This window comes from Rhinopithecus roxellana, chromosome 9 (genome assembly GCF_007565055.1).
Source record: "Rhinopithecus roxellana isolate Shanxi Qingling chromosome 9, ASM756505v1, whole genome shotgun sequence".
NCBI lineage: Eukaryota > Metazoa > Chordata > Mammalia > Primates > Cercopithecidae > Rhinopithecus > Rhinopithecus roxellana.
This window is the reverse complement of record NC_044557.1, coordinates 102819959-102892047: the sequence shown is the minus strand read 5'-3', so window position 1 is coordinate 102892047 and position 72089 is coordinate 102819959. Positions and strand designations below refer to the sequence as shown.

Here is a 72089-nt window from a genome sequence, read left to right as displayed (position 1 = left end):
AGGCTCTTCCAAGTGGCTGTGATCTTCGAATGGATTTGAATAGCAGGATGTTCTCTGCTCTACCTCCTTCCCAGATCTTTACCAAATTGTGTCTTGCTGCTCTGCAGTTCTGCAACAAGACCTCATCAGTCACCGGTGAAAAACAAACTTGCTTCTTGCCTCTGGGATAATGGTGCTGTCAAGTGACAAGTGAATGGGGAGCTCCCAACAGAGGACGGCAAAACCTGTGGAATGTGAGGCTGTCTTCATAACCTCCTATTTTGGATTTCCTCTTGGCTGTGTTCACATCAATTTATCTCACCCCACACCCCACAGTACTTGGTGTACCAGTTCTGGAACTACTGGTATTTATTGCTGTGCCGAGGAGGCCCATTGCACAAGTCCTCCTAAAAGAGGCCATTGTCTTGATCACTTTAACATCTCTGCCCGGGGGAGCTTCAGGCTGAGAGATGGACCTAACCTTCCCTTCTGCCATCAGTCTTCCAGCAACTTAGAACTGGAAAGGAGTTTGGGGCTTGTATTTGTCAGGGTTCTCCAGAGAAACAGAAGCAACAGAATGTGTGAGGGTACACACAAACACACACACACACACACACAGACACTTTAAGAAATTGGCTCACATGATTATAGCGGCTTGGGGAGTCTAAAATCTGCAGTAGAGTGGGCCGGCAGGATGGAGGCTCAGGGAAGAATTGCAGTCCGAGTCCAACTGAAGGCTGTCTGCTGGCAGGACGCCTTCTTGTGTAGGGAGGCCAGCCTGTTCTATTCAGGCCTTCCACTGATTGGGTGAGGCCTACCTGCATGATGGAGGGTCATCTGCTTTCCTCAAGGCCCACAGATTTTAATGTAAATCTCATCCACAAAACACCTTCACAGAAACGTACAGAATACTGTTTAACCACTTTTCTGGCATTGTGTCCCAGCCAAGTGGACACATAAAGTGAATCATCACAGGGGCCACGGAATCCAGCCCCTTCACTTGACAGGTGGGGAAATGGGGGTCTGGGGGGCTCAGTGATCCACTGGGAGACAGGCAGCAATTCAGTGTGGGGGGGTGGGGGCTGGTGGAGACAAAGGTCTCCTGGTTGCAGTCCTTCGCTCTGTGCACCTGCACTACCATTCAAGAGGGTGGCTCCCCATGGACAGAAAGCACCACGTAGACATGGTCTCAGCACATGGTCATTTGGATGTATGGGGCTGGCTTGTTTGCAGAGCTGCAGGGTGTATTTTAGAGGAGCGCTCTGTTGGCAAGCTTGGTGTATGTCTTCCAGGATCTTCTAGCTTAGTAACTCAGTTAGAATTCCAGGAAAGTGAGCAGCTAAAACCTGAGGATGTTTTCCCGGCATAATTCTTTCAATCAAGACACAAATACTCTCTGCAGTATACATCCCACTCTCTGTCTTGGTTTTTAGGGTTTTTCTTTTCAGTACAGTTTTGAGCACCTGCCTTGTGCCTCAGTGAATACTTGTGGTGTGATAATTCATCTTGACATTCAACTTAGGTTTGGAAGACAGTGTATGATCTCTTAAACCATGGCCTTGACTCATCTTCTGAATGGTCAGGCTAAATGCTGCCTCCTTCTCTGTGTAGCCTATTCAGGCACCTGCTCACCTACCATAACCTGCCAGGCCCCTCCTTCTCTGGGAACATGCCATGTGAGAAATAATCCTAATATCCAAGTCACAGAGGGTGGGTGGACTTGGAAGTGCAGGGCCTGTTGATCCCTTTGCAGAGTAGCTGAATTTAGAAGTGACAGCAATCGTGTTCTATAATGAGAATGGTCCTGATCATCATGAGAATAATAGCTGCCTTTTACTGAGAAACTGCCAGGTACCAGCCACTGTGCTGAGCATTTCTATGCACTTGCTCCCATGTTCAGATCCCTCCTCTGTCTTCGTGTGTGATATGCTTTGGCTCTGTCCCCACCCACATCTCATCTTGAATTGTAGCTCCCGTGATTCGCATGTATTGTGGGAAGGACCCAGTGGAAGACAATTGAATCGTGGGGGCAGTTTCCCTCACACTGTTCTCATGGTAGTGAGTAAGTCTCACAAGATCTCATGGTTTTATAAGGGGAAACCCCTTTCGTTTGGTTGTCATTCTCTCTTGCCTGCTGCCATGTAAGATGGGCCTTTTGCCTTCTGCCATGATTGTGAGGCCTCCCCAACCACATGGAACTGTGAGTCCAATAAACTTCTTTTTCTTTACAAATTGCCCAGTTTGGGGTATGTCTTTATCAGCAGTGTGAAAATGGACTAATACAATGGGCAATTGTGAAACCTGATTCTCAGAGTCAGGAGGAGTTTTCCCATTGAAACAGAGCAGAATGCCCAGGACACAACCAGAATGGTGTCAGCACAACATCTGAGACATATGGAGAATGGAGTTGGCCCGTAAGCCTGCATATATGGTGTCACACTGGAAGACTCCCTGAGAAGCATTGTATAAACCACGTAGGACTAAAGGCCCCTCATTTGCAGACTCTGCTGGGGTTCTTTGTACAGGAGGACTTTATGGAAAACAATAGAGGAGCCTGACTTTACTGTGTATGCTGTGGTTAAAGCAATGTCCCTCAAAAGACCCTTTGGTACTCAGAGACATGATTCACCCCTTGAAGTTATAGAAGGACCAGTGATGGGAACTTGGAGTGAATGGTAACAATAGATGACAGCATCAAATCAATTATTCAGCAAAACTGATACTAGTGGTTTAAGTACTCAAGCATTTCTAATCTCACTTAAGAACTCTGAGGTAGGTATTTTGAGGTTGGTTTATCAGCTCTAATGTCTCATCAAGTATCCAGGGTCATTCTTCATTTCTGCCTCTCTCTACTTAGCTTTTGACTGTTGCCTTCAAACTTGCTGCTTCTCAGTCACAAGGTGGCTACCCCAGCTCCAGGCATTGCATCTGAATTCAAAGAAGAAAGAGTGTGTGTATTTGTAGGTGGGGTGGGATGAGGTGAGAGCACTTCTATGTATGACCTCATGCCTGTTCCTTTTACAGGAAACCAAAAAGTTTCCCAGAAGACTTCCAGATGACTTCTCTTTACCTTTCATTAGTCAGAACAAGATCAACTGGGGATCCCTAGGCATCAGGGAAGCTGGGAAAGTGAGCATCTTGGTGGAGAGGAAGAGGATGGTCTTAACCATATCAGATACATTTTAATTCATAGTCTGGGAGCAGGTACTTTCCTGAACAAAACTGGGGTTCTTATGGCAAGGAAGAAGGGTATCTATGTGAGTATCTTCCATAATAATCACTAGCATCATCTCATTCAATCCTCACAGCAATCCTTGCATTGGGAATTATTCCTATCCCCTTTTCACACAGAGGAAGCTGAGGGTTAGGATGGTGAAGTGATTTATCTGAGGCCACATAGGCTCTTGGAGTGTCCTTATAGGGTGTCCTTATGTTCTTAGGCACCAGACATCATATTTCCTTGGCACTCCCCTGGGTGCCTGTGTACTTGGCAAATACTAACAGCTTTCTGGTTGAATGATGAAAAGCACAGCACATCCATTTGAGGCAGAAAGTCGTGTATTAGGATTCTATCCTGGGACTATGGGATCAGCACATCCTTGTTTTACTGGGCAGAGAAGTTGCTTCCCTGGACATTATGGAAATAACCTTGGATGAAAGATCTCTGTGGGAAGAGGTTTCTGGCTGTAAGTAGAGGAGCCAGTGAACCCTCAGGCCATTCTGTCATTGCCAGCCTCTGACTTTCCCAGTAGCCCAGGTGAGGGGACAACCTCCCAGTGTGAACAACAGCTCTGGAGAGTTTGCCATTCAATTTGGAGGAAACCACCATGTAGGAGAGAAGTTGACTTCCTCTAAGTCCTTCCTGAGAGCAGAACTAGAAAAAATGATCGAATTTGTCAGGAAGAAGGGTGTCTCATTGGGAGAAAAGTATAGATTCTAGCAGCAGAAAGATCTGGTTTCGAATCCTGTTGTGCAAATTAAGTGAAATATACACATAAGGTGCTTTAAACAGTGCTAAGAACGTAAGCGCTTCCAGGATGTCTCAAATCAAATTAAGGTGGGTCAACTGTAGAATAAGAATATCAGTAAGATTGAGACTTCCTTATCCTGGAGGTTCTCAAACATTTAACTCCTTATTAGGGGTTAAATCACTCAACAGCAACAGAACCACCACCAACTAACAAAACAGCTAACATTTTTTGACTACTTACTCTAACTCACTATAATTATTTTTTCGTGAATATTTATCATGTACTTGGCACCTTGCTAAGCACTTTATGTGAATTTTCTCATTTAATCCTTATGACAATTGTAGGAGGAAGATATTATTGCTATCCCTACTGTGTAGATGAAAAGACTGAAGTTGAAAGAGGCTAAGAAACCTGGCCAAACTCAGCTGGGGCTAGAGATGGGCTTAGAGGTCAGATCTGTCTCTTGCCCTGTCCTACGATGATAATCAGCAGAGCATGTTGTTCCTATGACATGTACCCTTACTTGGGTGAAGATTGCATGAGATAGTGGTTCCCAGGCTTTCCTGTGTCTTATCAGTTTTCTGATAAAACCAGGAGCCTATCAGGGCAAATTTTAAAAGCCCAGTTTTCCCAAAGACTTTCATATCTTTATAGACATTAAAATTTTTTTAAAGCAGATAAAATACCAAGTCCTGTTGGAACAAATTCCCTTGCTATATCTTTAAAACACAAATGGCAGTAATAATTACATTGGTAGTTGAAGATGGTGTTATCAGTAGTGAATACGAAGTTTGCTACTGTCTGTACCTCGCTTCTTGACCTGCTTAGAGTCCATGCCCTTCTATGTCAGCCACACCCTTGCACTCTCTCTCTCCCTTATATTCAACTGACAAAATTCCAACTCTCCTCCTGTTCTTTATCTTCATCAAGTAGCTGGACACAGATGGAGAAAATACTCAATGATTTTGACTAACCTTACTTTAAATATGTACTATTGGTGGGAGTGCAAATTAGTTCAACCATTGTGGAAAGCAGTATGATGATTCCTCAAAGAGCTAAAAGCAAAACTACCACTTGACTCAGCAATGCCATTACTGGGTATATGCCCAGAGGAATAGAAATTATTCTATCACAAAGACACATGCTTGCAAATGTTCATTGTATCACTATTCATGATAGCAAAGACATAAAATCAACCTAAATGCCCATCAATAACAGGTTGGATTTAAAAAAATGTGGTGCATATACACCATGGAGTATTATGCAGCCATAAAAAAGAATGGGATCATGTCTTTTCTGGGAACATGGATGGAGCTGGAGGCTATTACCCTTAGCAAACTAATGAGGAACAGAAAACCATATACCGCATATTCTCACTTACAAATGGAAACTCAATGATGAGGACTTATGAACACAAAGAAGGAAACAACAGACACTGGGATCTACTTGAGGGTAGAGGGTGGGAGGAGGGAGAAGAGCAGAAAAGATAACTATTGGGTTATCTGGGTAATGAAATAATCTGTGTAACAAACCCCCAAGACACAAGTTTCCCTATGTAAGAAATCTTCACATGTACCCCCCAAATCTAAAATAAAAGTTAAAAAAATATATTTTTGCCTTTTTTCTGAGTTTTATTACTTATGAATGCATCCTTAAACAATATATAATTCATCCTTGAACAACACGGGAGCTGGGGCACTGACCCCCTGTGCAGTTGAAAATCCATGTATAACTTTTGACTTCCCCAAAACTTAACCACTAATAGCCTACTATTGACTGGAAGCCTTACTGATAACAAAGACAGTTGATTAACACATATTTTGTATGTCATATATATTATATTCTATATTCTTAAAGTAAGCTAGAAAAAAGAAAATGTTATTACGAAAATCATAAGGAAGAGATAAAAATATATATGATTCATTGAATGGAAGTGGATCATCATGAAGATCTTTGTCCTCATCATCTTCATGCTGAGTAGACTGAGGAGGAGGAGGAAGAGGAAGCATTGGTCTTACTGTCTCAGGGGCAGCAGAGGAGGAAGAAAATCTGTGTACCAGTGGACCTGAGTGGTTCAAATCTCTGTTGTTCAAGGATCAACTGTAGTTTGGTTTCACCTGTTTTTGGATTTCATATGAGTTGAATAATATTATATGTGTCCTTTTGTGACTCATTTCTTTTAAAAGCTCAGCATTTTATTTTTAGTATTTATCCATGTTGTTGTTTCTGAAGATTTATTCATTTTCTTGGCTGTGTTGTATGACATTGTATTTATTGTATCACGATACTCAAATTTACATGTGTGTTCTACTATTCTAGGATAGACATTTGGGTTGTTTTGAGTTTGGGGTCATTTTGAACAGGGTCATTCTGAACACTCTTGGATATGTTTTGTGGTACATGTATGCTAGGGTTCCCCTGTGGTAGATATTAGAAATAGAATCTCTGGATTGTGAGTTATGTGAATGCACAGCTTTGCCTGTAATGCAAACCATCTTCCACTCTTTCTGTCTCGAAACGGCTCCAATGTTTTAAGAGTATTTTTGAGCTCGAAATGCTTTCTTCAAGGTCACCAGCTACCTCCATGTTGCCAAATCCAGTGGTCAATTCTGAGTCTTTGTCATGACCTATTGACAGCTTTCAACACAATTGATCCTTCCTGCTTCAGAACATGTCCCTCACGTGGATTCTGGAGGATTCTTTTGTCTATTTGCTGCACTGGCCTCCTATTCCCATTGTAACATGTTGAAGAGCCCCAGCTCCATCTTCTTTCCTATCTGTACACATTCTCTTGATCCTCTCTTCTGGTCCCCTGACTTTAGACACCTCCTATTTTCTGAATGACTATCAAATTTGTATCTCTAGCCTCACCTACTCCTGTAAACTCCAAACTCACAAACCCAGTTGCCTGATGATTAGCCTTACTAGGAAGTCTAAAAGTCTCTACTTAATCCAAAATGGAACTCTTGCTACCCTCCCACTCCCCAAAACTGTTCCAGCCGGTGTTTCCTGTCTTGGTAATGGCACCATCATTCAGGCTAAAAACACAAGATTCAGTCTTGCTGTCTTTCTTTGTCTTATACCTGCTCCCCCCTTCACCTTCTGCCATAACTGTAAGTTTCCTGAAGCCTTCCTAGAAGCAGATGCTATGTTTCCTGTGCAGCTTGCAGAACCATGAGCCAATTAAACCTCTTTTCTTTATAAATTACCCAGTCTCAGGTATTTCTTTATAGCAATGCAAGAACTGCATAATGCACTCAATTAAAAATCTCTAAAAAAATAAGAATACTTACTAACTCACATAACGAGAGTTCTAAAAAGGGCCATTTCTTTGTTGGTTAGTTCTATGGCTTCATGATTCATCATGCACCCAGGTTTTTGGTATCTTTTGACTTCACCACCGTTTGTGTGTGTCACTTAGTCTAACTGACATTGAATTTCAGAAAACACATCCATACACACCCGTGGTCCCAGGCAGAAACACAGGCTATCCCTTCCTTGTGTTTCTTTGTAAGAGCTAAGAGATCTTTTCTCTAAGCCACTCCCTGTCTCCCACAGACTTCCCCTTATAGCTCATTGGCTGGAACTGTGGCATGTGCCCATGGCTAAACCAAAGCTGGCAAGGGGAACGGGTCCTTCATGACCTGCTTGGACCAACCCTGACTCACCTTCCAGAGCTGGGGTTTGCGCCTGCCTCCCCTGCAGCAACTGGGAGAGTACTTGGGAATCAGGGTACTATTGCAAGGGAAGGGAGGCATGGCTGCTGTGTAGACAGGTCCCTTTGAGAAGATTCAATAGGACCTTCCGAAGACTGCCATTTTCTGACAGCGATTTTTGTAGCACTTGCAAAGCTTCGGCAGGGGGCTGTTTTGACTGTTTTGAGGTAGAGTTAGCAAACCTTTTGCCTGTCTCAAATCACACCGTTGGTTGCAGTGGGGTGGCCTCCTCCACCTTTTCACTTGGCTAATTCTGGGAGACCTAGAGTAAGCAAGTGGCCTTGTTTATTTCATAAAGAACTGGCTTTAATGGTCCGTGCTCACAGGTGTTTTATCTCCTTGTATTGTCTGTGGATGGTGGTGGTCTGATTAAAATGCTCTTCCTAGTGACTCATCCCTGGTGCGGGGGCCGGGGGGGAAGGTTTGTCTACTGCAGAGAAGGTCAAAACCAGCCAAGTAAAATGTGTTTGTTCTTTCCCAAACTCACAAAGGAAAATGAAGAGCTAAGAATAGTTATTTTTGGAGATTCAGTCTCTGAATCCTAGTTTAGAAGAGAAAGGTTTTTTTTTTTTTTTTCTTTTTCTTTTTTTTAATGAAGGGATGGATCAGTCCCAGGTGTTTTCCACACATTTGAAGCTTGCTGAATAATTTCTCTGCCACTGACAGCCACCTCGTCATTTCAACTCGCATCCCTATCCTCCATAGATTGAGAACTGATCTCTAACAGTGGTGCCTTTTTATTGCTCTCTAATGGTGGCAATTGTTTTACAGTTCATCCCTGTAAACCCCGAATCACCTGCACTCTGGGACCACTTCCCGCAGAGGCAGGAAGTTTAAAGGCATCTAGGGATCAAGTTCTGCCTTAGCCCTTGGACTTTGTCCACATTGTTCATCTGCCTGGATTGCCTTTTCCATTCTGTTCAGGGCACTCTCTCACTCCTTCTTCGAAGCCAGGGTCACTTTATTTTTATTTTTATTTTTAATAACTTCAACATTTACTTTAGATTCAGGAGTCTATGTGCAGGTTTGTGACATGGCTATGTTGCGTGACGCTGAAGTTTGGAGTATGAATGATTCCATCACCCAGGTACTAAGCATAGTACCCAACAGGAGTTTTTGAACCCTTGTCTCCCGCACTCCCTCCCAGCTCTAGCAGTCCTTATTGTCTATCATTCCCATCTTTATGTTTATGAGTACCCAAGATTTAGCTCCCACTTATAAGTGAGAATATACGGTATTTGGTTTTCTTTCCTTTTCTGAATGCCCACATCAAAAGCTAGAAAGATCTCAAATCGACACCCTAATGTCACAACTAAAAGAACTAGAGAACCAAGAGTAAACAAACCTCGGAGCTAGCAGAAAACAAGAAATAACCGAGATCAGAGCAGAACTGAAGGAGATAGAGACACAAAAACCCTTCAAAAAATCAATGAATCCAAGAGCTGTTTTTTTGAAAAAATGAATAGACAGTTAGCTAGACTAATAAAGAAGAGAGAAGAATGAAATAGACTCCATAAAAAATGATAAAGGAGATATCACCACTGACCCCACAGATATACAAACAACCATCAGAGAATACTGTAAACATCTCTATGCAAGTAAACTAGAAAATCTAGAAGAAATAGATAAATTCCTGGACACATACACCTTCCCAACACTGAGCAAGTTCTTTTTTTCTTTTTTAATTTTGATTCAGGGTCTCACTCTGACACCCAGGCTGGAGTGCGGTGGCACAATCACAATTCACTGCAGTCTCGAACTCCTAAGTTCAAGCAATCTTCCCATCTCAGCCTCCCAAGTAGCTGGAACTACAGCCCGTGACACCACACCCGGCCAATTTTTGTATTTTTTGTAGAGACTGGATGTCACCATATTGCCTGGGCTGGGTTTGAACTCCCAGGCTCAAGTGATCCACCCCACTTGGCCTACCAAAGTGCTGAGATTACAGGTGTAAGCCACCGTGCCCGGCCTGTCAGTGTTTGGTTTTCTGTTCCTGTGTTAATTCACTTAGGATAATGGCCTCCAGCTGCATCCATATTGCTGCTAAGTACATGATTTTGCCCTTTTTTATGGGTACATAGTATTTTATAGTGCACAGGTACCACATTTTGTTCATCTAGTTGATGGGCACCTAGGTAGATTCCATGTCTTTGCTATTGTGAATAGTGCTGCTATGAACATACAAGTACATGTGTCTTTTTGGTATAACAATTTCTTTTCCTTCGGCTGTATTCCCAGGAATGGGATTGTTGGGCAGGGTCAATTTAACTGTGTTTGCATTTTGCACGCTCTGCCAAGGCACCTGTCCAGGGCAGAGTGTGGAGCCTGAAACCCAGCCTGTGTTCCTCTCAGCAAGTATTGACTATGTGTCTGGCCCTGAGTAGGTGTATTTTTCCTCTGTCTCCCTAAAGCAGAAGGCTTTTCTAAATTTGTCCAAAGTCATCTTCTAGACTAACCGAGGCCCTGTAGGCCCACCTCTAACGTTGTCTGCTCCACAGAACCTTTCTGAGAAGAGGTGGGCCTTCGCTTCCATGCCTCTGTGCACTTGCTCTTTCCTCAATGGGAGCCCTTGCAGAGCGGCAAACCTGCCCTGTGCCCCTGGGTCTGCCTTGCTCAGCCCAGCCCACCAGCTCCTGAACTTCGGTGTCTGTTCAGTGTCTGAAAGCAATTGGCCACAAATTGCTAACTGCTGGCACTAGGGCTCAAGTGCTGACTCCTCGAACTTCTGTCTTGTCATTCCCACCTCTACTTCATTGTGAGTCCTCACCTCCTCCCCAGCTCTGTGGTTTGCTCCAGTTCCATGGAGACTCCACCTGTTTTGAAACTGAAAAACACCTGAGGACCTGAGTTCATTCAGACCAGCTCCCTGGCCTAAGGCACAGACATGTAAGATGGGCATAAGCTGGGGAATCAGAGCACAGGTAAATGATACACGCAGCCTTCCCTGACGTCCTGCTCCCATTCCCCAGTCTGGATCAGATGTTTTTCTGGGCTCCATAGCACTGGGTGCTTGTCCTATTATAGTATCATAATGAACCACTGACCTTTTTGTCCAGAGGGGTCACTTAAGTCATCCTTTCACTTACGTGAATGAAAGGTGAGTGGACACCAGTGATCCGGAGATCAGAGTGCCACAGGAAACTTTAGCAACAACTCTCTTTATCCTCGGCACACAAAGCTCTAGGAGAAGTGGTGGGCATAGGGACAGGGCCTTGTTGGCAGGGCCCAGTCCTCACCCTACTTGAATAATGAGCAGGGTCCTTAGGGAGGGAAGGGGTGCATGCCCCAGCTTCTGCAGTCTTAAGAGTGGAAGATAGGAAGCTCTTTCAGGGTGGACCAGGATGGTTCTGACTGAGGCTCATGGCTGGAAACAGGCAACAGGTCCCATGAGATAAAATTGTTTCAAGGAAATGGGAGGCTAGGCCGGGCCTTGGGCTCCACACAATGGTCTGAGAGTTGGAGGAGGAGGCTACACCAGCTCTGAATGTGGTTGATGCTGGAAGTTTCTCCAGAACAAGGAACCTGGGCCCAGAGCTTAGGCTTTGGAGAACCATGACTTAGTGGAGGAGTGGAAACCAGAAAGGGACACCCACTCAGATGGCAGCTCCGCAGGGTGGGTGGGATGGGGACCTGTGGGCGCCAGCTGCAGCAGCAGACGAGCACCATCTTTTTGGCTCTGCAGACCTTGTAGTCCACAGCAACATCAGAAGTGGGAGTGTCGGGGGATGACTCTGCTCTTCTCTGCTCCTGTATGACAAGGCCCTGCTCCCACTCCCACCCCACTGGACTAAAGCCATCAGGGTTATGTCTGAAGGGAAGCATGGAAGCCCTAAAGACAAGTATACCAGCCCTTCTGCCAATACTGGCATGAGTTATTAATTGGAAAAATAAAATCAAATGAGTGCATTTGACCCTAAGTCAATGAAGCAAGTTATACTGAATATAAATGTACATTATAATTATCTGCTTATGTCTCTTTTTCTTCCACTAGATTGAGGGATTTGGAGGCAGGAGTCATGCCGTTCACATCTCTAAATCTCCAGCACCCAATGTAGTGCCTGCCCCTTAATAGGCCCTCAATAAATGTTCATAGGCCTAAGATAAATTAATGAGTAGGTAGTTTGATTTTTTTTTCAGATTCAAAGTCAGTGTATTTTAAGGCTGGGGATGATAATGATGGAACATACCAGCTGTGTCCAGGGTGCAAGTGTGGCGAATACAGAGATGAACCAGCTCTAGTCTTGTTCTGGAGGAGCTTACAGTCCATGGAGCAGAAAGACACACCTCTCTACTGAGGTGTGATAAGATATATAATAATGACTCAAATTAAGAATCATGGAGCAGCAGGAGCTGTTCTTTCCAACACAGGACTTACAGAAGGCTTCAGGGTTTTTTTGAGCAGGCTTTAAAGGATGAAACTAATTTTAGCATTTGGTGAGGAAGGACATTTCAGGCTGAAGAAATAGATAAAGGCATGAAGACATTATTCAGAGTATCTAGGAAGAATGAAAAAGCAGGTGGCAGAATGCTATGCCTGGCTCACTAATATAACTGGCTCACTAAGCTGGGAGAAAGACTAGAATATCTGTCAAGAAAAGAGGGTGTATCAGTCAAGATAGGCTAAGTTATGCTGTGGTAACAAGCAGTCCCAATATCTTAGTGGCTTATAAGAACAAAGGTTGATTTTTCACTGAAATCACATGCCTATTGTGAGTCACCTGGAGGCTAGCTTCCCTGTCTCCTCACAAACTCAGGATGTGGGTAATCACGGAAACAGAAGGAAAGTGAACTCTGGAGAGACTCATCTCATAATCAAATGCTTCACTGGCACACATCACTTCTGGCTATACCTGGTTGGCTGGAACTGGTCACATGACTCTACCTCCCACAAAGGGGCTAGGAAGTGCTTTCTTTTTTTTTTTTTTTTAATTGTACTTTAAGTTCTGGGATACATGTACAGAACGTGCAGGTTTCTTACATAGGTATACATATGCCATGGTGGTTTGCTGCACCCATCAACCCATCATCTACATTAGATATTTCTCCTAATGCTTTCCCTCCCCTAGCCCCCACTCCCTAAAAGGCCTGGCATGTGATGTTCCCCTCCCTGTGTCCATGTTCTCATTGTTCAACTCCTACTTATGAGTGAGAACATGCAGTGTTTGGTTTTCTGTTCCTGTGTTAGTTTGCTGAGAATGATGGCTTCTAGCTTCATCCATGTCCCTGCAAAGACATGAACTCATCCTTTTTTATGACTGCATAGTATTTCATGGTGTATATGTGCCACATTTTCTTTATCCAGTCTATCATTGATGGGCATTTGGGCTGGTTCCAAGTCTTTGCTATTGTGAATAGTGCTGCAATAAATATATGTGTGCATGTGTCTTTATAGTAGCATGACTTATAACCCTTTGAGTATATACTTGGTAATGGGATTGCTGGGTCAAATGGTATTTCTGGTTCTAGATCCTTGAGGAATCGCCACACTGTCTTCCACAATGGTTGAACCAATTTACACTCCCACCGTGAGTGCAGAAGCATTCCTATTTCCAGGAAGTGCTTTCTTACCACACAGGTGAAGGGCCAGAAATACCTGGTGAGCAGCATTCATGGTTACTGTAAATGGCAACTGCAAGATTGAGCCCTCTTGAGAGGATAGAACCAAGGGCCTGCAGTTCAGTTTTTGATGGTGGGTGGTGGTGGTGGTAGGTTTGTGTGTGTGTGTGTGTGTGCAGGGAAGTAGGGTGCAATGTATGTGCCGGGAAGAAGGGCCTGCCTCCCTTCTTTTGTTTTTAAAGATGTTAGAGTTCGTTATGCAACATTTTTTGTAGCAATCGCTGATGTGCCTGATTAGATATTGTCTTTTCTCATCTGAATCCCTACAGAAAGATAATGTGTTTTTCCTTCTTTCCTCACCTCCTCTGCCCTTTCCTTCCCTTCCCTTTCCTTCCTCCCCGACAAAACGAAGAAGAAACGGCACCATAAGAATTCACTTTATCCCCATCCCTACCCTAACACCAGCACCCTAAAGACTACATCCCTCCTAAAATTCGGTCGATCTTACTTCCTTCCTTCCTTCCTCTTACCTTCTTCCTTCTTCCTCCCTCCCTCTTTCCTTCCTTCCTTCTTCTTTCCTTCCTTCCCTTCTTTTTCTGTTTATTTTGGAATAATTTTCAATTTACAGCAAAGTTGCAAAGATAGTACAGAAGTTCCCATACATCTCTCATTCAGTTTTAGTTTCCCCTAATGTTATCATTTGACATTTCTGTGGTACTCCTTTAGGTTTTAGGTATTCAATCCCTTGAGGACTACACCCTTCTTGGCCCCAAACTTCCCTGGTATTCCTCAGGGAACTATGGGTGGTGGCGGTCCTGGCTTGAAGACTTAAGAGCTATGTTTTCTGTTGGTTGTAGACATGTCTGGGCTTGTCTAGAGGCCAATGAGGCCAGACTTCTAGAGAGTGTGAGCAGGAGGGACTGACAAGTTCCTTAGGAGAGTGAGAGAGAGTGGAGGTGGAGGTGCCTAAATAGTTGGTATGAAGGGCAGGGTTGGTGTTGGAAAGAAGGAGGTTTTGAGCCCAGCAGGGAATGTCTTTTGGGAGCACACGCCCTCTCTGGTGGTTACAGGATGGGGCTGGACTCAAGCTCTGTGAAGGACAGAGCAAAAAGGCTGCAGTGCTCTGTGAAGCACACTCGGTGGAGCATGGGCTGAGGTGTGGGTGAAGGGATGTTGTGCCTTTGAGACACAATGAGCCAGGACACCGTGGCCTGAGGTGGGGCCAGACCACCTTGTTTCTGGATGGAGCCGGAGCTCTGGGGACATGGCTGTGGCAGGAGACAGACTCCAAACAAGAGCCCAGAACATGACTTTATTTAGCATGAGTGAGCATCTTTTTGGGAACTTCCTGGGAAAGAGCTAGGTAGAGGTGGTTGTGTTAGGGGGTGTAGGGGCAAAAGGTGGGATACCTTTCCTCACCCATCATAAAGGTCACAGCCAACTCCCCTGTAACAAAAGACAGGTTAACAAGAGAAAAGCATAATGAATTACTTAATCAAAGTTTTAGGTGATGTGGGAACCTTCAGAAACGAAGACCCAGGGACCCAGGGAAATTGCCTGTTTTTATGTTTAGGTTGGTGATGAATGGACAGTCATGTGGAAGTGTGGTTGCACAGAGGGGTGTGATCTAATGGTAATGAACTGAGCAGGGAAGCCCACAAGGCCTGTCCATATTCTTCCTTAAGCTAGGAGTCTCTGTGGAGTATTCTTTCCTCCTGGGTATGGGGCTGGACCCCTCTGGAATGAGGATCTTCAAGGGAGAAGGGAGTGACCTTAGCAGTTTTACAGCTTGCTTTGGGGGAAAGGGGCTCTAGTTTCTATGACCTGCCTTGGGGGAGAGGATTCTGGTTTCTAAATGACTCACTTTGCAGGAGAAAGATGGGGAGGGAGACAAAATAACTAAAGAAGATCAGAAAGACCTTTCTGCTGAGGCCCTTCCAATCTCCTTTAGTTCAAAGTACTCAGTGCGCCAAGGCACCATATTTTGGGATATTATGTTCTGAGCCCCAACAGGAGTCACAAGTTGCCTCTCAAATTCTGTGTTGGTGCTTTCCTTGGGACCCTGTTGTACCCCCATGGCAGATATGGCTGGGAAAATATGAGTGACTCTTACGTCTGGACACGTAGTGAATATTGTTGACTAACTGCTCATCACCCTCTCATGTGAAAGAAAGTCCCCAGAGCCCAGGATCCAAAGAGATGAGTTTGACTTTGGCCTGGGCTCCTTAAATATGCAAATCACCCACTGAGACAGCTTGGCACCTGAGAGATATTAGCAGACAACAGTTATCTGATTCCAAGACTCTTGGGCTGAGAAGAGGGGCTTCCAGACAGGAAGATGATGCTGTGTCTCATCCAAGGAATGATCTTGAGAAGTGGCGTGGTTCGGTGAGTATCACCCTCAGGAATGAAAGCAGAACTGAAGAGCTTGAAGGGGCTTCCAGAGACCATCCCAGGGAGGAGCCAGTGTCAGGAGCCTAAGAACTTTGTGGCATTCTGTGTTCTCTATGTTATTGTCTGTTGCTTAGTGGGATCTGTGGGCTTGTCTTTGAGGGCAACAAAGGGTTGGGACACAAAGTCATTCTCAGAAGAAGGAAAGCCTGGAAGGCTAGCCATGGGGCAGCAGTATGAAAGAAAGGAAGTCCTGGGCCTGGGAGGGAAAACACCCACTTAGGCAAAGAAGTGACCTTGGGCTTCTTTTTCTTGGTAGGAGAAGGGCTGTGTGGTTTGTAGCAAGTCAGTGAGGGTTGGAATCCCTACATCTGCTCCCAGCCTATTCATTCCAGTGATTTCTGCCATCTCGGTCAAGGACACCATTGTCTCTTGGTGTCCCAGGCTAGAAAGCCATGTCGTTTTTGTGGTGTGTCCTTCAGTCCATAATGAACAAGTTTGTACTGAGGGTCAATGGGCTGTGCACTGTATTGAGTGTTTTATAGTTTTTTTTTTTTTTTTGCATTTAATCCTCATAATAATCTCATGAGATGTGTTTCATTGCTCTTATTTTACAAATGATGAAACTTATGCTAACTGAGATGTAGTAACGAACTGAAACTTAAGCTAATATGCCTGATGCCAACAGCCACATTCTTTTCATAACCTCATGCTGCTTCTTAGAGTTCTCTGTGTTTGTCATCCCTATAAGATCAACATTTCTGGCCACACATGGTGGCTCATGCCTGTAATCCCAGCACTTTGGGAGGCTGATATGGGTGGATCACTTGAAGTCAGGAGGTCGAGACCAGCCTGGCCAACATGGTGAAACTGTGTCTCTACTAAAAATACAAAAAATTAGCTGGGTGTGGTGGTACATGCCTGTAATCCCAGTTACTCAGGAGGCTGAGGCAGGAGAATCACTTGAACCTGGGAGGCAGAGGTTGCAGTGAGCCGAGATTGCGCCACTACACTCCAGTCTGGGTGACGGAAGGAGACTCGATTTCAAAAAAAAAAAAAAAAAAAAATCAGTGTTTATTTAGGAATGGCACCACCACTGCCTGCCTCAGAATCACCTGGCCCGTATGTTAAAAAGAGTCAAGGATCGAGTCCAGATCCATGGAAACAGAGTCTCTGGGAGTCGAACCCACACCCTGCCTTTGTGGCAAGCCCTACAGGCGATTCATTCATGCATAAGACCTTCTGTGTGACTGATGGGCATCCCTAAGAATCTGGAGACTTGGCCTGATTTCTAGAATTGAACTCAGTAGTCTTCGCACCTGCTCTGTATCCTGTTGTAAGGGAAGAATGAAACAGATGAGTCATGGATTGACACTTTATGGGTGGTTTCTTGAAAGTGAGAATAGTCAGAATTGAGCTGCAGGGTCACTCGGACAGGACACTGGAATCTTGGCAGCAAACCACAGAGCAGTGGGCCGTACACCATCTGGAGACTGTTTTTGGGAACCATTGTCACTGTTTAGAAAAGATGTTACACATGATTGAGTTGGATTTTGGGGGTCATTTCTGTGGACTTTGGTCCACAGATGTGACTACTGAAAATTGCTGCTGTGTATTGAATGTTTATTATCTGTCAGATGCTTTGAAATTGCAAAGTGCTTTGCATGTGTTAATATTATCTAACAGCCTTATAAGTTGGATATTAACATTATTTGCATTTGGTTGGTACAGAAACTGAGGCTTAGAGAAAACGCCTTGAGTCATTTACGTAAACTCTCATAGCTCATAAGTGTTGGAGCCAGAATTCAAATCCAGTCCAGTGGCTGTCTGACTCTACCCTAGGATATCAAGTCTTGGGCTCAGTGAGTCTGTTTTTGGATAGTTTTGGTGGAATAGATCAACCAACCCTTTAGCCAATTGGTGCTTTTCTTTTCTTTCTTTCTGTTTTTTTTTTTTTTTTTTTTTGAGTCAGAGTCTTGCTCAGTTCCCCAGTCTGGAGTGCAGTGGCGCGATCTCGGCTCACTGCAAGCTCTGCCTCCCGGGTTCCCACCATTCTCCTGCCTCAGCCTCCCAAGCAGCTGGGACTACAGGTGCCCGCCACCACGCCCGGCTAATTTTTTGCATTTTTAGTAGAGACGGGGTTTCGCTGTGTTAGCCAGGATGGTCTCTATCTCCTGACCTCATGATCCGCCTGCCTTTTTTTTTTGACAGGATCTCTCTCTGTCATTCAGGCTGGAGTGCAGTAGTATGATCATGGCTTATTGCAGCCTTGGCTTCTTGGGCTCAAGCCATCTTCCTACCTGAGCTAGAGACTTTGCTAGATGCTGCCAGGGGCCCCACAGGGTAAGGGGAGATACCTGCTCCTTGAAACTCATAGTGTAATTGAGAAAATCGCTCTTATGCAAGAAACTGTAACGACTGAAATGGGCTTGCTGGGATTTTTGCTCTGTTGGCCTGTGTGTATGGTTGTGTGAGTGTGTGTATAAGAGTGTGTGTGTGTACGTGTGTGTAATGGGGAAAGGGTGATGTGAGAAGAGGCAGAGTGAAGGGGATGGGGGTAGGGGAAGAAGAAGGGAATGGGGGTGGGGGAAGAAAAGTGATGTGGCTACAGAACTTGGATCAGAAGGCATGAAGAACTCAGCGTTCTGCCTGACTGGCGAGATAAGAGAATTCCATGTGGAGGTGATATTTAAAGTCAAGCAGGAAGCACGTTCAGACTATCTGGGGAGCTTTAAAACATACCAGTGCCTGGGCCCTACCTAAAGATACTGATTTAATTGAATGAGGCTGGGGATTGGAGATAGACATTTTCAGAAGCCCCCATATGACTCTAACGAATACTTGGACTGAGAACTGGGTAAATGCATGCTTTTCCAGTGTCTCATGGCCCCCCCGTTCTGAATCCTAGCCACAGATCTTTCAACAGACTTCCTGGTGCTGGCTCTCCTTGTTCTCTCTTTCGTGTGACCGAGAGGCCAGATGACCACATATATGCCTAAGAGAAGAGGCCACCACCTGTTGCTGTAAATCTGGTGCAATTTCATCATCTCTTTGCCCCATGTATTTTCAGTATCTTATAACTGCGTCTGAATGATGTGTTGTTTTTTGCTTTGTAACAACTCATAGGGTCACGAGGGGACGTGTGCTGTAGTGCTTCTGGGGTTTGTACCTTGTAAATACAGACAGAGTGAGTTTGCTTGTTGCGATGGTTACCTTTGATTGTGATAGACCAGAGCAAGCTTTCACTTGGCTCATCTTTCCTTAATTTGTTGTTGAGAAAGACTTTCAAATAAATCACCTTTGTAAAGGTTGAATGAATCCTAACCACTTCAGGGAAATTGCCCCTAAGTGGGGGCTTCAGGGAGGTCAAACCTGGAGGAAACGATCAGGAATCTCTCTAAAGTTATCAGAACGATGGAAAATCTGGAAGGGAAGAGCTTCATAGATATACACTTTATCACTTCCTCCCTCCCCATCTCCAAATATATATATATATATATATATATATATATGTATATTTCTGAACCATTTGAGATTACATGCAGACATCATGGTCTTCTACCTCTAAATGTTGTAAAGTGCATTTCCTGCAAACAACATGTTAGGGCAGCAGTTCTCAATCTTGGTTGCACACATTAGACTCTCATTCCACATAAGAATCTTCTGAGGAGCTTCAAACCAAAACCAAAAGCAAAAAAAAAAAAAAAAAAAAAAAAAAAAAAAAAAAAAATCCAGTCCCAGTCTGCACCTTGGAATGGTTGAATAAGAGTGGCTGGGGCATGGGACACAGTGTTGTTTTAAAGCTTCCAGATGATTCCAATGTGCAGCCACAGTTAAGAAACTCTATGTTAAGGGATAACAGAGGCTTAAAAATTAAGAGGACACCTCAATATGTTGCAAGGAAGAAAGGGGAATTAGGAGCCCAGGTTGGGGAATTGTCATATACAACAGCTTTGGAATGTAATGGTTAAGTCCAGCCGGTTCCAAGAACTCAGCTTAGCCTTAAGAAGATGGCCAATCTCCAAACATCCTTGCAATCCTAGTTCATGAGCCATTGGCATCATGCGGCCCAGGGTACATGTGAGAACTGATAATGAGAGCAGCCCCCTGATTCTCCTGTTCTTCTTGGCCCGGAAAGAAAGGAGAAGGGACTTCAAGATCACCCTGATTCTCTATGCTGTCTCTATGCTTGTCAGCGATCCAAACAGAGAACTACCAACGAGGGTTAGGAGAGTGCTGGGGGTGGGGAGGACATGATTATTTTTCAGGGGATAAGCTGAGAAAGCCTGGGCTTCTGCATTCATGGTTCTGCAAAAGGAAACAAAGCAGCATGGATAAGACTCAAATCCATTGTCCAGCATCTTAGGCAAGCAGGTGTGAGATGTTTGGTCGGGATGTGAGCCATCAGCTGGAAACACTTAAAAAAAAAGTTTTATATTAAAATACTTTCAAACTTAACAAAAGAGTTGGAAAAATAGTATAAAGCAGGGGTCCCCAACCCCAGGGCCACGAACTGCTACCAGTTTGTGGCCTGCTAGGAACTGGGCAGCACAGCAGGAGGTGGGGAGCAGGCAAGTGAGTGAAGCTTCCTTTGTATTTACAGCTGCTCCCAGTGGCTTGCATTACCTCCGAGCTCTGCCTCCTGTCAGATCAGTGGCAGCATTAGATTCTCATAGGAGCTCACACCCTACTGTGAACTTAGGCATCTAGGTTGCATGCTTCTTAGGAGAATCTAATGTCTGATGATCTGTCACTGTCTCCCATCACCTGTAGATGGAATCATCTAGTTGCAGGAAAACAAGCACAGGGCTCCCACTGCTTCTACATTATGGTCAACTGTATAATTACTTCATTCTATATTACAATGTAATAATAATAGAAATAAAGTGCACAATAAATGTAATGGGCTTGAATCATCCTGAAACCATCCCCTGCCTCTGGTCCTTGGACAAATTGTCTTCCACGAAACCAGTCCCTGGGGACTGCTGGTATAAAGAACTCCCATGCCATTCACCCAGGTTCACTAATTGTTATGTGAACAGAAGAATCAGGGGGCTGCTCTTATCATCAGTTCTCACACATACCCTGGGCCGCACGATGCTAATGGCTCACACAGGATTGCAAGGATGTCTGGAGATCGGCCATCTTCTTAAGGCTAAGCTGAGTTCTTGGAACTGGTTGGACTTAACCATTGCATTCCATTGTAATGTGTTATGTATGTGTTATGTTATGTGGTTACCACATTTGCTTCCTTGCTCCCTCCCTCTCTGGATGTGTGTGTGTATATATATTTCTGAACCATTTGAGGATTAAGGGTGCACTCTTTACCCCTAAACACTTCAGTGTGTGTTTCCCATGAACAAGTGCTTTGTCTCATATAACCATGGTGTTGCAGAAATAAATGAAGACCAATCAAATGAGAAAAGCAAAGGCTGTTTATTCAGAGCTTGCTGCGGCATGGGAGTCAGCACCATCACGTGCCTTTTGGCAGAGACTCAAAAGCATGCAGAGGAGTGGGAATGCTCATAAAGAGGAAAACAGGAAGGTTTCAGGTGGACAAAAGGGTTGGCCTGGGGAAGCTGAAGGCAGCGAACTAGAAGCAGGGTGTCCTCTATGATTGGTTTTAGGGGTGCCTTTCTGGCTTTCTCTGGTTGGTCCTAAACTGGAAGTGGGAACAAAAATCAGGGAAGTTGTCTGTTCCTAACCAAGTCCTGGCCATTTTGAGTAGACTGTTACAGAAGTTATTGTTTAGCCTCCTGGATTGTCACTGGAGATAGAAACCTGGCTTCCTGCAAGTCTGAATTACAGCAGGCTGGTTTTCTGGGCTGGTTATTGTAGATAAGGGGTTGGTTTCCTGGACAGGCTTCTGCAGCTTGTGGGTCAAAGTTCTATTTTTACATATGGTCTGGCCATTGTCCATTCGTATCCTGAATCAGTACAAGGATCATGTTCAGATTTAACTTTGGCATAACGCTGTGATCTAACCCTCCATAGTTGAATTTTGCCAGTTGCCCCAATCATATCCTTTATAGAAACTTCCACTCCACTCCTCCAAATGCAATCAAGGATCATGCACTGTATTTGTTTGTCACATCCCTTTAATCTCCTTTAATCTGGAACAGTTCCTTAGCCTTTGTTTGTCTTTCATGACACTGGCATTTTTGAAGTGTTCAGTCCTGTTGTTTCTGGTGGGGACACTGTTGAAGACACACATTTGTGAGCTGACGGTGAAAATAATGTCCACAGCCAGTGCCCCTCTGGACCTTGCTCCTTGAGTCTTGTCCAAGAGACTCTGGGAATTGTTTGAGTTTACGCAGCCCAGGTAACTGGATAATCAGCCCTTCATGGAGGACACAGAAAGTCACGTCTACATGCAGGGCAGACAGGAAGCTTGTAAACAGAGAGTGGTACCCACGGTCACGTCCGTTAGCAGCTAATCCCCTGCAAGGCCAAGAGAGTTTGTAAAATAGGTTTTGGTTCCAATTTTGGAAATATGTTCTTTCATTAGCTCAGCCCTCTGCTGCGTTTCACATACATAGACACTGGGTTTTCCCCCTTCTTTCCTTTCCTCCTTACCTCCTCCCTGCTCCAGTTTCCCATTTCTGCAAAGATGCCAGAAACATTTTCCAGGCCCTGAGGGGAGAGGGCCAGGGTATTGTTTTTGCAGGATGGGGTACGGTGTCCCTGTACGATGGAAATGGACCTGTGTTTTTTAAGAACATCAGGACTCAGAGAAAGTTTTGTTTTGAGCCTGAATGACTTTGAAGGCAGGCCTGACACTCTGAAAACATCCACCTCTTAGTCGCTCCAAGCTGCTGTCAAAGAGCGATTTCTGGGTCTGTCAGCAGCCTGGATCATAGCTAAAATCTCCTTTATCCTCATCCCTCTTAATACTCTGAGCAATAACAAGTTTTTATTTATGGGAGATTGAACGAAAATAAGTTTGCCGTGTGCAGCAGTTACCATTATGGTGTTCGGTGTCAGATTGTCTGGCTAAGTCTTTGCTATCAAACCATGTGTCCCTGGGTAAATTGCTTAATCTCAGGTTCCTTAGCAGTGAAACGAGGACACTAGTAGCTGTTTTGTAGGGTTGGAGTGAGGATTAAATGTCATGATAACTGATGACATTTAGCAGAGTGACTGGCAAATGATAGGCACTCATTGAATGCTAACCATTACTATTACTTTGTTTATCACTGAAGTGGAAAGCTAAAACTCATTTGCTAACACTCACTTTTGGTGATCATTGTGGAAGGAGTATGGGTTTTGTGTTACCCTGATGTGGATTTAAATCCCGGCTGTGCCCATCACTGACTGGGTGATGTGGGGCAAGAGAACCTTTTCTGAGCCTCAGTGTTTCCTATCTGTAGAATGGGAATGGTACTATTGCCTTTGCAAATGTGTCATGAGACCACAACAAGAGAACCCATGACTCCATCCTGCATCAGCACAGAGTGCAGAGTGCATGCTGACTAAAGGCACCGTTTAGTTATTTTCTTCATTTCTCTCCCTCTTGATCCCTTTTGGCCTCACAAAGTGAATCTCATTTCTGGAGCAGTAAAGGGAATGGCTATTTTGACACGTATCAGGGCAGTGATGAAATTAGAAGTCCTTAGGATCATTATTACTCTATTTACCATTTAATAAGCATCTGCAAAGGTCTTAAAAGCTCTCATTAGGACAGACTTTTTGCAATTTTTATTTAGGCCCAGCCAAGGAAAAAGTATAAAATGGGAAAAATGAGTTTTTTTGTGCCTCATTCATTCCTCACTTTCTTTTTGGTGCCTCCAAACTGGGGATTCAGAGCCTGATGCTCCCCATGGGCCAGTGTGGTCTTCGGTCGGATTCCTTGCCTCTCTTGAGACAGACCCCATCTTCTAAATCCTTCCCTCTTTACCACCCTGTTTAAATGACTGGTCTTTTGTGGCATCCTTTAGGACCTGTGGGAAGATGTGCAGGTTAAGCTGTGACCCAAGGGGTAATGGGTAATAGTTGACTAATGTGTCCCTGCTTTCAGGGAATGTGTTTATATCTTAAGTAGAGGCATTTAGTCTTGGAATCCTAGGTATTTTAGGGTGAAGAGAATTTTTCAAGGTTTGTTCTCTTCCTTTTCCTGTGACAGTCAAGACCCCACAGTTAGCAGTAGGACCTGGGTTAAAAATTGGGTCTTCTGATTTCCAGTCAAGAATTCTTCTAGTCTCAGATGTGAAGGTAGGTGATTTGGAAAGTGGCTTTAGTCAGAGGGACTGATTTAGTGCTTCCTTCTCCTCCACCACAAGCCAGAGCCAAAGGCTATGATGTTCCTTGAATGTAAACCACCGTCCCAAATGTGCTAGAAATGTCTTGGGAGGATGAGTCTCAGGTTTCCATTTTTTCAGTTTAATTTTTGGGGTGGTTCTATTTTCCAGATTTAAAGAATAAATATACATTGAGTTACAGAAAGGCTACTTTTATTCCAAACTCCAGACATATTAATTATATCTACATTAAGAATTAATTATTTTTTCCTCAGTACCTGTGTTCTCAGTACCTGTAGGTGGTAGTACCTATAGCTGCTCTGGGTCTCTCAGCCTGCCTGGTAGAAAGAGAGCACATGTATTTCTTTAACCCTTTCATCTCACTGCCAGGTGAATGAAGCTTCCACTAGTTACGCTGAGAGATTACCTCTATGAGGTCCCCGTTAAATAGCAAAATTGGAGCCCGAAGGATAATAATAAAATTACCACCTATTAACTCTATGGAAAGAATGAGTTATGAGGTTGGTGAGGCTTGGGAAGGGTCAGAGGGAATGGGAAGAAGCAGGGTATGCTTTGATGCAAGGAGTGGGTTGGTTAAAGAAAGTTCAAAGAAAGAGGAGCAAACACTCCAGAGCCTAAGTTTCTTCCTGAACAATCCCCCTCTAGATGGGGAGCCATAGTTTGGGGAATAATGAAGGGAAAGAAGGGCAACATGATGCTAGAGAGCAAAAGGAGGAGAGAAGTGGAACTAAAATTAGAGTTCAGAGAAGGTTGAAGTCAATTTCAATTCAGCTCCTTTAAAGTTTGCTAGCGTTGACTCTGCATTTGAAAATTCCAGGCCTGTCACTGGAAGACCTAGCAAATGGCCACTTAAGTAGTATTTGCCTTTTTGGACTGGCTGTGGGAAGAGGTGAATAGTCCACCAATAAACTCCCAGAAACTTTTTTTTTTCTTTGTCTTGTTCCCAAATAAACCTTTAAGCATGAAAGAACACACAGACCTAGACAGGATTCACATTTATCTAAAGCAGGACCGTGGGAGTCCAGTGCCTGGAAATCAGGTTTCCTATCTGAGGGCCTCAAATAAACTCTTCCATCAAGGTGACTGGCCGTAGCCAGAGTTCACGCAGGCTGACCTGCCCTTTGAAATTCTGTCTGCAGATAATGGCGGAGTCATGGGGCCTGTCTTACTGAAAGAATTCTGTTGTCTGTGATATAATCCAGAAAAATCCCCAAGGTGTCAGATGAGATTTGCCTTTTGGAGGAAAAATATAACAAGGATTATAACACATTTCACATTGTATTTGAAACACAGATCTTTAATCGTGCACTGCTAGATATTTTAGGATTCCAAAATTAAGAAGATGATTAAGTCTTCAAGTTCAGTTTAGACTTAACTATATGGTTAATGAAGATCCAGGCACCACCATCTCTTCCGCTGAGCTTTTTTATTGACAGGGGCTTTTCTTAACCCTGAGGCTCAACCAGATTTGAGGCTACAAATAGCCAAGACTGGACTGTCAGGGCCTCAAGTGACACAGGCTGAAGGAAAGTCTAAATGTGTATGTGTGTTGGTTCTCTAAGTTGAGCATCTGCATTATAGTTTTAGTACATGATATCAGAATCATATGGAATGCATGTTTAAAATCCTTGCATAAAATATTCCTGGGCTCCACCTCAATCCTACTGAATCAGAGGTTTGGGTGGGTAAGGAGGTGATCTAGACATTTATTTACATTTTTTTAAGTTTATGTGATTTTAATACACAACAAAGCTTGCTTTTAATGAGACTGAGATCCCAAAATGTCCAATATTTGTCTCTAACCAAAATTTCAAATTCTTTTTTTTTTTTTTTCTGAGACAGAGTCTCTCTGTGTCACCTAGGCTAGAGTGTAGGTGGTGTGATCATGGTTTACTGCAGTCTTGACCTCCCAGGCCCAAGGGATTCTCTGATCTCAGATTCCCATGTAGCTAGGACTACAGGTGCAGGCCACCATGCTTGGCTAATTTTAAAATATTTTTTTGTGGAGATAGGGTTTTGCCATGTTGCCCAGGCTGGTCTTGAACTCCTAGCCTCAAGCAATCCTCCCACCTCAGTTTCCCAAAGTCCTGGGATTACAGGCCTGAGCCTCTGCATTTAACCCCAGATTTCAAATTCTTAAGAGAGAAAGACTGATTGACTTTGTGTTCCTATTATCTCTTGCTGAATAACAAATTACCCCAGAACTTGGTGGCTTAAAAAAATTGTATTTGATTTCATGATTGGTGGGTCAGAAGTTTGGGTGGGACTTGGCTGGGTAGCTCATCTCTGCTCCATGCAGCATCAGCTGGGGCTTCTGAACTGGGGCTGCTGAACTAGAGCTGAAGGATTCACTTCCTGGATAGCATAGTCACATGACCAGCAGGCTGGTGCCGGTGGTCAGCTGGGGTCTCAACTGACTCATCAGTAGAGAGATTTCATTGCCTCTCTTTGGGGATGCTTGGGCTTCCTCATGGCACAGTAGCTGGGTTCCAAGAGTGAATGTTCTGAGAGACTAAGACAGAAGCTGCCAGACATCTCCTGAAGTCAGAAGTCAGACAGCATCACTTCTGCCATATTCCATTGGTCCAGAAAAAGATCAACTAACACTCAAGCATAGGCAAAATCGTCTTCACCTTTTGATACGAGAAGTAACATGTGCATAGAAGGAGCAAAGGAATTGATGGTGGCCATCTTTGAAGACTTTCTGCTGTGCCCTGGTTGGGTCAGCTGTTGACCCCTGGATCCATCAGTCCACGTCCAATCGATCCATCTGAATAGAAACATGGTACAGATTTAGCCACTGAGGGCTCCTGCTGGCATATTGAGGAGGGCACTCATATTGAAGGGGGAGTTTTTATAAATCCTGAAGGCACTCCAAGAGATGGCTCATGATTACACAATCTTACAGATCATCTAGTCTGAGCTCTTACTCTAATTAGGAACTACCTTTGGGCATTGGTTTTCCATCCTTTGCTGGAACTCTTCTGACCTTTCCATGAGGCAGCCTGTTCCATTTTGAGACAGTTACTGCCGTTCAAACCTATTCTGGTTCTCTGTAACACCCACCTATCACCAACGAGAATAGCACTCAACTACGAATGTTTTTCTAGATTCTAAGCTTCTCCACCAGGTTTAGACTCTTTGAGGCCTGGGCCTGTGTATTTTGTGTGTCAAGCCTCAGTCCCTGGCACATAACAGGTGCTAAGCAAACGCATGCTGACTGTTCTTGAAGGAATAAGCACACTTACTTTTCTCCATCTAATTGGATGGTAAATTTGACATTGATGTGGATATTGAGTTCCTATCAAAATAAATAGTTCAGCGTTGTCATTATATTTTCTCTAAGCCAAAATCACCTGACATCATTTATGGTTAAAATGCAGGTGCTAAATCAAGTGAATACTGTCCTAAATGTTGGTAACTGAGGGCAAATTCTTCAAAATCACAGGAGAAATTTTATCATTTTGGAGCCAGGATTGAAATAGCCATAAACAGTAGTATTATGTTTTGCTATTGTTTGGTTTAAAGCAGGGGTCAGCAAACTCTAACCTCCAAGTCAAATCCTGCTGGTCACCTGATTTTGTAAGTAAAGTTTTGCTGGAACATGGCCATGCCCATCTGTTTCCTTATTGTCTGTGGCTACTTTTGTGTTATAGCAGCAAAGTTGAGTAGTTGAGGCAGAGACTGTGTCTCCCTGAATAGCCTAAAATATTTACTGTCTGGCTCTTTACAGAAAAAAGTTAGCCAACTGCTAGTAAAGGGCTCTCCTTGATCCCTTTGTTCTTGGTTATTTTACTTGGCAAAGTTGAACGGGTCTTATCTCCATGTTTCTGCATTTCCAGACTTTTCACCCAAATGAAGAAGACTTTTCCTCAGCTTGTCCATGGCAGACTCTAATGATGCTGAAATAAATTCTTAGGTAAAAACAAAGTAAAATTCTTTTTTTTTTTTTCTTTTTCTGAGACAGAGTCTCACTCTGTCACCCAGGCTGGAGTGTGGTGGCATGATCTCGGCAACCTCTGTCTCCTGGGTTCAAGCAATTCTCCTGCTTCAGCCTCCCGAGTAGCTGGGACTACAGGCGTGTGCCACCACGCCCAACTAATTTTTATATTTTCGGAGAGACGGGGGTTTCACCATGTTGGCCAGGCTGGTCTTGAACTCCTGACCTCAGGTGATCCACGTGCCTTGGCCTCCCGAAGTACTGGAATTACTGGTGTGAGCCACCGCACCCGGCCCAAAGTAAGTCTTTTACTTGACCAACTAACGGGAATAGAGAACTTTTAACTTAATGAAAAGAACATGGGTTTGGGAGCCATCAAAATTAAACCTTGTAGTAGACATTTATTGTTCTTTAGCTTTCTAGGATCCAGTACTCCTTTCTTTTGCTAATAGCAATTTATTTACTTCTCCTCTACTAAGTGCTGTCTTGGTTGAATCAAGGCACCTTGCCCTGTCCTGCCCAACCAAGGTTAGTCATGTGACCCAAGCTAGGGCTCTGACACAAAGATGGATAGAAAGTTAAATCGATTTATCCCAGTGATAGTGACTTGCAAGACCATCATTCATCCCTTCCTGTTGCCTAGAGCCCTGGCCTCAGGTTTTCCAACCTTCCCTTTAATTCCAAGAGCTCCCTGGCATTCTTTAAATATTTCCCTTTTCATTTAAAATTAATCAACTAGATTCTATTCCTTACAATCAACAGCCCTAAATGATGCAAATACATAATAATAATAAGCAAATAAAGAAATGTTCCAAGAAATACACATCAAATTTTAGCCTGTAAAATCAACAGAGATGTAAACGATAATAGTATTCAGTCGTTTTAAAGATGCAGCGAAACAGGTATCCACATGAACTTTCACTGAGGTTGTGAGCTGGTGTTTCCTTTCTGGAAATCATTATTATTTTTTGCAGGATGTGTCAAGAGCATTAAAAAAAGTTTCTATTTTTTGATCGTAGGTGTGGTGGCTCACACCTGTAATCCCAATGATTAAAAGGTTGAGGTGGGAGGATCACTTGAGGCCAGGAATTCAAGATCAGACTGAGCAACATAGACCCCATCTCTACAAAAAATTTAAAAAGAAAGTTTTATCTTTTGATCTAGGAATTCTGTCTCTAGACATTTTTCCTAAGGCAGTAACAGGAGATGAAGATAGATTTATGTAGAAAGTATTCACTGTGGTGTTATGTATAGTAATACAAAATTGGAATTTACTTAAATATCCAACATTAGCAGGATGGTCAGGTAAATTGAGGAGGTGGTATTATGTCATAGTTAAAAGTATGAGCTCTGGAGTTGATCAGCCTGGCTTCAAATTCTCTTCTGCAATTCACCAACTGTACAACTTTGGACCAACTGCTCAAAGTTTTATCTGTGAAATGTGAACAAACTGTATTACCCAGTTGTGGTAGCTAGCCTTCATAGATGTCCCCCACTGATATACACTTCCTGGTGTTCATGTCCTTGTGTAGTTCTCTCTCATACTGGAGAGGTTGACCCGTGTAACCAGTAGGATATTACGAAAATGATGGAATCTGACTTCTGAGTTAGACATTGGGGCTTCCATTATGCTCTTTTAAATTATTCATTCTGGGGAAATCCAGCTGCAGTGTTGGAAGGGCACTCAAGTAGCCCTATGGAAAAGTTCATGTAGTAAGGAACTGAGGCCTCCTGCTGTTAAGAGTGAGCTGTCTTGGAAGTGGATCCTCCAGCCTCATTCAAGCCTTCAGATAAAACATGCTGGATAATGAGCCAGCATCTTAACTGCAACCTCATGAGAAACCCTGAATGAGAACAGTTCAGCTAAGCCACTCTTAAATCCCTGATCTGAAGAAACTATGCAAAATAATAAATGTTCATTGTTTTAAGCCACTAAATTTTGAAGTAATCTTCTATGCACCAATAGATAACCAATACATCACCTGATAGGGTTGTTATAAAGATTAAATAATACAATGCTTCCAAAATACTTTGCATATAATCTCTTAATTAATAGATACTTTATATGTTGGTACTTAATATATTATATAACTAATATATAATAGGCCCTTTATATATTAGTTATTATGAATATTATTTCATATATCCATATGACGAAATATGCTAGAGACAATAAAGTATAAAGAAATAAACTGGTGGCTCATGACTGTAATCCCAGCACTTTGGGAGGCCGAGGCAGGCAGATCATTTCAAGTCAGAAGTTCAAGACCAGCCTGGCCAGCATGGTGAAACCCCATCTTTACTAAAAATACAAGAAAATCAGCTGGGCGTGGTGAAGCATGCCTGTAGTTCCAGCTGCCTGGGAGGCTGAGGCAGGAGAATGGCTTGAACCCAAGAGGTGGAAGTTGCAGTGAGCCGAGATTGTGCCACTGCACTGCATTGCAGCCTGGGTGACAGAGCAAGACTCGGTCTCAAAAAAAAAAAAAAAAAAGAAAGAAAAGAAAAGAAATATACTAAAATGTTAAGAGTAGTTATCTCTGGAGTGAGATTATGTAAATTTTCTTTACTGAACTATTTTATATTTTCCACATTCTCTACAATTACTTTTCTACTTTATATATTTATGATTCTATATACTCTGAAAATGTTTTCAAAAACATTACAACTACTCCAAGCACTGTTTATATTTTGACTGGTTTTTGTAGGCTGAGAGTCTGCAAAATAACCTTAGGTGTGAGCAAAAACTTTGGAGGTACCAAGAACATAGGTCCCAAAAGCCAGCGTACATGTCAGCTCGGGTGTTCAAATCCATGGCCAGCCATGGATTCATCTTTAAGCCTTAATATTATTCGTAGGGTTAAGAAGCGCTCATGCATACCTACATACAGATGTGAGAGTAAGCTAAGTGGAAGGTCTACGTGTATGTAAAAGTGCAATTGGGAAAAAAAGAAAAAAATATGATGTATGGAAGTATGGTGGGAAGATGGTATAGAAAGAGGAAGACAGGAAGGTAGAGGAGTATCACTTGGGAATGTGAACTACTGGGTGCTAGGTACTTTGCATTATTTATCTTTAATGTTCACAGAAACTCTGAAATATAAATTTTTTTAGGTTCCATGTTCCATTTTAAGCACTTTCTATGTATGTATATGTATATATTTAATATCTATTTGTCTACTTAGTCTAATGCATACATGCTGTGTGTATAATATGGTATCTCATTAGGATTCTTTGTCTGAAAGCAAAAGAAACCACCTCTGTCCAATGTATACAAGAAAGGAGTCTATTGGAAGGATTTGGGCTAAGTCCTAGACTCTAAGTGCAAGCTATAGAGTCAGGCCTCAGAAAGTCCAGGCAGTAATCAACACTTAGAACTTCTTCAGGGACCACTGGTGGGACCATTCAGCTCTAACTCTTGTTGGTCCTTGAGTAACTCGTCTCTGGATCCAGTCTCAAGGGAGAGTGAGAGTCTGGTTGACTTGGCTTAGAGCATGTGTCCTTCCCTTGCCCAGGGGAAAGTGGGGTCCACCAAGTCTGCAAGCAGTAGGGGAGATGCAGGTAGTTCTCTAAAGCAAAATGGAGGTGTTGTTACAAGAAGACAGGGGCATGGAAGGCCAGCAGGGAAAATGATGGATGTGTACTATGCCTGGGTTCTAATTCCATTTTTGATACTAATTTCCTGTGTGGACTTAGGTAATTTAACTTCTGTAAGCCTCAGTTTACTCATATGTTAAATGGAGTATGTTAAACTCATAAACTCATATGTTAAACTCATATGTTAAACTGCCTGTCCTGGGTTTTTGCAAAGATTAAGTAATAATAAGTGAAAAATTACGGGTTCACTGTCCTTACCTGAAATCTTAGAAACAAGAAGTGTTTGCGTATTAAGAATTTTTCAGCTTTTAAAAAGGTGATGAGATACACAATACAATGTATATTATGCAACACCCCATTGGGATCTGATTCATCACCTCATAGTCAAACAATAGTATTTCTGCATCAGATTCATTAGTATGTATCTGGAGTGGGATAAATTAAAACTACAAATTGTTCTATGCCAGTTTTTGCTGTCAGGCTTTGCTGCCAAGTGGATTTGCTGCAAGTATACAAAAAGAAACAAATAAGCCAAAAACTTGGCTTTTGGAGCTTTTTGGACTTTTTGGAACAAGAGATTGTAGACATATATGATTTTTATAATTCCAGGTTGGCTTCATCCCAAAGATTAGCTCTCTATCTTTTCTAGTTGGTCACTGATTATCTTTTTTCATTTATTCAGATTGAGGAGGAAGAGACCAACATGGCTTCCTTCACTCTTTGGAAACCCAGAGAATGGTAGGTTGAAGTGCTGGAAAAGTCAGAGTTCCAATTAGAGGATCTCTTCTCTTAGAATTTAGTTCTCATTTCTGGGTTGGCACCTGATAGTCATGACCCCAGAGGAGACCAGTGAATCATCCAGTCATGAGGTTTGGAGATGATTCAGCAAGTTCGAAGTGGTGTCAGGAGTGCTTTTGGCTGAAGTTCTCTAAGGTACTGATTACACATCCAATTATGCAACTGGCCCCGAGGCCCACATTGTGGTACAACCTGATTCTCACTCAGACTAAATATGTGAGACGGGACCTGAGCCTGGTACAGCATGATCTCTTGGTAGACCTCAGGCCCTTGAGCCCAGGGAAATGGTTCCTGCCACGATGGTTCTCTTTCTTCTCTTTGGAGAATGGAATATGGACTGAGCATCACTTCTGTTCATATTTACCCTTTCAGCATCCTTCTCTTCTTCCGGACCAAGGTCAGGGATGATTGGGGGACCCAGAAATGATTCCCATCTCATGTCCTCTTGATGTGTTGTCAGACTTCATGGCATGAGGGGGGACTTCTCCAGGATGAATCAGTTCCTAATGTCCAACATCCAGTAATAAGAAACGAATTTACATGGAATAAGACTTTGTCCTTTGTTCTTGTAGGCAATGCAGTGTACCAGGACTAAAAGTCATGAGCTTGGGTTCAAGCTTCATTTCTGCTGCTGACCATGAACTTGGCCATGCCACTTTATCTTTTGATCTTCATTTTTATCAACTGAGTTGGGGAGAAGAGGAGGCTCCATTAGCTTCAATATTCTACAATTATTTTTGAGAAGGCTATCTGCCAACTACTTCCCTTTCACTCTCCATTCATCCATCACACAGTCTCTGCTCTTAGCTTGTATTGCAGTGTGATAAGGCAGAAAACATTCTTAAGAGAGGAAACGGGAGATAGTGGTAGGTGCTGCAGTGTGCTACCATGACAACATTAGATGGTGGTCAGGAAAGAATCCTTGGAGGGAGGTGACATTTGAGAAGAAACCTGATAATGGCTCAGAAATATTTCTTGAATGAATTGATGAACAAGAAGGAGTCAGCCATGGAAATATGTGGAGGAAGAATGTTCTAGGCAGGGGCAACAGAAATGTAAAGATTCTGAGGTGGGAACGGCTTTGGCATATTTGAACACTAGAAAGGGCAGTGGAGCTGAAGAACAGTGTGGACACAGAGTGCTCGGAGAGACAATCAGACATACCTGAACTGGGGCTTTATAGATCACGTTAAGGAGTTTGGGTTTTATTTTGAGGCTGAAGGGAAACCAATGGCAGAGTAATATAATCTGATTTACCCTTAAAAATATCATTATGCAATGTGATACCACTTCCTACCCACTAGAAGGGCCAAATTTAAAAAGACAGACAATACCAAGTGTGACTGAGGATGTGGAGCAACCAAAACTCTCTGACACCGCTGGTGAAGGTAGAGATGGGTATGACAAGTTTGGGAAACTGATTAGCTGTATCTGTAAAGCTGAACATAGGTACATCCTACCACTCAGCAGTTTCATTCCTAGTTATATTTTCAACAGATACATGTATGTATGTTGACTAAAAGATATATCTAAGAATGTTCATAATAGCCCTAAATGGGAAACTACATAAACTCTCATTAAGAGTCAAACAGGTACATGAATTGTGGGATGGTCATATAGTTGAATACTATATGCAACAACAATGAACAAGCTAAAAGTACACACAACATCATGGGTGAATTTCACAAACTTAACTTTGCGTAAGGGAAGCCAGTCTGAAAAGTTCAAACAATCTAATTCCATTTATATGGAGTTCAAAAATAGGCATAACTCATCTAAGGTGTTGGAAGTCAAGATAGTGGTTACCTTTGGAGAGTCTAGTGACACGAAGCGGGTGTGAAGGGGCCATCTGGGATCCTTTAATGTCCTATGTCTTGACCTGGATGCTGGTTACACGTGTTTGGTGCTTTCTCTAATCCTGCCTCTACCCCTGCTTCCCCAAGCCAAATGGGCCTTGAGCCTAGAAAGATGAAGTGAAGAATGTAGGAGAATATTTCTCCTTGGCCACTGTAGACCGCGATCTGCTTTAACATTGACTGTCACCATTTTCTCAAGAGTGTTGGGCAAATGAAATTTACCCATTTTATAGGCACAGACATCATAGCTTAGTGACCTGCCCAAGGGGCCGTTGTCTCATACAGTGAGAGTCAGACTGCAAGCCCAGGTCCTTGGATGGTCTTCACGAGGCCTGCTGGTGTTTTGATTTCTCCACACAGACTCTCCAGACTGGACCAACTGGTCTCCTGACCTCCATCTAGCTTCAAGACTAGGAAATGCTACATTTGCCTATGAGTCTTGAAACGAATCCAAGAAACTCCAGCATTTTGACCATTATCTTTGTTGATATAGCCTTATCTTGAACTACTTTTTTAAAAAAGCGATGCTTCTAATTGAGGAGATAAAAATATTATAAGTTGAAAGAAAACCCCCACAGGTTGGAGTCCCATTAAACTCTGGAGGAGAAACGATGGTGTTCGTCGTTAGATTTTCTCAGTTCTACTGCATGGGCATATGGCATTCTGTGTGACACATTTTTGCTTTAACCACAAAATTTCATGAATTTTCAGTCACTGAATAATGAAATAAATCATCACTGCAGACAAAAAGAAGGGGGCAGTTTTGAAGGCAAAAGTATTTCCTTGAAAACATATTGAGAAACAAAGCACTTGGCCACATTCATGGGGACTGAGCCCTCAGGGGATGAGTGCCCAGAGCCTTAGGCATGGAAGAGCAAGTCACTCTGTTCCCATGGGATAAGAAGCTTGTGACCAACTGTCCAAGGTTTATTTAGTCTCTGGTTCTATATATCTACAGCCATGGTTAGTAGCTAGGCATTGTTAACAGGCCATAAGAGAGGTCTTTTTGCTCTTTGAAGAGAATGGGGGGTGTGGGGGCAACAAGGAAAATCACAGTCCCACTAAGTGCCTACTGGGGGCACCCTCTGCCTCCATTTTATTTGTTGTCTGATCAAGTGGAGGCTGTTTATAACCCCACACATAAGGGAACTCAGGGATCTGGAAGTGAAGTCAGAATTCTTTGAGGTGGGAAACCATTGAAGGGAATTAAAGAAAGAAGTCATCTGGCTAGGTCTACCTTTTAGAAAAATAAGTGGGTTTATTCATCCCCACCCTTACTAGGATTGCCCCTTCAATCTATACTCCTAGTGGTGGCAGTGGGGAGAGTGAGCTGGAAGAGGAGCAGATGGAGCCAGGGAGAGCAGTGAGAGGGCTTCTTTTGATAGTCTAGGTGAGAGATCATTGCATCCCCAACCAATGCATCCACGAGGCCGTGCCATTTCCTCCTTCCCATCCTTTCTGCTATCCTTGTTATACATTTTACCTCTATATGTTATTCCTTTTGCCATTCATCTCTTTATTATTTCTCTTAACGTTCATATGATCATCTTAGGTGTTTCCTCCTCCTCCAGCCTTGAGAAGGAGGAGAATACAATAATTTCAGAAGTGTCATTTGGGCAACCATGTCTCTGGCATTGGATGACTTGCCTCAAGTCTTTATTCAGGTTAGAAGATTTGGAGGGCAACTGCTTTAGGTTGGGTGAGGTCGCAGCCTACCTTACAAAAGAGTTGAGTATTGTGTGGTCTCATCATCACCTCTAGTGAGGAGCTGGGTACATGGACAAGTGCCCACACCCTCTGTGGTGGACACAGAGGTATGAGACCTTGGTACATTCTTTTCCAAGGATCCCTGGAGTGAGGAAGAGGACGGAGAGGAAGGGGGATGGAGAATTACGTCATCCCAGCCTACCTTGTGAAGGAGTTGAGTGGTGAAGGAGCTGGCACAAGGTAGCAAAAGCTTGGATATCTTCATCCCATCTCATATCTTCTTTTACAGGTGAAGAAGTGAAGGGCCAGAGAAAGGAAGTGAATTATAATCGCCATCATTACAAGTTGCTGAGTGCTGGCTACTTTGTGCCAACTGCCTCTTTCAATCCTTGCCCTGTGAGGGAGTGTATTAATTTTCTGTGGCTACTGTAACAAATCATCTCAAACTTGGTGGCTTAAAGCAATTGATTGTTAAAAACAAATAACAATTGATTCTCTCAAAGCTCTAGAAGCCAGAAGTCCAAAATCGAGGTACTGGTGGGCCACATTCCCTCCAGAGGCTCTAGGGGAGCCGCTTTCAGCTTTGAGTGGCTTCAGGCATTCCTTGGCCTGTGGGCTGCGTAACTTCAACCTCTGCCTTGGTCTGCTCACATACATCTATGTCTCAGATCTCCCTCTGCTTTCCTAAAGACACTTGTCATTGGATTTAGGGCCCACCTAGTAATCCAGGATGATCTCACCTTGAAATCCTTTACTTAGTTACACTTGCAAAGACCTTTTTTTTTTTTTTCAAATAAGGTGAGATCGTTTTGGAGGGAGCATCATTCAGCTCAGTGCAGGGTGATGTTGTCATCATCTCCATTTTATTAAAAAGGACATTGAAGCTCAGAGAGGTGAAGGGTCCTTCCCAAGGCCACAGTCAGCAGATGGCAGAGATGGGCTCCATGGCCATTGCTCTTTGCAGTACACTGTATTTGATAACAGTAATGGTAATAATGGCTAACCCTGACCGCACTCACATATATTAGTTCAGTTAATCCCCTCGAAAATGCCATGAGAAGGGAAGTATTATCATAGTCCTCACTTCAGAGATGAGGAAACGAGAGGTTGATTAATTTTCCCATGGTCACACAGCAGTGAAGAGCAGAGCCAGGGTTGAACCCCAGGCGCATTGGCTCCGAATCTGACATCAAAGGTCACCACACAAACCATTGTCAGAATTGTTTTCAGTGGTGGCTGGTGAGTTTTAAAAAGGGTTCTGGAAGACGGGTCCCTATGATCCAATGGGGGAAGGCAGATTGGAGGCAAGATGGGAGAGATTTGGGAAACACTTGTAGGAAGGGACACTTTTCTGTAACTCAGGAGACACTTTTCTATGACTCACTCTTCAGTGGCTCTCTAGGTTCTTTCACCTCCTGGCTGGTGGCCCTGGGGCAAACTTCCCCTTCCTCATGCAGATGGTGCGGGCATCTCGGGGTCAGCCAAGCTAGGAGCTGTCCTCTCACTTCCTTGCTTCACCCCTTCAGTGATGTCCAATCCGCTTCAGTGATGTATGTCCAATCGGTCAATTGGATCCACTTTGTGGTCCATTCTCTGTGAATCCTGCCTCCTTGTTTCAGGTCCCCTCTCCTGCCTTGCTTCCCATTGTTACCGTAAGTGGCCAAAGCTTGTCATCCCCAGGGAAAAGCTCATCTCTCCCAGGGATGGAAATGGCTGGGATCCACACTCTCTAGTCTTCTCCATCCTTCCCCCAGCTGCCTACAGCACTTACCAGGGCAAAGACTGTCCCCATGACCATTCCACCCCTTCCCCATATGCATCCCCCATGCCATCCTACAAACACATCTTCTCTCTCATTTGTGCTACATCCTAAATGTCTGGACTGCCATCATTCATTCATGCATTCAGCATGTATTATTGATTGCCTGCTTTGTGTCAGGTACCAGGGAAACAGACGTGAGTGATGAACAAAGTAGACATGTTCTCTCTCTGCGTGGATCTTCTATTTAGTTTGGGACATCAACTAAGTAAACTCAGAAAGTAAATAAACAATAAATAGTTATGATAAAATGGATGAAGGGAAGAAACAAGGGATGAGAGAGCATAATGCGGTAGGTGGGGTGGGGGCTACTTTTGATAGGGTGGTCAGAAAGGGTGCTGAGGAGGTGCTGGAAGGGTCTTGCAATGATTGAATGAGGTCATGTAGGGAAGCCCTTAGCATTCTGTCTGATGCAGAGTAAGTAGGCAGTAAACGTCAGCCATTGTCACTCACAGATTCATTCGTTCAACAAAAATCTTTTGAGGGCTAGTTGTTACGCTCATGTGCCTAAATGCCAGTGATCTCAGTCCCAGGTGGAGAATGATCTCGGCTCCCTCAACCCCGTTAGCACTCTTAGTTTTGCTTTTCAGATAAGTAAGCCGAATAAATCCATAGGCAAAGTGGGAATTAATTGTTTTCTTCTCCAACACTCCATGAAAGATGAGTGTCTCAGAGGCCCTGCTAACGAATTCCACTGCTTTTCTCCTTGGTCTTATCTTCAGCATAGATGTCGCCACATTGCTTCTCTTAAAGGCTCTTTCAGAAGGTTTTGATTTTGCTGTTGCCCTGAGGTGGCCCTCTTGCCTGTGACTGTGGACAGGGCTGACAGGTCTTTTGGGGAAATGGCACAGACAGCTGCTGATTTTGAATAGGACAGATCTCTGTGCCTGCGTCTTCCTCACTTGCAAACACCTCAGATTCTTGAATCCCCGTCTGTGTCCTCAAAGCACCATTTTCTGGACCACTGACTTGTTATGGGAGGGTTACTGGGGAATTCTGGATCGCAGGCCCTGGCATTCTAATTAAATCAAACAAGTGAAATGAAGAGGAAAAGAGACTCATGGATATCTTTAGGAAAAACAAAACCCAAATTCCCCACATGAAGAGAATGACGTGGTATTTGAACGGGAGCCTAGAATTCCTATAAGACTGCGTGAGAGCTGACATTTCAGAACCAGACCCCACCCACATCCCAGCACCCTCCACATCGGCTTCTGCTTTAACATACAGCCTCCCATGACGTCACCCCAAAGGCTTATGTTGGCAAGATTGAGAACAGGACCTTGTGGGTGACATTGTGCCAACAGATTAATCTTCTTATATAATTTCTTATGCCTGGCCCTGGGCTTCTCTTCATGGACCCTAATTCCTTCTCCAGTGGTATTTGGTGAATGTTGCTCACCTTGGACTTTTGGGAAGGTACTTGGAAGCTATGTTTTGTATATATTGGACTGTAGTCCTTGGAATCCATTAAAAAATTGCTAGTCCCTATGAAGTGGTTTAGTTTGGTTCAATACATATTTGCTTAGCATCTTCTCAGTGGCAGGTCCCATGCAAGAAGTGAGGGATAGAGGGATGAAAGACACAGTCCCCACCCATGAGATGCCCTTGATGAAATGTGGGACGTGGGGGGTGAGTCAGTGTCATGGTGGCCCAGCCTGGGGCAGAGTGGGCTGAGGGCTCCCCAAGAATGGCTTCTTGGGGGCAGATAGCATCTGCAGTGGGTCAACTGGTGTCTGCCGCCAAATTCATGTCCACTCAGAACCTTAGAATGTGACCTTACTTGGAAATCAAGTCTTTGCAGATATAATTAAGGTAAGAATCAAGATGAGACCATGCTGGGAAGGGGGGCCCTAAATCCAGTGAAAATGTCCTCATAAAGAATATGGCACAGAAAGAGAAGGCCGTGGGAGGACTCAGGCAGATGGGAGTGAAGCAGCGGTAAGCCAAGGAAAGTGAAAGATTGCTAGAACCAGGAGAAGCCAGGAAGAGGCAAGGAAAGATTTCTTCCTAGAGCCTTCAGAGGGAGCTCGACCCTGCTGACACTTTGATTTTGAACTTCTAGCCTCCAGAACTGTAAAAGAATCGGTTGCTGTTCTTTCAAGCCACCCAGTTTGTGGAACTTTGCAACAGCAGACCCAGGAAACAAATATGGTATGGAAGCATCTGAGATGAGCCACTGGAGTCTTGCCATTGCTTTCCTGCCCCTTTCCTTGTTCTAGCACATCAGGCTGGGAGACCTCCACTGCTCTGTGAGCTCCTGGGTAGTAGGAGCCTCACCTACTCCACCACTCCCACATTGAATGTGATGTCTGACACACAGGAGTCTATGGCCAATATTTGTTGAATGCACAAATAACCGAGTGTGTGAATGAATGAATAAGCAGAAGAGTAGTACCAACAAGGGTGGACCAGTTAGCTGGTGGAGATAAAAGGGCCACCTTTAGAGTCAGGGTAACTGCAAAATCAAAACCTTCTGAAAGGGGCTGTAAGGTGGATCAAGCTACACGAAGTGGATCCTCCAGTGTGAAAAGCCATGGCCGCTGCCGTAGAGGGGCTGTTCTGGGGTTGTCTGCTCCAACGGCTGATCCTTGGTAAAAGTGGGTATTTAGGAATATTTTGCAATGGGGATGTGCAGACTACGCAGCATTCAGGACAAAGAGAAGGGCCAGAATAGAAAGGAGGAGAAGAGAACTGAGCGGTGTCCATCGCCTACTGTATGGTAGACACTGTACTGGGTCCGTTAATGTCTATGATCTTTCTCTCTGTCCTTGAAACAGTTCATCAGGGAGGTAAAAATCCCTTCACTTTACAGATGTGGAAGCTGAGGTGCAGAGAGGTGAAAGCTGTCAAAAGTAATACTGCCAGTGAATGGTAGAACTGCCAATCTCAAATCGAGCCCAGGTCTCTTTTGCTCCCAAGTGTGTGTTCTCTGCAGTACAACATGCTGCTTCTGCCAATGAGTGAGTGTTGGGAAAGGAAGTTGGGGAACCTCAGCGGAAAAAGGTTTTAATGTCTCCCAAGTCCAGGGGACTGGAGGAGGAATTCTCTGGAAAATGATCTAAGAAGACAGCACCTTGATGGAGTTCTGGGGATGCCGATCATCCAAAGATCATCTGCTCTACACTTTCAGCTGGTCTTGAATAAGGTTCTCTGGGTAAAAATCCTTATTATTTTCTTCCTCTCATATTTTACTACTCTAGGCTGTGTTTTTCACTGTTCTCAGATAGAACTGCAATCATTTTTTTTTTTTTTTTGAGACAGGGTCTCTCTCTGTTGCCCAGGCTGGAGTGCAGAGGCGCAATCACAGTGCCCTCAACCTCCTGGGCTCAGCTGATCCTCCCATCTCAGCCTCCAGAGTAACTGGAACTACAGGTCCCACCACCACACCTGGCTAATTTTTGTATCCTTTTTGTAGAGTCGGGGTTTCATCACGTTGCCCAGGCTGGTCTTGAACTCCTGGGCTCAAGTGATCCACCCACCTCGACCTCCCAAAGTGCTAGGATTACAGGCGTGAGCCACTGCGTCTGGCCTTGCAATCATTTTTAAAGGTTAGACACCATCTAGGTTTCTCTCTGATTTGAACCCCCACTTTGTCTGATAATTTAGCCCTTGTTTTTACCCCTGAGCAGCCTGGACACCCTGATGACGTTTGGGGCCCATTCACTCATGCATCCATTCATTCATCCCACAAGCATGTGAACATCGTCTGCCAAACACCGACTAAGCTTGGCCTGGGAGTTCAAAGGGCACCAAGCCTCTGTCCTTGCCCCCTTTAAGAGCTCCCACTCCAGACTGATTCAGTAAGTCCCTATTGTGCGTTAATGTGACAGAGGCTAGAATCAAGGAAGGGATCCTGGGTAGAAAGGTTGGAGAAGGTTCCACAGAGGAAGTGTGGGTCAAGTAGGAGTTGACTAGGAAGGGTAGGGAAAGGCGTCATAGCAGAGGGACTAACATGTGCAAAGGCACAGAGGCATGATGTGCATGGCTTGTTGGGGTTAGGGGAGGACCCAGACATCCCGGGCAGGATGATGTGTTTGAGTAAAACCAGTCACAGTCCTTGTCCTCTGGGACATGCCAGGCTTTTGGTATGGGTGGCAATGGTAAATTCAGCCTATGCTGGGACTTTGGTTTTAAGAAGTAGATACTTGATCCTTTGTGTTGTTACCAGAAAGAGTGGATGCTGAAGAAGTTGAGGCAGGATCATAGGAAGGGGCCACCTGGAGGGGGAGTGAAGGTTCCAGGGTAGAAGGGTTTGCCCTCAGAGCCACCACTGCTTACGGGCAGAGTATCAGGAGGGTCTCAAAGGGCAGAGTATCAGAAAGTGTCTTAAAGGGAGGAGCCAGGATTCCAGTGACTCTGTGCTGCTGGGGCCATGTCCCTCTGCCGGGGGATGGCCTGATGCAGTAACTAGCTGTTCATGCCCTGGCCGGTGAGTGGTCTGATGGAGACCTCAGGACAGCCAGGCCTTCTTTTAAGATGCTGGCTAGGAGTCGGGTGAATTGTGCGGTACTGAATGCCACAGTCTTCCCAGGTCCTGCTCCCCACTGCCCTCTCCCTGCTTCAGTTCCTATTTTCTCTGCTGGCTCCGCCTTTGCTCACTGCTTTGCACTGCTTTGCATTGGCATGGGGTGTTTGATCTTTGTGTTTTCTTGCTGAAAGAAAGAAATCTCCTTCAATTTCTCTCTTCCCTCATTGCCTGTTGAGATGATTAGCCAGGCTATTTGACATTCTTCACTTAGAGTGTTTCAGTTTAACGGCGGCTGGCTAAATATATTTTGACCTCAGCCATGGACTGTGACTCTCTACCCACCCAGTGAGGCCAATGAAGCCTTGTGCCAAAACCGTCTCTCTTTCTTTCTGGGCTGAGATTGTCCTCAGCAGGTTGGAGACGAGCCCTCATATTCTGCAGATTATTTTGCAACCTAATTCAGATAATGGGTTTGGCCGCTGGGATGCCCAGGTGGGTGGATTCGCCGGCCATGAAGGCGTCTTCTTTGGCACACAAAGCTGGCCTGCGATGTGTCTGGCCCTAGTGCCATCTTTCTTTATAAATCCCAGGAGGCAATTTATGTAGTTCTTTTGTACCCCAGGGTGACTTGGACAAGCTGTGAGTAGCCACAGACTCTGACAGCTTATGAAATATTGGACCGAGAGGAAAGGAAAAGACAGTCGAGGGATTAGCAAGCCTCCAACAGAAGGATTTTTGGAGGCCACAGAAGGCATTTATAGACAAGACTCCCACTTCTAATTCCAGGCAGATGGGGTGACCTGGATAAAGCCCTTCGCCCACCAGGCTTGATCCAGGTGAGCCATGTGACTTCATACCCCACTCAGACTTGCCAGTCTCAGTTCAGGGTGGGTCAGGTGGAAAGAAAGAGGGAAGGGCAGAATGACTCTGAGCAGAGGATCTGGGGCCTCAACACATTTACCTCTGAATTTGTGATGGAGATCTCAGAGACGGTATAGATCCAGCCTCTTCATTCACTTACTAATTCATTTATCATGTGTTTATGGAAGATCTATAATGTATGTGGCAGACACTGAGGTCAGCCCTGGGAATGCAGAGGTGAACAGGACAGAATAAGAAGTCTAGAGGGGAAGACAGTGATCAAATAATTACGAATAGGATGAGAGTCTCAAAGTAGAAGAATAGGGGGCCGGGCGCGGTGGCTCATGCCTGTAATCCAAGCACTTTGGGAGGCCAAGGTGGGTGGATCACCTGAGATCAAGAGTTTGAGACCAGCCTGACCAACATGGTAAAACCCCGTCTCTACTAAAAATACAAAATTAGCCGAGTATGGTGGTGCATGTCTGTAAGCTCAGCTACTCGGGAGGCTGAGGCAGGAGAATTGCTTGAACCCAGGAGGCGGAGGTTGCAGTGAGTCGAGGTCGCACCATTGTACTCCAGCCTGAGCAACAAGAGTGAAACTCCGTCTCCAAAACAAAAACGAAAACAAAAAACGAAAGGGGGAATGATAGGGGTATATAATAGGAGAGCTGATCCAAACTGGAGTGGGGTAAGCATGGAACACACCTTGATGCTGTGACTTTTAATCTGGTGTGTAAGGTGTAATTCAAAATTATGTAGGGTGAAGAGGCAAGAGAGGTGTGTTTCAGGTAGTGGTGACTGCATGTGCAAACGCCCTGAGGCAAGAGAGAAGGGTGTAAAGGAAAGAAGGATGGCTGGAGCTGAGACAACTTCAAGGAGTGAGGGTGGCAAAAGATGAGGCCAGAGAGATAGGTGGGTGCTGGATTAGGGAATGCATTAGAAGCTACATAAATGATTGGGGGCTTTATGCAAAGGTCTCTGGGAAGCCATGGAATCATTTTAAGCAGGGGCATAATATGGTCAAGTCTGTGTTTTAAAAAGATCACTCTGACTGTTGCTCAAGAACAAGATGCCAGCCAGCAGCTAAGGGGACAGTGTCCAGGCTGAGGAGCAGGGCTGGTGATCCAAGCAGGGTCTCTGAACCACAGCCAAGAGATCTGGGGAGCAGAGCAGAGCTTCAGACCCCAGCAGGAGAATCCAAAGTACAAAAAAGACAACTTAGAAAGAAGGAAAACTCTAGAACATAAACCTGGAGAGCCAGATGGGGAGGAAGGCTACAGCTTGGAGTGAACTCTGGTGCCAGGCTCAGGGTAGCAAGACTGATGGCAGATGCTTCTGTTGGTGGGGAGAGGACTTAGCCTATATCGGTGGGCTCGGACGGGCTGACCAGGACAGGAGGGGAATGAAACCAGCCATGCAGGTCTTTTGTGCCCACAGCTGAGCAGGGCAGTGATTCTCAACCCTGACTGTAGATTTCAATCATCTGGGAAGCTTTTCAAAAACTACAGCGTTCTACCCCCCTCCCAAAAGCATCCCTATTCATTTTTCTCAAATGGGGCTGGCCCCGTTTTCAAACATCTTCCCAGATGTCTGCGTTGTGCAGGCAGCGAGCGCCGAGAACTGCTGTTCTCCACTTCAGCTTATTCCTGTGTTTGGGACTGAGCCAGTGCGGGAGGCACCTCAAGATAACGGGGGCTATAGAGATAGTCAGGCCTGGCATCTGAGGGCAATGACTGCTGTAAGCACTGAAGGAATTTTTTGACGTTCCCCAGAAGAGCAATCCTCGTAACACTGACCAAAATGAACATCCTGATTAATTATGCAGGTTTATAGCTCCCCAGAGGCTGCAGAAAAACATCATTTGGCACCAGAAACAAACTTTATTCTGGCAAGTGCAGGATAATTTTACAAACGTTAGATACTGAATGTTGCATACGCCTCTGGAATTTCAATGTACTACATCCATAGAATGCAGAAAAACAAGGTCAGGGCCAATTTCTCACGCTGCCACCTGGACCAAGCAGTTCCAGGAATCTTCTGGAGTCTCTCAGCACTCTTGTTTCAGATTTCAGTGGTGTCCTGGGCAGATGTGGTTTTTGTCTGGATTTCTCCCTTTGGGGAAATGCTTCTAACCCATCACATGCAGTTGGGTGGGCTGTCAGTCACAACAGGTAACCCCACCTCTGTCTGTGGGGATGTGGTCCAGGATTAGCCAGTCCTGGCAACAGTGATTGGCTCAAGAGGTAGTCATGGAATTCAAAAAAGGTCCATAAGCATTGTTTTTTAGGTTTAATATATGGATAACAGCAAATTTCTCTCCTGAAGATACAAAGTTGGAAAATGAGTCTGGGTTTATGATTTGTTATTGTCCACACACTGTATGGGTAAATGAAGAAGATTGCTAGAGAAGGAAGCCTAATAGAGATGAGGTAGAGAGAGAGGAAAACCTAGGGAGGAGAGGGAGGAGAGAGGAAGAGAGAGGGGAGACAGAGAGAGAGAGAGAGAGACAGAGAGAGAGAGAGAGAGTGGGGGGCAGAGTAGAGAGAGGCAGAGAGACAAAGAAGAGAGAGAAGCAGAGACGGGGAGACAGACAGACTCAGAGAAGAGAGACAGAGAAACTGAGACAGAAAGGAGACAGGCCAGGTGTGGTGGCTCATGACTGTAATCCCAGCATTTGGGAGGCTAAGGCTGGCGGATTCTTGAGACCAGGAGTTCGTGACCAACCTGGCTAACATAGTGAAACCCCGTATTTACTAAAATGCAAAAATTAGCTGGACTTGGTGGCACATGCCTATAATCCCAGCTACTCAGGAGGCTGAGGCATGATCATCGCTTGAACCTGAGAGGTGGGGATTTCAGTGAGCCGAGATCGCGCCACTGCACTCTAGCCTGGGCTACAGAGCGGAACTCCATCTCAAAAAAAAAAAAAAAAAAAAAAAGAGTGAGAGATTGAGACAGAAACAGACAGAGATAGGGGAGAGACAGAAAGAAAAAAGGGGGAGAGACAGAGACAGATGGAGGTGGGGGAGAGAGATAGAGAGAGAGGGAGAGAAGGAGAGAGAGAGTTCTGGCAATGCAATGCCTAGTTCCAGGCCTCCCGACTCTGGTACCTCAGTCTTGTGAGCTCTCCCTGCAGCCTTTAAGGGTTAAGCCCTTTGGAACTGGGTTTGTGTCCCTTGCAACAGAAGGCATTTTGACTACGACAGAAGGTTTCTTGTCGACCTCATGGGAGGGCGAATGTGTGGGGTATGCACTGGAGAGTGAGGCAGGCGTGGTCAAAGAGCTTGTGTGGCAACTGTCCCTGGGATGTCCAGGTGTCCGTCTCGGGGTCGTAGCAATCGAAGGAGGCAGAGTCTTCAATGTTGCAGTCCGTGGTCAGCCGCCGCCCGCCCGTCACGTAGAGTTTGTTTCCCATCACTGTGGCCCCGTGGTGCATCCTCCGGTCTTTCATGTCTGCACATTTGACAAATTTGTTGGATTGAGGGTCATAAGCAAGAATCCTCCTTGTGTAACCTGAAAACCAAATGACACATGGGCAAGCTCAGCGTTGCTCATCTGGTACTGGAGGTCAGCAGTCCTGTCTGACTCCTGCCACTGCTTAAGACTGAGGCTGGGACCCTGAACTAGAGCGTGGGTTGTTGAGCTCACCTGCCAAGGCCTGCTTTGTGGCGGAGTGGGGGCTGCTTGCAGATCTGTCTGACTCTGACCTTCACCCCAAGTTAAGGCAGCATATAAGCCATTCTTAGATTGAGAGCAGCCTCCTGATTCCTGTAACTTTCTCAGCCTCATTGGCCTCTTCCTCTCTCAAATGCCCACTCAAGAGCTATGACAATCCTTTGGAAACTCAGAAGTGGGTTCCTCACAACAGCCCTATCTTGGTAGTTACTTTTAGGATCCTCATTTTATGGATGGGCAAACTGAGGCACAGAAAGATGTTTAACTTGGTAAAAAGTATATAGCCAGTTAGTGACAGAGCCAGGATTTGAATCAAGGTCTATCTGACCCCAATACCAGTCCTCTTAACCATGACACTATACTTTGATTACAGAGAAACAAACTATTAGTAGCTAATATTATTAGCAGAAGCAAACATTTTTTATTGACTGTGTATGTGGGAGAGTGTTAAGTGCTTTAGATACACGAGCACATTAATTATCACAACAGCTCTGGGAGATGGGTATTAATTCATCCCTTGTTTACAGAAAAAGATGGAGAAACTTCTGGGTGAGGAAAGAGTTTTGTCAGATTCTCCACACTCCTCTGGTTGGTTGGATGTGCTTTTAAAAAGACGATCTTGTAGAATAACATCTGTCTATGAGTGACCTTTTTTCCATAGAACGTGCCAAGTTTGTGTCACGCCCAGTGATCCTCTGTTCAGACTCACCTCCCACAATGACAATCCGCTCCCCGAGCACCACTGCAGGGGCACACACGTTCTTGATCATTCTTGTCTCCATTTTGAACCACGAATTTCTGGAAATATGATAAACCTGAGAGAGAAATAGAATCATGACATTGCATTTTAAAGTGAAATATTCTTAAAAAAAGACAGGAGTAGTAATTAAGAGGGTGAACTAGGAGTGAGATTTTTCTTTCTACTTTTCTCCAGTTTTAAAAATGTAGCTACTGCTAATAAAACAGTATTGAAAAACAGGAAGAAGCGTATTATTAAAAATTGATATTATTGTGATTCCAGGAACTCAGTGGCTGTATTTCTATAGAATAGACCAATAGTTTTGCATTGTAATACGTGTTTTACTTATCTTGCATGGAACGTGTTTTTCTTTTAATGAGAAATGAAGAAACTTGGGTATTCAGAAAACCAATGGTTTTCCAATCATTTTTTATTTCTAGCTCATGTTTAAATTTCTAAACATTCTGGTTTATCCAAGAAGGTCACAGAGCCAAGAATAAACCTGAGGCTAAGTGAGGAAGTCTTTTGAACAGTTCATGCCTGAAAGTCATTACAGTCCTAGAAAAATGCAGCATGAGAAAGGGGAGAAAGACTGAAGAGAAGGGAGCAGGCTCTTTTGCCATGCTTTGAAACAGTGTACCAAATCAACACTCCGGAAACATGTTCTCCTGTGAGTGTCCTCAGTTTTAAATCTAAATATCAAATGTAAATTAGTTCATTATGGAAAAAATTTAGCCAAGAGATATAGGATGAATTTCACATAAGCAAAGAAGGAACAAGAACATTTATCTACAGAGGAAAATGGCATAGTATTCTTTGCTAGAAAATCTTTTCCTATAAAGTAAAATTACCAGGCCAGGTGGGGTGGCTCATGCCTGTAATCTCAACAGTTTGGGAGGCCAAGGTGGGTGGATCATGGAGGTCAGGAGTTGGAGACCAGTCTGGCCAACATGGTGAAACCCCATCTCTACTAAAAATACAAAAAAAATTAGCTGCGTGTGGTGGTGCACGCCCGTAGTTCCAGCTACTCAGGAAACTGAGGTGGGAGGATCACTAGAGCCCTGGAGGTGGAGGTTGCAGTGAGTTGAGATCGCACCACTGCACTCCAGCCTGGGTGACAAAGTGAAACTCCTTCTCAAAAAATAAAATAAAATAAAGTAAGATTACCAGCATTATTAAAGATGTCTAAATAATCAGTTTACTAAATTTGAGCTTCATAACCATCCTATGAGGTAGGTATTATTATTTCTTCCATCTTTCAGATTAGACCACTGAGGCTCTGAGAGATCAAATGACATGCCCAGGGTCATACAACTACAGTGAGTGGGAGAGCTGGTCTGACCAAGCCCAGAGTCCATGCTCTTCACCACCACACTCATGGCTCTGCCTGGAGCCATGAAACTGTGGCCTTCCCTGATGGAGGCTTTTGAGACTGGAAACCTCTTAAGGTCTCTGCCTGTCCTTCAACAAGTCAGTGAAGCCTGGAGGAGGCCAAGTGCTAGAGGAAGGGACGGTCACAGTGGCTGTTTCATTGGAAAATACATAAGTGACAAACTCTCTGGAAAGTGGGATCCTTGGAAGAAAAGCAAACACTGGTTGCATTTTACTTGAATGAATAATTGCCTCCTGGCCCTTCTGTTCTCCTTCAGCTTTGGGTATGGCTTTAAAAGTAGATTAAACATTTGCTCACCATGCTCATAATACCTCAAAGAGACTGGGGCAAGGATAACAAAGGATGAACTTTGACCAGTGAAGGAAGCGATACTTTGTTATGGTAAAGGATTTGCTTAATGCCATCCAGAAATAGGTAGAGAGAAGGCCAGGTAGAAAGGTACACGTACAACGCTATTTCCATCGTAACCTCGGGCAGTGTAGTTCTGAAAAGAACGCATACACACAGATGAACGAGCCTATGAAGAAGACTCTCAACCTGTGCCTGAAAATCCAACCTGCTCCATCCAGCGACTCCAGGCATTCACTTTAAACTATATTCGAACGAATAGAATGTCTATTTCAAAGCTACTGCGAAGTAGATAAGAAAAGCATCCAAATGAATACTTTTCCCCTTCTCTCTCTTCTTAATCCTGAAATACAAAAGGATCCCTCAGAGGTTTAATATTTTCTTGGCTTTGCAATATCTTGTTTGATGATACTATACATTTCTTGATATGCTAGCTTGAAGCTTAAACTTTGCATTTTATTTTCAGAAGGTCGATGGCAGTTTTGCAATGTGAAATAATGAGCGTATTTGTTGACTCTATTTTGAAAAATAGAAAAGAAGGAGGGGCTTCCGCTTGACATGGAAGCAGTTTGTTATCTGTATGGTGTGGTCAGAGCCTGGAGGGGAGCAAAATGTCTCTCCCAATTCAAGTAGAGGAGTGGGATTTGGAACAGTGATTCTAGAAAGACTCAGAATCTGCCTAGATGGTCAGGGAGGAGCTGAAAATATAGGCTGGAGAAGTGAAGGCAAGAAAAAAGTCTTCACTGGAACTGACCGAGTCCAAGCCATTACCACCCTTGCCTGGAAGTCTAGAAGAGTCTCCCAGTTCTCCCCCTTTGTCCACGCAGGCCCCCTCCCATCCCTTCTCTACAAGGCATCCAGACGGAACTTCTAAAAATATGAATTGTGTTACCTCGTCCACCTTTCTTGAAAGCCTTCAATCAAGTTCTGTTCCTCTCAGGCTAATCCCAATTCCTTGACAAGGCCTAGAAAGCCCAGCCAGGCCAGCCTCATCTCCACAAATATCCATCCCTCAAGAAGGTTCCAGGATGTTTCTAGGAGGGGCTGAGGGGCTGTGATGTGGGTGGAGGAGGTTGCTCCTGGTAACCTGAGAAGGGGGCCGATGGAAATCACACGAGGACTAACACCCGCCCCTAGCGACCCCTCAGCACACTGCCCGTCTCCTCTTTGCTATGTCTTGCAACTTCATTGTCCTGCTTTCCACTGCCCAAGGCCATGGGCTGCACCTGTTTGTGCTTCAGGGCCTTCATATGAGCTGCTCCCTTACCCAGGACCACTGCCCCTCCCTCAAGAGAGAACTCTGACTCCGGCTTCAGGTGGTGCAGGAGCTTCCTGCATCTCTCTCTAAGTCGGATCTTTCCTTATGTGCTTTCTTAGCACCCATCCCACCCCTCTCCCTCCTCTTTTATTCTCCATCCTCACCTTCCTCTCTCCTCTCCTGCCCCTCTGCTCAGTCAGCTTCAGCCAACTTCACAGGGGTTGCTCCAACATTCCCTTAACCCTGGCACTCTCTCAGATTCTCTCTAGACCAGCGGTGTCCAATCTTTTGGCTTCCCTGGGCCACTTTGGAAGAAGAGCTGTCTTGGGTCACACATAAAGCACACACTAACACTAGTGATAGCTGATGGGCTAAAACAATCTCTTCATGTTTTAAAGTTTATGAATTTGTGTTGGGCCACATTCAAAGCTGTCTTGGGCTGCATGCATGTTGGGTAAGCTTGCTCTATACTGGTTTAGGGCATCCTGCCTGTGCTCTTAGAACACCCCTCTCTTCAGCATCTGAATTGCAACTGAGGGCTATGCGTAAATTGCTGGGTCTCCAGGCCCTTCACATGTTGGTGTTCAAGATAACTCTTATAAATGAGCAAAGTACATCTCGTGGGTGCTTCTTGATTATCTGTGAAGGCAGGCTCAATATCACGTTCCCCATATCATTACATGAACTGCGGAGATTACCAGGAACTTGCATAAAGTTGGAAAACACTTAATATTCTGAAATGTGGCCTTTGTTGATCAACTTCTCAGAGAGCTTATTAGTGAAATCAATGTCTGCCAATCATTAAAAGTAGGGGTTTCCCAACCTGGCTGCCCCTTAGAATCTCCTGGGTACTTTTGTAAACCATATATTTTAGGATCTCACACAAAGATATTTTGATTCAGTGATGTGAGGTCAGGTTCCGGGGGATTTGATCACAGAGGTGTGGACCAAAGCTTGGGAATCTTCTTTTAAGGACTTACTGACTTGAGTTAGAAGCGTCTGCCAAATTCCTGTAGGACTTCACTATCTGGCATTCAATATTCTCTATAATAGCTTGAATTTTTAGATATATATTTTTCTCCTCAAATGAAGATAAACTCTGTGCATAGAGATGGTATTTGATATCCTTAAACTCTTGCTGAAAATCCTTCTTGCCTCCCTCCCTTCCTCTCTTCTTTCCTTGCAAATGACAAGTGTTTGTATGTGTGTACATGGGTGCACATGTGTGTGCATGTATGTATTTGTGTTCATGCATATGTATAAATGTGTGTGTATGTGCAGATATATGTGTGTGTATGTGTGCATGAATTGTATATGTGTTTGCATGTGCACATGTATGCATGTTGGTATGTGCCTACATGTGTGCATATGTGTATGCATGTATGCATGAATATACATTTGTGCATATATATGTGCGTGCATGTATGCATATGTGTATTTGTGTATATGTGTGCGTATATGTATGTATGTGCATATGTGTGTGTGTTGGTGTATATGTATGCATGTGCATGTGTGTGCATGCAGGTGTGGGTGTGTCCATGCACACATACTCGTGCAGTTATGTGATGGGAAGAACCAGTCATTTACCTGGATAAGGCGCACAGGGTTCTGCATGATGTCCTCTCCTCCAAAGAGATAGAGTCTTTGGTCTTTCACAGCGACTGCGGGGTGGAGCACCCCCACGGGCATGCTGGCCATACTCTCCCAGACATTGCAGATGCTGTCATACCTTTCCATGGAACCCATGAGCTCCTGCCCTTCTCCAATACCCCCAATGGAGAAGATGAAGTTCTTATGGGTAGTGCTTCTGTGGGAGTAGCGGGCCACCAGCATGGGCTCCCCCAGCCTCCACTGGTTGAGTTTCAGGGAGAAGATGTAGATGTTATGACTGACCAGACTCCTCCCTGAGCTGACAGCCATGCCCCCCAGCACGTAGACGCTGCGGTGCAAGGTGACGGCAGAGGCCTTGTACAGCCGTGTCGGGAGTTTGGCAAGGCTCTGCCATTGGCCAGTCTGTTTGCTATACAGTAGGACGTCCCTGGTGGTCTGCTGGCTGTCCTTCCTTCCACCCAAGAGGATGAGGAAATCTTGGTAAGAGTTTCTTGGAGGGACATGCAATAGGAGTTTGCAGTCTGGGGCGCTGGTGCCACACAAAGAGAACATCTGTCTTTTGGCGGTCTCCAAGATGATCTGGCATGCAGGTGAGGACTGCAGGAGGGCATCGTTGGCGATGAAGTGTTGGAAGAAGGCCGGGTGGATGTACTGCAGCCTGACCTGCTTGAACAGTTCCTGCATGTATCGCTTCCGGGCCTGGAGGTCATGCTTGATCCAAACCATGAGGGCCTCAAACACCTTTTCTTCCTCCCCACAGAGCCCATCATCTCCCAGATAGTCTCTCAACTCCAAGGCACAGAGCTCCTTCAGGTCGGCTGATGCGGCCACCTCTGGGAAGGACGTCAGTGCCACCTCCCTGGCTTTCTTCTTGAGGGTCTCGCAGCTTAAGATTTCTGAGAGTCTGATCATGCCCAGGCAGTTGCTGGGGGCCAGCTGGCTCTGCAAGTATGAGGAGCAGGCCTCAAACAGCTTGGGGAACTGTAGCATGGAGGCGGCCTCCATTACGGGGAGGACATTGTCAGCATCGATGCGTGCCTCCCCCGTGTACACGTAGGAGATGATCTGGTCCAGGGTTGGGGGGTCAATGCCTTTCAGCTGCACTTTGGCTTCACTCTTCTCCCGGAAGCTGCTGCAGAACATAGCCCTGAAGTAGGGGCTGCTGGAGGCCAGCACGTTGCGGTGGCAGGGGATCTCCCAGCCACCGGCACAGATGCTCACGTCAGTCAGGATTCTGCTTTGCCTTAAGCCATTGAGCTGCCTCAACAAGTCAGAAGAGAAGTCATGATCTTTGAAGAGCAGCCCATCTGCAGACTCCTCGTCCATCCTACAAAGAGGGAAGGAAGCCCCCAGAGTCAGCAAGAGTCAAGTCTTTCTCAGCTGCAGACGCTGGAGGGTTCAGCTGCAGGGACTCTAAGACCAGTGCTCCTGTTCCATTCCCCATGATGTTTGTGGATGTCACCACGGATATTGTGTAGGGAAGATTGGAAAGGAAGGCCACATACATCTCAGATCTGAGCTCTTTTGGGTTATGGTTATTTTCAAAAGTAATAGGCATATACTATCTTCAGCTAATCTGAGAGAAACAACCAACCAAACAAACTAAAGTTGTTGGAAGTTACTCTATTATCAGAAGCTGAAATGTTAGTCTGAAGCAAGATAACAGTCCATGCATTTGGCCAGCAGAAGCTCCTGAGCCTTTTTCCAGATCGATGGCATATCTGTTATTGAGTAAACTTGTCTAAACCTCTCTTTCTGGGTGTCAATCATTCCCCAAAGATGATACTCTGGAGGTGTGGCCCTCTGGTCACTGGACAGAAATGAGGGAAGAAAATGGACCTTTGATACATATATTTAAATATAACTTCATTGAGTTTTGTTTTAAAGATGGAATAAATAGAAGGAAAGACCAAACAATCCCCTGGTTTATTGGATGACACCTGGCTGTCTACCTGTAGAAGAAATAAGCATGAGGGATACTTACTTTGTTTTGCTGCGGTGACATCCACTGGTGCCTGGTCTGGCTTGTCCCCCTGGAGAGTTTCTACCTCTAGCTCTGAGGGAAACCATAAACTCCAGGCCTTTCTTTCAGTTGGCAAATGATTTGTCCTGGGAGATTTCTGGATTTGTTTATGCTGAAGGCACTTTCATAGTTTTCTAGAGCTTTGTGCAAGGACTGCTGGCCAAGGAGACAGCGTATACATTCCAGGGCTAAGAATAGTTGCATATGTACTTTCCACTGTTATGACATGTGACTTTCCAGTTGCCTTTTGCAGCAACCCGAGGGCCTGCAGGGCCCGCGCATGCCCACATGCCTTGTTTCCTTGGCAAGTGTTTACATCGGCAAAAATAGATTGGGAGGAGTGGCTTCTCTTAGAGAAGACTTTGCTGTCTGCTTGGAACCATCCCGAGTCCCCTGTCCTAAAAGTGCCTGGGAATTCTAGCTGTCTGTAAACAGGTTGCTGTGACCTGTGGAGAGTCACTGAAGATGGTTCTGGGCCACAGTGAAGGTGGCAGGTGGTCACAAGGGAAGCCGGAACATGAGCCTGTGGGTGCTATTCAATGGATCTCTGTTTCCCCCGATCTGCCCTGCAGGATCGCTGGGGAGAGATGTGATTTCCTCCTCCAGGATCCTAGGTGATGAAATCCATGACAAAAGTTGTTTTTTTTTTTTTGTTGAGCACCCCAGGGTTTCCAGACTGATGAAGGCCCAGACCTTTGTCGGGTCTCCTTACTCAGGAGCCTCTGATTGACAGTTGCAAGGCCGAGCTCCTCCTGTCACGTCTGCCTCTCCCAGACACGTGCTGATTGCTCTTCAGCTGGCTTTTTATAGTTCAGACTTCCTTTTCTGTCTTACTTTTCCATTTTGTCTTGTCTGGCAGCTTGAGCTAGAGGCAGGAGGCAAGCCATATTGCTTTAGGGAGAGAGAGAAAGAAGACAAAGGGGGATGAGGAGGAAGAAGAAGCAGGGACAGAGCGAGGGAGAGAGAATAGAGGAGGAAGAGGAGGAGGAGGAAGAGAAGGAGGTAGAGAATTGGGGGAGGAATGATGATAGTGATGTGGTAGGAGGCAGCTTTCAATAACAATCAGAATCACGAGAAAGAGTGAGGGGAACTTCAGGTCTGTCCTGCCCCTGCCTTCAGGGAGATTCGTGATTGTCCTAGCCATGAAAGGCAGGCAAGCCTGACTTTGTCTCCTACTCAAAATCTTGCTCAGACTAGTGCAATGGCTTCCCATGCATTTTTTTTTTCTTTGCTCCTAGTGCTTCTCTCTCCAATACATCCACCCTGTCCCCTCTGGAGCAGCCCCTGGGAAGGCAACTCAGAATTTGCCAGTCCCCAGCATCAGGCCCTTCAGTGGCTCCCCATGTCTGCAGGACTCCTTAGCTGGAATTGGATTGGTGTCCTGTCTGCCTCTGGAACCACGTCTACTGCCACTCATGTGTGGTAGTCTAGCTCCATGAGACACTTACAGATCCTTGTATGCATCTGGTCGCTGTTGGGGAAGCTGGGCTGGCCTGGCCTTTGGGACACCACAGGGCACGGTGGAAGGAAGAGGGTCTCTCATTCAAAGTTGCAGATTGTAGAGTGGATTATGCCCAAAAGAGTCCAGAAGGTCAAGGCCAAGGAAATGGATCCAAAACATGTTACTGGGGTCACGGGCCTGGAGGCCAGAGTTAGAAGCAGGAGGCCTAAGCTAAGGGGGTCAGAGACCCATGGAGGCACAAGCAGGGAGCAGGCCAGAGGAGCTGTTCCTGCAGATGTCTGAGTTGGTGAGCTGTGCTGGTGACATAATAAGTGAGTAGCCACTTTCCTGAAAGAGCCCAGGGATCCTCTGGTTCGTACTCTATCCCTTTCCATGAGCTCTTCCCCTCTGCTCGCTCTATCATTTTCACTGTTTCTGTTCATCCTCCAAAACGTGGTTTGTGTAACACTTCTCTGCACGTCTTTTTTTTTTTTTGAGACGGAGTCTCGCTCTGTCCCCTAGGCTGGAGTGCAGTGGCCGGATCTCGGCTCACTGCAAGCTCCGCCTCCCAGGTTCATGCCATTCTCCTGTCTCAGCCTCACGTTTAGCTGGGACTACAGGAGCCCGCCACTGCACCCAGCTAATTTTTAGTATTTTTAGTAGAGATGGGGTTTCACCGTGTTAGCCAGGATGGTCTCGATCTCCTGACCTCGTGATCCACCCGTCTCGGCCTCCCAAAGTGCTGGGATTACAGGTGTGAGCCACCGCGCCCGGCCCTCTCTGCACGTCTTTTTAACCCTCTCTGAGACAATTAATTTCACACTCCTCTGTGCAGTTTCCTTTCTTCTACATACCTCTAATGGCGTGCCTCATACCTCACTGCGATTATGTTTACTTGCCTGTGTCTCTCTTATTAGAGTGGAAGTCTCTGGGCAGCAGGAATCTGGACTTCACTGTAGCTCTATTCCTAGCACCCAGCACAGGGCCTGGCTTATAGGGAGTGAATTTCATACAGTTCCTGCACTGAGCTGGAACAGAATGGAGAATGAGGAAAGAGAGGGAGCTTTGCTGGGTGGACTTCACACCACCGTCTGCTGTGCCGGTTTAGCAGAGCTGCCACGTACGGCTTACTGTGTAGACTGCCCTGCAAATGTGCTCTGGAGCAGCCCTGATTATCCACATAATCAAATCCAATAATGTGATGAAGTGAAAAGTAAAACACTTGTTTTATACTGCAGTGCAAGACTTAAGTTCAGGCTGGGAACTGAACTGAGGTCCTCCCAATGCCAAAGCTAGCATTCTTGTCCTTGACCTTGGACTGAACATGAGGAAGAAATAACTTCCTTAATACTCTGAAATGCCTGCATGATTTCTCTTCCAGGCAGCGAGCAAGCCAAGGGTTTGTTCTGAGGGTAGTAGGTAGGGGCTCCTAGGAGTGAATTAACACAGCACCGTTCCCTGGGAAGGATCTTGGATCTTCCCCTACATTCCCTTACTAATCAAACCTTCTGGAATCCAGCCCTGTCAATTGTTCAGATAGATCTTGGTGTGCAGCATCAATGTCTGACCAACTTTGCTAAATCTTTTGGTTTCTAATGTTTAGAAAAAATAGGCCCTGTTTTGTTGGCCTGGCCTGTCAGGAGGATCCTGGTTCTGCATCAAATGTCAAATGTCAAGACATAGAGTCTTGGTGTTCAACATGGCAAAAACACACACATATAAGCCCAAGTCTGACCCAGAAAGCATCTCTACCACCCACATGTAACCCAACCAGCCCATTCATGAGTTGATTTCTCTCAGGGAGGTTTATACTTTTGGTCTTAACTTTCATCTAGAAGATGTCTTAGTCTAGGGCCTGAACATATGGCAACCTAAAAGAAATGAGATAAATGAGGACATTCAGCTCATTGTCCCTCCTTTTCTTTTGTTTTTCTTCTGAGACAGGGTCTCACTCTGTGGCCCAGGCTGGAGTGCAGTGGCATGATCACGGCTCACTGTAGCCTCCAACTCCGAGGCTCAAGTGATCCTCCCACCTCAGCCTCCTGAGAAGCTGGGACTACAGGCATGAGCCACCACATCCATCTATTTTTTGTAGAGACAGGGTTTTGCTGTGTTGCCCAGGCTGGTCTTGAACTGCTAGGCTCAAGAGATTCACCCACCTTGGCCTCCCAAAGTGCTGGGATTATAGGCATGAATCACAGCCCTCCTTTTGATGAAAGTCACTATCATAACAAGTCAAGGCCTGAACTTTGGGGGCAGAAGGGCTGGGGATAATCTTGGCATTTCCACTCAGTATTCATGTGGTCTTGGGTAAGTTATTTATATTCTTCCAGCCTCGTTTCTCCATCTGTTAAATGGGGATAACCATCCTTGTCACAGCGAAATAATGTATGTGCAGTATGCAGTAAAGTGCCGGGCACAGTGTATATTCACAGTAAAGTATGGTCAGTATTATATTATTACTCTAAAATTAATCTCATTAGATTCCAGTAGGTCTTGGTGCCTGGTTTTCAGTGTCTCAGTTGGTCCCCTGTGCATGCTAGCATTTTCCTTTTCCTTGAGCAATTGCTATGTTCCTCATGATCTCCTTAGCCTTCAGGAGTCCTGGGATTCAGTCTGGGCTCTGCTATGGACCAGCTGTGCATCTTTGGATGAGTCACTTAACCTCTCTGCACTTATTTCCTCACCTGGCCCTTCCATTTCACCTTCCTGTGGTTTGTACCCTGAGGTGTTCTCTGCAATCTGTGGCCTAGAACAGGGACTGGGAGAAGCTGAGACTGAGGGATGAGGGCTCTTCAGAGCTTCCTCATGGCTCTGGCCTGAAACCAGGTGCAGAGAAGAAACCCAAGTCGAGCTCCCAATGGGTGCCCTTGATGAGTTTGTAAGTCAATCTTCATATTTTCCTCCTGGAGTTTTGGATTGCCGTGGTGGGCACTTTGATTCAGAAGGCCTTGGTTTCTTTCCTGTCTGGGTGTGCGGGTTCTGGGTCCCCAAGGAAAGGGCAGGCTGGCTCCTGTCAGCAGCAGGTTTGACAACAACTGGGAAGCCACAAAACACTCTCTGCCACAACCCCACCCTCAGTCCTCTCAACCCACTCGGGGTCGTGCTCCCCACCTGCCCCTTCCGGGAGAAGTCCCCTCACTCTAATTAGGAAACATAGCTGTGGTGAGTGCTGTGTTTCAAGGATGGACAAACATGCACATAAAGGCACTTGTAGTGCTGCGGACTCTCTGGAAGGCTGTCCCCTGCCAGCATCAGAGAATCTCCTGTTCCCGCAGGTGGAGGAGAAACATGAGGAGCAGACAAGTAAGGTTGCAATTAACTGAATCATTATAAGCCATAGGAAGAAACCTGTGTCTTGATATAAGATTTTAAATGTTTTTAAGTATACGTGAGAGCCTGCCTATCTGTATCTGTATCTATCTGGCTGGGTGTGTTTTTTCAGCAGCCTGTGGAAAGCTGAACAAGGACTTTGTACTCCAGACAAAGGCAGAAAGGGGGCCTGCTCCATGAGTCCAGGGGTTGCCATGACGACCATCCTCCAGAAGTGAAAATTTTAAGGCTACTCTGACTAGGCCAGTAGTGCAAGCGACTGCATTCCCGACTCTTCCTCCACCCTGCTCCATCACCAGAAAATATCTTCATAATTTTTTCCCCTGGGGAGAATAAGGGGAAAAAAAAGGACAACAGAGATGACGTCAGGACGGCTAGCAGAATGTTGGTATAACCCGGCTGTCTGCCCCACTCTTTCTTCCTGCAAACTAAAGTCTGACCTCATCCATCATTTATGCCACAGATCAGCTTTCTGGGCTCTCAAACTGGGAAGAAAGAAAGAACAGGACCAAGGATGCTTTCTTACTCTCCTGTTTTAGCACTGTGAGTCACAAAGAATAATACACTGTCTTGGCCTCTCTGACCCCCAGGACCAGGCGTTCCCCCTTGGTGAGATAGGCATTTAGGCAAAAACATCACCTTCCCCTGACCACTCAGGAATGGTTTGGCAGTTTGCTACCAAGCTGTGGGATAGAAGGTGGGAGGCTTACAGGGGAAGGACTGCCTGGGAGGGTAAAGTTTATTACCTTAAAGTGGGATTAGTTAGGATCTCTATGGGAAATGGGAATCGAGCAAGGAAGGGTCATTTATCCATCTATCCATTCATCCATCATCTAACTCCATCCTCCATCAATTCATCATCCATCCTCCATCCATCCATCCTCTATTCATCCAGCCATCCATCCATCCATCCACCCATCCATCGTCCATCCATCATCCATTCATCCATCCTCCATCCATCATCCATTCATCCATCCATCCATCTATCATCATCCATCCATCCATCCTCCATCAATTCATCATCCATCCTCCACCAATCCAACCATCTATTCATCCATCCATCCATCATCTGTCCATCTGTCTATACATCCATCCATTGTCCATCCATCACCCATTCATCCATCCATCCACCTATCTTCCATCCATCCGTCCATCCTCCCTCCCTCCATCTATCCGTCCATCCTCCATCAATTTATTATCCATCCTCCACCCACCCATCCATCCATCATCTATCCATCCACTCATTCATCATCTATCCATCCATATATCCATCCATCCATCCATCTATCTATCCATTCGTCCATCTATCTACCCATCCATCCATCCATCCATCATCTGTCCATTCATCTATCCTCCATCCATCCATCCTCCATTCATCCAGCATCTATTCATCTATCCCTCCATCATTTATCCATTCATTCATCCATCCATCCATCATTTATTCATCTGTTCATTCATCTCTCTATCCATCCATCATCCATCCATCCATCCATCCATCATCCATCCATCCATCCATCCTCCATCAATTCATCATCCATCCTCCACCAATCCAACCATCTATACGTCCATCCATCCATCATCTGTCCATCCATCTATACATCCATCCATTGTCCATCCATCACCCATTCGTCCATCCATCCACCTATCTTCCATCCATCCATCCATCCTCCCTCCATCTATCCGTCCATCCTCCATCAATTTATTATCCATCCTCCACCCACCCATCCATTCATCATCTATCCATCCACTCATTCATCATCTATCCATCCATATATCCATCCATCCATCTATCTACCCATTCATCCATCTGTCCACCCATCTATCCATCCATCCATCCATCCATCCATCCATCCATCCATCCATCCATCATCTGTCCATTCATCTATCCTCCATCCATTCATCCTCCATTCATCCAGCATCTATTCATCTATCCCTCCATCATTTATCCATTCATTCATCCATCCATCATTTATTCATCTGTTCATTCATCTGTCTATCCATCCATCATCCATCCATCCATCCATCCATCCATCATCCATCCATCCATCCTCCATCAATTCATCATCCATCCATCCATCCATCTATCCATCATCCATCCATCCTCCATCAATTCATCATCCATCCTCCACCAATCCAACCATCTATTCATCCATCCATCCATCCATCCATCCATCCATCCATCCATCATCTATCCATCCATCTATACATCCATCCATTGTCCATCCATCATCCATTCATCCATCCATCCATTCACCCATCTTCCATCCATCCATCCATTCTCCCTCCATCCATCTATCCATCCATCCTCCATCAATTCATTATCCATCCTCCATCCATCCATCATCTGTCCATCCACTCATCCATCATCTATCCATCTATGTATCCATCCATCCATCCATCTATCCACCTATCCATCCATCCATCATCTATCCATCTGTATATCCATCCATCCATCTATCCACCCATCCATCCATCCATCATCTATCCATCTATATATCCATCCATTGATCCACCTACCCATCCATCCATCATTTATCCATTCATCTATACTCCCTCCATCCATCCTCCATTCATCCAGCACCTATTCATCTATCCATCCATCATTTATCCATCCATCCATCCATCCATCCATCCATCCATCATTCATCCATCTGTTCATTCATCTATCTATCCATCCATCATCCATTCATCCATCCATCATCTATCCATTCATCCATCCATCCATCCTTCACCCATCCAGCATTCATTTATTCATCCATCCTCCATCCATCCATTATCTATTCATCATCCATCCATCCATCCATCCATCCTTCACCCATCCAGCATTCATTTATCCATCCATCCTCCATTCATCTGTTATCTATTCATCATCCACCCATCCATCCATCTATCCTTCACCCATCCAGCATTCATTTATCCATCCATCCTCCATCCATCCATTATCTATTCATCATCCATCCATCCATCCAGCCAGCCAGCCATTCATCATCTATCCATACATTCATCCTTTATCCATCCATCATCTATTCATCCATCCATTTTTCCAGCGATCCATCATCATCCATCCATTCATCCTCCATCCATCCATCATCCATTCATCCATACATACAGACTCTAGAGAATCAGACAAGGTCTCGGTCCACATGGAACTTACACTCTTGTAGGAAAGACACGCAAATAAATAATTTAAGTGTCCAAATTGTTCTGAAGGAGAGCCTTCCCCAACCTCCCTCCTTGCAATCTCATCGCCCTCCCACCATGAATTCTTGGTAAACATAGAGGGAAAACTTTATACATATATCTTGGAAAAGCTCTCATACCACCTGAATTTTTGTCATGTGTTTCCATCTCTCTCTCCTATTTTAGGTTTTGGCTCTTTGAGGGAAGAAATAAACCTTAGCCCTCTGACCCTTATTAGTAAAGGCAGAGATGAAATAGAATTTGGTGACAGAGTCTGTTCCTGGAGACTGTTTGCTTACTTCTTTGTATTTTTGTAAGTGTCAGTCTTTTAAGTTTTTCCAAAAACATTTTTTAACCTATGTTTTTCTAATGATCAAAAACAAGAGTAAAGACATATTTTTTGACTCCCTGCTAGTAAGAAAACAAATCTAGAACACTTTTATTTCTTCCCATTTCCAGGCTTTTATAAAAATAATCTGAGGTTTAAGGCTTGGATCACTGTCATCAAATTTTATGTAGTGTATCTTTTAAGAATTACTTTGCTATTTGCTTTTATTTATGACAATTATTCACACTTAGCTCTGTGTTAGGCTGATTTACACCCAAGCTGCCAGTTTTTTTATGCCACAAGTTTCTCCTTAAATGCTTAATTCTGATTCATCTTTCAATAGTAGTTCATTAAATTGCAAATTTTTTTTGAGACAGGGTTTCACTCCCATTGCCCAGGCTGGAGTGCAGTAGCGTACTCTTGGCTCACTATAACCTCTGCCTCCCAGGCTCAAGCAATCCTCCTGCCTCAGCCTCCTGAGTAACTGGGACTATAAGTGCATACCACCACGCCTGGCTAATTTTTGTATTTTTAGTAGAGACAGGGTTTCACCATGTTGCCCAGGCTATTCTCAAACTCCTGGCCTCAAGTGATCTGCCCACCTCTGCTGAAATTGCAATTTTTTAAAGGAATAATATAGGAGAGGTGGATTTTCTGAATCCTCAAGAGTCTCCATCTCCTATCACCTATGAACAATAGCTTGGCTTGGTGTAATACTTAGGGGTCAAATTTTTTCTTCCAATATTTCTAGAACTGCTCTTATTCTGGAAAAGCGAAGTGCTGCAGAATAGAAGTCTGCGAATTGAGTGATTTATAGCCTTTTTTATTTGTTCATTTTTATGCTGACTCCACTCTGACTTTGAGGAGAGAGACGATCCCTTGACATGAGCACTCTTCACTGTCTTCCACATCTTGCCCTGTTCTGTGCTTGAGAATTGCAGTCTCTGAAAAATATGGTATGGGGTGTGTGTGTGTGTGTGTGTGTGTGTGTGTGTGTGTAAAACTGTGTACTCTGGCTGCCTCAAAAGATGTCACCTGTGTAGTAGAGAATAGCTGGTCAGTTTTAAGATTGTTTTTAAGGTTGGTCTGTACTCTGGGTCTCTGAATCAAGGAGCAGGAGTGTGGAAGAAATGAACTCTCTCCTTCCTGACTTTCCAAGGATGGAGCTCTTCTCCTTCATGAGGCAAAGCATGAATAAGTCATTCACTATGGCTCCTGGACCAACTACATCTGCTTTCCCACTATTCCAATGACTCCCAGATTCTGATAAGGTTTTTTTTTTTTTTTTTTTTGAATCAGTCTTACTTTTCCAGGGGGTGGTGGGTGTTCACTATTTCTTGTAAATAATGTTTGGTGGCAAATAGGTGCTACTAGAGAGACACCATTTTGTATTAGAACACCAGCTTTATACCTTGTTCTTGAGGTTAGATCCTCAGAACCTACCAGGATTCAGGAGCCCCTTGGATGGATAAAGGCTTCCCTTGTCATCTTTTTACTTTTGCTGACACCTGAATAATCAAAAGGTAGAAGAAAGAGTGGGCAAAGGTAAACATGGTTGATTTGGTAACCTCCATTCCTAGGAAAGCTTGCCAGAGTCCCCAGGGCTTTGGGTAAGGAAGTAGGGAGTATCTCCTTATGTTTTCCATTCCAGTGGGCAGGCCAGTGCAGGCCATGGAGTTTCAGACATGAGCTGGAGGTCGGAGAGTCTGCTATTTAAACTTTTCATTCCACCCAGTGCTTTGCCAGTTGCCCAAAGGCATTGCACAATATTGATAGTAATAATAGAACCAGGAATCTACCATTCCGCCTGGGAGACATGCACATTATTCCACTTGTCATCTTCAGAATTTTCTTCAACACAAGTGCCTGCAGGGGGACTTTCTTTATTTGTGGCTCCTAAAGTAGAGCGTTATACAATGGGGTGTAGGGTTGGAGTAAGCTGATGACGTGACTGAGTGTCCCAGATGTCAGTGGATGTTCCTTCAGAAATGATTGTATAAGAACACTATGCAATCATAGGATAACCTTTTCTGAAATTGGGAGATCCACCAGGTCATATCAATGGATTATTTCATTCCAACACAAAATGGTTGAACCCCTCCTACACACCTGTTATATTCCCTGCCCACAGAGTGTGTTCGGAGAGACACACAAAGATCCCATTTTTACCATGCTATACACTAGCCCTCTCTTCTAACTGAAAATCCCTCTCTCCCAATTAGAGCAGATAATGAGTTAGACAACAATGGAAAGGAAAGTGCAGGTTAAGGAGGGGAAGAGATTGTTCCAAGTGGTGTTATTAGAACATGAATTTTCTCTAGAAAGAAGGTTCTGGTGCTGTGATTAGCTTGTCAGATGAGCTGGTTGGGGTCTGCAAAGGGGCACGTTGGAGAGGTAAATGGAGCTGTACTGAATCTGGGCCAGGCCTGGGGTGTTAAGGTGGTGTTTCTCTTAGCACAATGCCTCTGAGGTATTGAGGAAGTGCTAGGCAGGGAGGGTGGTCTGACTTGGTCTTACCTCTGGATGGGGAGGAGGAGAGGGCATCAGAGACAAACTCTGTTGCTTCACAGCTATCCCAAGCTTGTCCAAGGACCTTTGAAAAACATTTTTCTCCTCCCCAGTGCATCGCGTAAGGTGCTAGATATTCTGATTAGGCCTTTCCCACTTCACATTTCCCCCAAATAGTCTTCTTATATTCTCTTCTTAGGCCCTTTCCCCTTCCTAACCTCCACCTCCCACTGCCTCCCCATCTCATTTTCTCCTCTTGCTCAGCCAAGGTATTATTGTTTGCAAAACCACTGTCCTGTTACCCCTTCTATTATCCCTCCTCATGAGGAATCGGCTTTTCTGGACTTAATGGCCTGGCCTCCCGATTCCACTCCTTTCCACTTCTTTCTGTGGGCACATCCAACTGCTCGCAAGTGGGGGTGGCTTTATGAAAAGGGCCATTTCTCTAGGTACAGTTCCTGCATAAAAGCTGCCTCCGGCCAAGGCGAGACATCTCACCGGAGAACCAATGGACACTCTACGGACAGAACCAGTTCTCTAGGGGCAAGGCGACAGCAGACAGCCCCACATGCTGAGGGAGCCAGGTGTTTTTCAAGTGAATTTCCTTATTAAACTGTAAGTCAATAATCCATGATAGCCAATGTTCTCGTCTGTGTAAAGGAAGAAAAGTGATCTTTGAACAAACCTAGGTTGAACAAAGTGTTGCCACTTACTCATCAGGTACCTGTGAGCACTTTACATTCTCTGTGTTATTCACAGTCTTCTGTGAACTCACAGTCTTCATGATTATTCTTATGGTTTTTATGGGTAATAATATTTTTTTCTCCCTTATGATTATTATGGGGTAGGTTATATTCAGGTTTTTAGTATAAGTATGTCTCAAATATTGCACTGGACACACTTATGTTAAGATTGTCTCATCGTCTCAAATTCAAGTTTAAGCGCGTATTCTGTGTCTTTGTTTGCAAAACCTGGCAGCCTTCCATGAAGCCCATACTACAAATGAGGTTAAGTGACTTGCTTAGGGTGCTTCGATAAATGTTAGCTTCTTGCTCCTGTTCTTCCCTGTCTCCACCATTCAGATGGTCAAAAGAGAGAAAGAGGGAGAGAAAGACAACATTATTTAAAGTGAACGCACAAGTTTTGTCCTTCAGCCCGTTTGCCATTTCATTAGACATTTTCACCTATTGTCAGGAGTGTCCTGGCGACACTTAAAATCAGTAGAGGGCACAGTGGTGATCAGATCCTTTGGTTGAATCCCAACCAGAATTTTGACCTTTCTGAAAGGTACATGGCAAAGTGGAGAGCCAAAGGCCTTGGCTCTCACAGCCGTGAATGCTGGCTCTGGCTCTGGTATCAACTCAATCCATGAACCGGGTCACCTCTATTAATTCTTTTATGAGTTTTTTCTTCTTTACTGAAAATCAAGGATGGGAATACTGACTTCCATTCTTCACTGGGGCCGTGTTATGCACCTTGGTGCAGCATTTGATACCAGACAGACCTGGGTTTCAATCCCAGCTCTACCACTTACCAGCTGTGTGACCTCGGGCAAGATGCCTAATCTCTCTGTGCCTTGGTTTCCTCACCTATAAAATAGAGATAATGATAGTGCAAAATAGAATGAAGGCTGCGTGGTGTTGAGGCAAGGCTTACTAATTAATTCTTTCACTTGAATAAGCACTTATTGAAAACCTGGTCAACCCCTCCTACAAATGTTCGGGGGCTGTGAATGAATGCCTAGCTCTGTTCTAGGAGAAACTGGGTATACCAAGGGAGCAGAAAATCTGATCTATGCCCTGATGGACCAATGATCCCATAGGAGGAGACTAATTGTACCCAGGTGAAACAACAGGACAATAAAATCAAGAGCGTGATGATTCAGTGTAAACTCAGGCATGATGCTAAAGAGGCATGAATAATGGCAATCATGTCTCATGCTTTTATACCCATGCAGCTTACCAAGGTCATGCACAGACATTAGAGGTGAAGCAAGGAGTGGTCAGAATGAGGAGGAGCTGCTCATTGGAAGTTTCTTGGAGAAGGGGTTTCTTGAAGAAATAATAGATTTGGGTTGGAAGGTGGCACCTCTGATGGTGCAAATCCAAAGTGCCAAGGTGGGGAGCTGGTAACACCCAGCATGGTAGTGGAGGGGCTGAAGTGGGGCTACAAGGAGACTGGCATTGAGACCTTCCCATGGCCTCTTCCCTCTGCTGGAGTGCTTTTCCCTCTGCTGGAGTGCTTTTCCCTCTGCTGGAGTGCTTTTCCCTCTGCTGGAGTGCTTTTCCCTCTGCTGGAGTGCTTTTCCCTCAGGGATTCAAGTGGCTGGCTCCCGAATGTTCAGGACTCAGCTCCGCTATTGTTTCATCAAATAGACCTTCCCTGAGATCCTAAAGTAGCACATAGCCCCTTTCCACCCCTGCCATTTGTCTGTCTCTGTTGTATCTCCCTGTTTTGTTTCATTGTATTTTTCAGATATTGAAATGATTCTCTTTGTAACATTTCATTGTTTGTTTTAGAATAAAAGCTCCATGAGAACAAGAGCATTGGGCCACAGTCAGTGCCCAATTAATATTTGTTGGATGAGTATATGAACAGGTAGACGGAGGCCTCAGAAGTCTACTCAAAGGAGTTAAGGTTTTATAGAAAATTCTAAGGGTTTCAATAAAACCCATATAAAGAATATTGTATGTTTCAGAAGGACTTTCTGGAGATAGGAATTGGTGAGTGGTTCTTTTCTCTTTGCTTTAAAATTAGTCTGGAGGGTTGAAATGACTAGGGGTATCCATGGATGAAGATGGAACCTGGGTTTTGGGGCCTCCTCAACGTGAGGCTGTGTTAGGGCCGTGGTTCTCATTCTGTCTTCACATGAAGGTCCCTGGAGAGATTTGAAAATTCCCGATTTCCAGGCTACACCACAATCCAAGTCCAGTAAAAGGCAAATCTCTGGGGGCGGTGCCCAGACATCAGCATTCTATGAGCTTCCCAGGAGATTTCACTGTGCAGCCAAGTTTGGGAACTGCTGTGCCAGGCACTGTGCCCATCTCCTAGGGACTGGAGGCACAATTCACTGGCCTCTCTTACTCACTGTAAGTGAGAGAGTAAAACGGAGTAATTTTTCTTCTTATCTTCTTCACAGAGACTCTGCCCAAAGGTGAAGTGCAGTCAGCTAAGTTCTTGGGTGCATTTCTGGGTTTGAGAACCTGTTTGGAATCAGCCATACATTTCCATCTACTGGGAAATGGGGTTGACCTGCTTTAGCCAGGCCTCACATGCCATCCTAATGAAACATTATTTTAGGGGCTGACAGCCCTGAACTGGCTTCTGTTCTGCTGGCCCCATAGGCTGGCTCAGTCCCAGGCTCACCTTTCGCTACCCTTGTGGCTGCCATATTGCCCAGCTTTGATTTATCGTGTCTTCAGCAGCGCTGTGGGCCTAGAGTGATTTAATGTTGACATTACATGTCACACAGAAGATGCCAGCATCGCCAGCAGATCTCATGTCTCCACTCTCCAGCTGGCCTGGTTTGAGGGCCCTAAAGAAGGCAGGTGACCCTAAGGCCCCCTCTTGGAAAGGGACTGTCAAACCTCCATTACTCTTCTTAAAATTTCCATTTGAAACATGTTTTGTTGCATGTCACCCCTTGCAGCCAATATTGATGTTAATCTTGGGCTGCATATGCAATGTGACCTCAGATGAAATTGAACATCTGGGTAGTTATCTGTGGACCTGTTTCTAATGAAATAATTGGAATAGGATTAGTAGAACTGCAGAGAGACCTGTTGCTCCTAGCTGGGCTCTTAGTGCCAAACAAAAGAAGCAACGTGTCAGTAATTCAGGTGGTGGATGCCTTGGAGCCATTCACGATGCATTTTGTTCATTAGCCAAACCTCCTCCTGCCCTCACCCTCCCCTAACATTTGTTTCAGATGTGATTTTTACGAAGCATGTCCCTGTGTCTTGTTTGTCTTTGGCACACACGAGTGACTATTGTAAACATAGCATTGGATCTCCCTGCTCTTTGGGGACCCTGAGATTTATAGTGCTGTGGTTGCTAATTAATTTATGATTCCTTCATTTAACAAACATGTTGAATGAGCCATTTGTAAACACATCTTGACTGAGTACATGCTGTGCCTCAGCCACTGTTCTAGGCACTGACAGTGGGAGAGGCAGACAATAGATAAGCAGAACAAATCAATGGAGATGATGTGATTTGAGATGATGATAAGAGATAAAAAGACAGCCTGTGATGGAGAAGGGGTGGGAGGAAATGACCAGTTTATAGCTAGTGGGCAAGGAGGTCAGAGACATAGAGAATTTGTTACCAAAACACCAAGAATTTTGCCTGAGTCCTGTTGCTTGACACGCAGAAAGCCAATCACTGAGAAGACGGCTGTTGCCAGGGAAGAAGGCTTTGATCAGATGCTGCAGCTGAGGAGGTGGGAGATAGAGTCTCAAATCCATCTACTCAGGCAACTAAAATTAGGGGTTTGTATAGCAGGGTAGAAATGTAACCATGTATGAGAAAACAGAAATTAGGAAGGAATGAGGAAGAGGAGTTGGTCAACAGGAAACAGGTGGTCAGATAGGGAATCATGATAGGTGAGAGGTCTGGTGTCTCACTGCCCAGATGTGGTGGTCTTGTAAGTTTCAGCTCCTCTATACTATCTTGGGAGAGGAGGTGATGACTGGGTTCCTGAGAAAAGGACTCAGATAAGACAACTGTAACTTTCTCAAATTTTAAGATGTTGGGAGTCAATTTTTATGTGTATTCAAAAGAAACCATAAACATCAGTTCTAGGGGACAACTGAGCTGGTTTCAAATTGCTGTGTGTGTTGTAACTGGAACCATGCATAAGATGTGGTTCTTAGTCTCACAGAGCTCCTGGCCTCATTAGGGATATGGATATAGAGAATGACAAAGAAAGATGCGGTAAGTGCTGTGATGGGATTGTGTGAAAGGAGCACACAGAGGGGTGACTAACTGCATGGGAGAGGGGGCAGGCAAGTCTTGCCTTCTAAGAAATGGTGAGGCTTGAGCTACCACTGAAAGGAAATGTGGAAGTCAAGGGATAAATTTGGCTGGAGAAAGGGAGGAAGGACCTTGTGTTAGGCATTATCTTTTCAATCATCTTTTACTGAGCACCTCTTATGTGCCAGGCATTGTTCTAGGTGCTGTAGTGTCAGTGGTGAACTTTCTAACAGTGGAGCAGGGTAGACAATGAGTCAGGAAGTAAATAAGATAGTATTGGCTGGTGACAACCTCTGTGAAATCAATGCAGGATAATGTTATGGAGAGAATTTGGGTGTGTTCTGAGGGCAGTGATGGGGATGAGAACTGACAGGGTGGCCAGGGTGAGCCTCTGGAGAGGTGACATGTGTGCTGATATTAGCTCATGGGGCTGTTTGGGAGAAGGGGAGTTTTAAGTAAAAGTAACTACAAGCTCAGAAGTCCCGAGGCAGGAATAAGCATGACAAACGTGAGGAACAACAGCAAAAAAGCCCAAGGTGGCTGGTGCCTGAAGAGTAAGGGGGAAAGTGGGTGTTCCAGAAGGAGTCAGAGACAAAGCAGCTGGGGACACAGGGAGCTCAGGGATGAAGGCATTGCAGGGATCCAGGCTAGAAAGGTCAGAGGCTTGGCTTAGGGTGGTAGCTATGGAGGTGGCAAAACACAGAAACTTGAAGATATTTGGAGAAATAGAACTGATAGGACTTCTGATGCCTGATCCCTGAGGATCGAGGGATGGGAGGAATCCAAGATGACTCCTAAGCATTTGGCTGGATAGATGGGGGTGGTTACTGAGAGGGGGAAGATTGGGAATGGAACTGGTTTTGTGAGGGAATCAAGATTTTTGCTTTGGATGTGTTTAGTATGAGATGCTAATTGAGCATCCCGGTGGAGAGGAAGCAGCTCTCACAGGGGCTTGAGATATGACTGCCAAATCCTTCTGTGGAGGCAGGATGCCTGAGGACAGCTCAGGAGAGAGCTGCAGTTGGGAAAGGCAGGACTGGACATGGGGTGGGAATAGGCTGGAGGAGGGAGGTGCCTGGAGCTGGGGGGACCACCCTGGTCTGCTATGTTAGTCTAGATGGGAAAGGATGATGACCTGAATCCGTCAGGCACCTGCACCTCAGAATGGCCTCCATGCTCAATAGACTGCTTCATGATTTCATTTCAGGGCCAGCCACCCAGCACAGAGCATGGAGTGACTTGCTTAGACAATAATACAGCCCACATAGAGGGAGCTCTTGGCAAGGGTCCATCCCTGTGCTAAGGGCTTCTGATACTTTATCTCATTTCATCCACACAATGATCCTGCAAGGCAGGCACCACTCCTCAGCTAAGGCATAGATGCAATTGTTCTTGCTGTTGTTTTTGGTAAGCTGAAAATAACACTAAATAAGTGGCCTCTAAAGACATTTCTCCTTAGCAGGCAGTGTTGCCATGTTGGTCCTGGAAGTAGTTTTGTTCTCATCTCTCTATAAATGTTCTTTTGTTTTTGATCCTTAAGTAGAGGAGCCTCGGAATTATCATCACCCCCTTTTACAGATGAAGAAACTGAGTTTCAGATGGGCAAGGTGGCTTCCCAAAGTGACAGCCTGTGAGTGGAATCCCTGGTCTTGCTCCCTGCATGGAGGGTTAGGTGTAGGGAGACAAGGGCGGCGGCAGGACCATGCAGGTCTTTGACCAGAAGAAAAGCCAGTGTAATTAATAGTAATAGACTAACATTTCAGAAGGAAGAAAAGTTGTGTATACAGTAAAAACCCTCGGATATAACACACTTGAGAAAAACAATTGGCCATTTATACTTAAGCCTAAAGCTGGGAATCATTAAAAGACAACATATATTATTTAACTTTTTCTAGGAAACATTCAATGTATACTGGTTTACTGTGAACTTTTCTTTAAGAGTAAGCCACTGATGGGCGTTCAGTGTCATTTCCTCCTCCTCCTCCTCTTCTTCTTCCTCCTCCTCCTCCCCCCCCTCCTCCTCCTCTTCCCCCTCCTCCTCCTTCTCCCCCTTCTCCTCCTCCTCCTCCTCCTCTTCCTCCTCCTCCTCTCCCTCTCCTCCTCTTCCCCCTCCTCCTCCTTCTCCCCCTTCTCCTCCTCCTCCTCCTCCTCTTCTCCCTCCTCCTCCTTCTCCCCCTCCTCCTCCTCCTCCTCCTCCTTTGCAACACAGCTTTAGCTAGTCTTTCCAAAGCGTCCAATTTAGCTTTCACAGAAACAGGAAGTCTTTCTTTTACTTGCAGTTGATCGGTGTATTTAATATTTAATTAAATTGGGTAATTGCAATAGTAAGTACAACAGATAGAACAGGTTTGGGAATAAATC

The 72089-nt window shown here is 44.8% G+C and overlaps 1 protein-coding gene across 1 annotated transcript; it reads right to left on the bottom strand.

The window, feature by feature from the left end:
- Nucleotides 1-45908: 45908 nt before the first annotated feature.
- Nucleotides 45909-54123, bottom strand: KLHL38 (kelch like family member 38). The gene is made up of 4 exons (XM_010363889.2): nucleotides 53926-54123; nucleotides 51918-53268; nucleotides 47302-47407; nucleotides 45909-46430 (listed from the first exon to the last, which is right to left on the bottom strand). The coding sequence occupies exons 1-4, from the start codon at nucleotides 54009-54011 to the stop codon at nucleotides 46141-46143; spliced, it is 1833 nt and encodes a 610-aa protein (XP_010362191.1). The 5' UTR covers nucleotides 54012-54123; the 3' UTR covers nucleotides 45909-46140.
- Nucleotides 54124-72089: the final 17966 nt, after the last annotated feature.

What these genes read in the sequence shown, in the direction of transcription:
- KLHL38 (XM_010363889.2), bottom strand. Translation starts at nt 54,011, where the DNA reads ATGGTTTCCCTCAGAGCTAGAGGTAGAAACTCTCCAGGGGGACAAGCC. An exon ending in TGTCACCGCAGCAAAACAAA is followed by an intron (nt 53,269 to 53,925) that starts GTAAGTATCCCT and finishes CCCTCTTTGTAG; the next exon opens with GATGGACGAGGAGTCTGCAG. An exon ending in GCGGATTGTCATTGTGGGAG is followed by an intron (nt 46,431 to 47,301) that starts GTGAGTCTGAAC and finishes TTTGGTTTTCAG; the next exon opens with GTTACACAAGGAGGATTCTT.